The sequence below is a fragment of the Triticum urartu genome, chromosome 7 (assembly GCF_003073215.2).
Source record: "Triticum urartu cultivar G1812 chromosome 7, Tu2.1, whole genome shotgun sequence".
Classification (NCBI taxonomy): domain Eukaryota; kingdom Viridiplantae; phylum Streptophyta; class Magnoliopsida; order Poales; family Poaceae; genus Triticum; species Triticum urartu.
Genome location: NC_053028.1, coordinates 592,335,839 through 592,407,927, shown reverse-complemented (window position 1 = coordinate 592,407,927; position 72,089 = coordinate 592,335,839). Strand labels below are relative to the sequence as shown.

The 72,089-nt window shown below is 44.0% G+C and overlaps 3 protein-coding genes across 8 annotated transcripts; 1 reads left to right on the top strand and 2 right to left on the bottom strand.

Annotated features, from left to right (window-relative positions):
- The first annotated feature begins 24,486 nt into the window (after positions 1-24,486).
- Positions 24,487-25,931, top strand: LOC125520666 (thylakoid lumenal 16.5 kDa protein, chloroplastic). The gene is made up of 4 exons (XM_048685626.1): positions 24,487-25,059; positions 25,153-25,292; positions 25,388-25,460; positions 25,547-25,931. Exons 1-4 carry the CDS (start codon positions 24,678-24,680, stop codon positions 25,654-25,656), a joined length of 705 nt encoding a protein of 234 aa, XP_048541583.1. The 5' UTR covers positions 24,487-24,677; the 3' UTR covers positions 25,657-25,931.
- Positions 25,932-26,040: 109 nt separating this feature from the next.
- On the bottom strand, positions 26,041-37,965 carry LOC125520667. 5 transcript variants are annotated; one of them, XM_048685628.1, is made up of 12 exons: positions 37,566-37,965; positions 37,122-37,226; positions 36,303-36,408; positions 34,436-34,686; positions 33,649-33,768; positions 33,382-33,522; positions 32,977-33,255; positions 31,155-31,260; positions 27,698-27,880; positions 26,953-27,429; positions 26,759-26,842; positions 26,041-26,371 (listed from the first exon to the last, which is right to left on the bottom strand). In XM_048685628.1, exons 7-12 carry the CDS (start codon positions 33,097-33,099, stop codon positions 26,367-26,369), a joined length of 978 nt encoding a protein of 325 aa, XP_048541585.1. In that variant the 5' UTR covers positions 33,100-33,255; positions 33,382-33,522; positions 33,649-33,768; positions 34,436-34,686; positions 36,303-36,408; positions 37,122-37,226; positions 37,566-37,965; the 3' UTR covers positions 26,041-26,366. The 5 variants fall into 5 exon arrangements, with proteins under 5 accessions (XP_048541585.1, XP_048541586.1, XP_048541589.1 ...); XM_048685629.1 differs by having other exon boundaries at positions 33,649-34,686; positions 37,122-37,204; XM_048685632.1 differs by lacking the exon at positions 32,977-33,255 and having other exon boundaries at positions 33,649-34,686; positions 37,566-37,964.
- Positions 37,966-38,637: 672 nt separating this feature from the next.
- LOC125524780 (putative pentatricopeptide repeat-containing protein At5g40405) lies at positions 38,638-42,601 on the bottom strand. Of its 2 annotated transcripts, XM_048689810.1 has the most exons (4): positions 40,218-42,601; positions 39,899-40,133; positions 39,337-39,802; positions 38,638-38,903 (listed from the first exon to the last, which is right to left on the bottom strand). In XM_048689810.1, exon 1 carries the CDS (start codon positions 42,561-42,563, stop codon positions 40,335-40,337), a length of 2,229 nt encoding a protein of 742 aa, XP_048545767.1. In that variant the 5' UTR covers positions 42,564-42,601; the 3' UTR covers positions 38,638-38,903; positions 39,337-39,802; positions 39,899-40,133; positions 40,218-40,334. The 2 variants fall into 2 exon arrangements, with proteins under 2 accessions (XP_048545767.1, XP_048545766.1); XM_048689809.1 differs by having other exon boundaries at positions 39,899-42,601.
- Positions 42,602-72,089: the final 29,488 nt, after the last annotated feature.

The following is a 72,089-nucleotide window of genomic DNA, read 5'->3' as shown; positions in this document are numbered from 1 at the left end:
ATACGCTTTGATAAGTTGATCAAAGCATATAGTTTTATACAAACTTGCGGTGAAGCCTGTATTTACAAGAAAGTGAGTGGGAGCACTACAGCATTTCTGAGAAGTATATGTGAATGACATATTTTTGATCAGAGATAATGTAGAATTATTCTGAAAAGCATAAAGGAATGTTTGAAAGGAGTTTTTCAAATAAAGACCTCGGTGAAGCTGCTTACATATTGAGCATCAAGATCTATAGAGATAGATTAAGACGCTTGATAAGTTTTTCAATGCGTACATACCTTGACAAGATTTTGAAGTAGTTCAAAATGGAATAGTCAAAGAAGGAATTCTTGCCTGTGTTAGAAGGTGTGAAGTTGAGTAAGACTCAAAACCCGACCACGGCAGAAGATAGAGAGAGAATGAAAGTCATTCCCTATGCCTCAGCCGTAGGTTCTATAAAGTATGCCATGCTGTGTACCAGACCTATTGTATACCCTGCCCTGAGTTTGGCAAAGGGAGTACAATAGTGATCTAGGAGTAGATCACTGGACATTGGTCAAAATTATCCTTAGTGGAATAAGGATATGTTTCTCGATTATGGAGGTGACAAAAGGTTCGTCATAAAGGGTTACATCGATGCAAGTTTTGACACTGATCCAAATGACTCAAAGTCTCAATCTGGATACGTATTGAAAGTGGGAGCAATTAGCTAGAGTAGCTCCGTGCAGAGCATTGTTGACATAAAAATTTGCAAAATACATACGGATCTGAATGTGGCAGACCCGTTGACTAAACTTCCCTCACAAGCAAAACATGATCACACCTTAGTACTCTTTGGGTATTAATCACATAGCAATGTGAACTAGATTATTGACTCTAGTAAACCCTTTGGGTGTTGGTCACATGACGATGTGAACTATGGGTGTTAATCACATGGTAATGTGAACTATTGATGTTAAATCACATGGCGATGTGAACTAGATTATTGACTCTAGTGCAAGTGGGAGACTGAAGGAAATATGCCCTAGAGGCAATAATAAAGTTATTATTTATTTCCTTATATCATGATAAATGTTTATTATTCATGCTAGAATTGTATTAACCGGAAACATAATACATGTGTGAATACATAGACAAATAGATTGTCACTAGTATGCCTCTACTTGACTAGCTCGTTGATCAAAGATGGTTATGTTTCCTAACCATAGACATGAGTTGTCATTTGATTAACGGGGTCACATCATTAGAGAATGATGTGATTGACTTGACCCATTCCGTTAGCATAGCACTTGATCATTTAGTTTGTTGCTATTGCTTTCTTCATGACTTATACATGTTCCTATGACTATGAGATTATGTAACTCCCGTTTACCGGGGGAACACTTTGTTTGCCACCTAACGTCACAACGTAACTGGGTGATTATAAAGGTGCTCTACAGGTGTCTCCGAAGGTACTTGTTGGGTTGGCGTATTTCGAGATTAGGATTTGTCACTCCGATTGCCGGAGAGGTATCTCTGGGCCCACTCGGTAATGCACATCACCATAAGCCTTGCAAGCATTGCAACTAATGAGTTAGTTGCGGGATGATGTATTACGGAACGAGTAAAGAGACTTGTCGGTAACGAGATTGAACTAGGTATTGAGATACCGACTATCGAATCTCGGGCAAGTAACATACCGATGACAAAGGGAACAACGTATGTTGTTATGCGGTTTGACCGATAAAGATCTTCATAGAATATGTAGGAGCCAATATGAGCATCCAGGTTCCGCTATTGGTTATTGACCGGAGACGTGTCTCGGTCATGTGTACATAGTTCTCGAACCCGTAGGATCCGCACGCTTAAAGTTCGATGACGGTTATATTATGAGTTTATGTATTTTGATGTACCGAAGGAGTTCGGAGTCCCGGATGAGATCGGGGACATGACAAGGAGTCTCGAAATGGTCGAGACGTAAAGATCGATATATTGGACGACTATATTCGGACATCGGAAAGGTTCCGAGTGATTCGGGTATTTTCGGGAGTACCAAGGAGTTACGGGAATTCGTACTGGGCCTTAATGGGCCATACGGGAAAGGAGAGAAAGGCCTCAAAGGTTGGCCGCACCCCTCCCCATGGGCTGGTCCGAATTGGACTAGGGGGCGCCCCCTTCCTTCCTTCTCCTTTTCCCTTCCCTTTCCTTCCCTCCTACTCCTACTACTTGGAAGGGCACCTAGTTCTACTAGGAAAGGGGGAATCCTACTCCCGGTGGGAGTAGGACTCCCCTAGGGCGCGCCATAGAGAGGGCCGGCCCCTCCCCTCCTCCACTCCTTTATATACGTGGCTAGGGGCACCCCATAGACACAACAATTGATCTCTTGATCTCTTAGCCATGTGTGGTGCCCCCCTCCACCATAATCCACCTCAATCATATCGTAGCGGTGCTTAGGCGAAGCCCTGCGTCGGTAGAACATCATCATCGTCACCACGCCGTCGTGCTGACGAAACTCTCCCTCAACACTCGGCTGGATTGGAGTTCGAGGGACGTCATCGAGTTGAACGTGTGCAGAACTCGAAGGTGCCGTGCGTTCGGTACTTGATCGATCGGATCGTGAAGACGTAGGACTACATCAACCGCGTTGTGCTAACGATTCCGCTTTCGGTCTACAAGGGTATGTGGACAACACTCTCCCCTCTCATTGCTATGCATCACCATGATCTTGTGTGTGCGTAGGAATTTTTTTGAAATTACTATGTTCCCAACAGTCACCGCCCTATGTTCATCCGCCCAGATGCGAAGACTCTGGAAGATCTGTCGTGCGTAGCACCTGCCAACCAGGCATGACTCAGCGTAGCACCTGTCGGCCAGGCATGACTTGTCAGCTCCACCGAAGCTCTGTGCAAGACGAAGCCGCTCCACCTCCTGCCTCTGTCCTCCAGCGCTGCTCCACAAATGATGCTCTCGAGAAACGACACCGTAGTACCGCCATCGTCCGATCTGGAAGACCAGATCCTAGGGTTTCCCCCGAAACAACACGAGTGGATTGACAACAGTTACACGACGATGCCTTCATCAAGGTAACGACGCAAAAACGCCGCCACCGCCCGCCATCGGCTCGGTTTTTACCGACAACTATGTCTCCCGACTCGTAGCTGGAACTAGATGACGAATCTCGAGATCCGACCACCCAGCCGCAGGTCGACCACCTCTGACGGAAGAGATGACCACCACCACCGACTGCACCGGTCAGAATAGATCTGACCGGAGGTGCCGCCGCTGTGACCACCAGGCCCTCCACGCCGTCACCGCCGATCCAAAGGCAGATGGCACGCAACCGCCGCCGCCCAAACAAGGCTGGCCGTCGCGCCCATAGCCCGCACCGCCTCCGACGCCGCTGCGCCATAGCCACCATCGTTGCAGATCGAATCGGGCGTGCCTCCACACGATTCGGGGCCCTGCACAACCCCAGATCCGTGGGAGAGAGGCGATGTCTTCCGCCACTGCCGTCGGGCCCCGGGCTTAGACCGGCGCCGTCCCTCGGCGGCGACGAAGGAAAGGGAGAGAGAGTATGCGCCCCCGGCGGCTGGGTAGGGCGCCGCCCGAGTCGCCCAGCGGGGACGACGCGAGGGCTGCGTACGGCTCTTTTCCTGGAACAACTTTTCTGTTCGACATATTGAGTCTTTCTAATATCAAATTGTACGAACTGGAATCTTACGATGCTACTTAAAGCAGTGGTACTAAATATATTTATGTAAAATGTGTTCAAATAAGTTACAACCCTTGAAACTTCATTTTATGAAGGGTTAAAGGCAAGTTACCTGTAAATATTTTTTTTGAAAAGAAGGATAATCCCCGGCCTTTGCATTAGAATGATGCATCACTGGTAGAAAAGGGCCTATAGTCCCGGTTCGTAAGGGCCTTTAGTCCCGGTTCAGGAACCGGGACTAAAGTGTCGGTACTAATACCTCCACCCTTTAGTCCCGGTTCAATCCAGAATCGGGACTAAAGGCCCTCCACGTGGGCAGTGCGCAGAGCCCAGTCAGGAGACCCTTTGGTCCCGGTTGGTGCCACCAACCGGGACCAAAGGGTCTCCTGACTGGGCTCTGCGCACTGCCCACGTGGAGACCCTTTGGTCCCGGTTGGTGGCACCAACCGGGACCAATAGGCATCCACGCGTCAGCACTTCTGTGGCTGGGGTTTTTTTTTGAAAGGGGGGGGGTTGGGGGTTTTAGGGGGTTAATTTAGGTGTTTCATATATTGTGTTAGCTAGTTATAATTAATAGAGAGAAGTGTCCTCTGTTATGTCTATGCTTGGTCGACGCTACGTACTATACATACGTATATAGAGAGGACTAGACACGCTAGCTAGCTAGTAAGCAAACGAAGGAAACAGAAGATCGTCATGAACATATATGCATATATACAGAGAGAAGTGATATCGACCACCTCTCCTTCTCCGAGAGATTGGTCGAACAACAAGTTCTCGTATATCTATCTGACACTACCGGCTACATATATACAGTAATTATCTCTTACAAATATAATCATACGGACTCAGGGTTAACATAGAATTCTCCGTCTTCAGGGATCACGTGGTCAAGAAAGAATGCCGCCAATTCCTCTTGAATTCCTCGCATGCGAGCTGGTGCTAGGAGTTCATCCCGCTTCCGAAACATCTAATTTAAAGAAGGGGGTCAATACATATATATATGAATGAATGAAACTCAACACAAATGATGGTAATAAAATAAAATTGTGAATGTTGTTATTTACGTACTTCATATTGTTCGTCAGTGTAGCCCCGCTCACAAGTCGTGTGGCGGATGGACTCGCAAACATAGTAACCACAGAAATCATTCCCTTGTTGCTGCCACAACCACTTTACAAGAAATAGAGGTTAATCAAACTGATAAGCAAGAATGCCAAATGGTATTGATGAAACTAGCGCTTGAATGACTAGTAGATGCGCTTAAAATGCTACTATAGCTAGTACTTACTTTCGGGTGTCTAAATTGCAGCTCCTTCGGCAGTCCCGGAGCTTTTCTGGTGAATTTTCTCCAAACCCTGCCGGACAAAGAAAACAATTACTTGATATATCAGGAAATGAACAAAGTTGCTGATATGGTGGATAATGATCGATTTAACTTACTTCTCGAGTATTTGAGTCATGTCTGCATAGTCCTTGGGATCTTTTCGTCTTGAGTCTAAGACGGTTACTAGTCCCTGCTCAATCTTAATATGTAGGAGAATATAGTGGAAACTGCACACGCATGCATAACTCATCAATTACATTACTATAACCTTGACTAATATATAAGGGAAACCGAATACGCACAAGATAGTAACACTCACTTGAAGTTGTAAGGAAAGAGTATTATATCTTTGTTTTGATTTATTATCAACGATTCTAGCATGCTGGCCTCGGTTTCTGCGGCATGAAATTTAACCTGAGTTGCATCTATGAGATTTGTGTTAATGAACCCAATATCACCGACTTGTCTTTTCTTCAATTCGATGATCTTCAATCTGCATAATATAGTGAGGATGATTATAAATACATGCAATGAAAGAGCTAAGCTATATAGAGAAACTTAATGACAGAAGTAGTACTACTTACAGACAGTAGCAGGTGACAGTTGCTTTATCGAGGGCCAATTGATTGAAGAACTGATAGAACTCCTCAAATGGAACAGGCAACAGATCAATTCCAACGAGGTCATGCTCCGGTTTAACTCTCGCATACAAAGTACTCCTCCCCCCAGAGTCTCTGCAGATTTTCAAGTACCAATCATGCAATCTTCACATCATCGTTGATAGAGATCTTTCATCTTTGACGAGAGGCTTCCCGTACTCGTATCTTTGTATCTGCACGTCCATGGGGTCATAATGTACTTCGTCGGGCAGGTAATATGCAGGATTGCTATAACCGGGCACCATCCTCGGATCATTATCGACGTTGTGGTTAGGCACCTTGAGCGGGGGGCATGATTGCTTCGCTTGTTCGCCGAGCTGGGCAATTTGTTTCCCAGCTCGTCGTTGTTTCAGCCTTTGATCACTGACAGTACTTCCCGACCGCTCCGCTTCGGCAAATTCCTTTCCAATAATGCGGTCATAGTTTCCTTTCGGCGAATCAGACTTCGGTGTTTTTGTCAGGGCAGCCAGAGTGCGCTTCACTTTCACCCGATCTACCTTCTCCTCCGGAGGTGGATGTTTCTTTGCTTTCACCCCTTCAAAGAATTTCTTCACTTCTTCTCGCGCGATCTCGGCGTTCTCCTCCTGGGTCCTCTCGTATGGTAACCTCTCTGGAGTCTTCAGAGAAGGACCGAATCTGTATGTCCTCCCGCCTCTGGTTGTACTGCTAGACACCGACCGAGCAGACGTAGCGGTTGTCTTCTTTACTTGCTTAAGCGGCGGAGGAGAAGGACTACGACGCGCCGGAGCAGCTGGAGCGGCGGCAGGTCTCTTCCACCCTTGCTGACGAGGCGGAGAAGGAGGAGGCGGGCTGCTCGGGCGCGTCGGCGCAGGCGGAGAAGGAGGCGGAGTGCCGCCGCGCGCCGGAGAAGGAGCCGTCCGAGGGCCCTGATCGTCACTCGCCGGAGGAGGAGGAGGCGGTGGAGGCGGAGTGCCCTGACTCGCCAGAGGAGGAGGAGGAGGCGGTGGCGTCCAGTTCGGAAGGTTGATAAGGTCCTTCCGCCATAGGCATGGAGTCTTCAGAGCAGACCCCAGCCGAGTCTCCCCTTCACCGGTAGGGTGGTCAAGCTGGAGGTCCTCAAATCCCTCCGTTATCTCATCCACCATCACCCTAGCATATCCTTCTGGAATCGGCCCGCAGTGAAAAGTTGCGCCGGGTTCAGTAGGATAAACAGAGCCAACAGCTGCCTTGACCTTCAAATTCATCCATTGCGTCATAAGGTGGCAATTTTGAGACTCCGTGATAGCATCCACGGGATAGCTGGCAGGAGCCGTCAAGGCATGCTCTAGCTGAAGCAGCTCGGTGGAAGCCACGCTGCTTCTGCGCTGAGATGGCGGGGTAGCTTCGGGGGAGGCTTCGGCAGTACGTTTGCTGCGATTTGCTTCTCGTTCCTCTATCGCGTCCACCCTTGCTTGCAGCGCCTGCATTTGGGTCTGCTGCACTTTTTTCCTCCTCTCATGGGATTTGTAACCGCCTGCGTCCGGAAACCCAACCTTCCACGGAACGGAGCCTGGCGTGCCTCGTGTCCGTCCAGGGTGCTCAGGATTCCCGAGGGCCATTGTGAGCTCGTCGTTCTCTCTGTCTGGAAAGAACGTCCCTTCCTGCGCTGCTTCGATATACTGCTTAAGCTTACTGACTGGTATGTCCATTTGATCGTTCGTCCAAATGCACTTCCCTGTTTCAGGGTCCAGGGTTCCGCCAGCCCCGAAGAACCAAGTCCGGCAACGGTCTGGCCAGTTAATTGTCTCTGGTTCGATCCCTTTATGAACCAGATCATTCTCGGTCTTGGACCACTTAGGCCGGCTACGAGGTAGCCACCTGACCCCGTGCGATGGTGAAGCTTCTTCTTCGCAGCATTTTGCTTGTTTGTCGCCGACATCTTCTTACTCTTTTCCGATGTCTTGTGGGCCACAAATGCGGGCCAGTGATCTTTGATATTCTCGTATTTTCCCTTGAATTCTGGTGTCTCATTATTTTCGACAAACTTATTCAGCTCTTTCTTCCACCTCCTGAATAGTTCTGCCATCCTCTTCAGAGCAAAAGACTTGATTAATTTCTCTTTAACTGGGTTCTCTGGATTATCCTCAGGTGGTAGGGTGAAATTTGACTTCAGCTCAATCCAAAGATCATTTTTCTGCATATCATTGACATAAGAGACCTCAGGGTCTTCTGTAGCCGGCTTAAACCATTGCTGGATGCTTATCGGGATCTTGTCCCTAACCAGAACCCCGCACTGAGCAACAAATGCGCTCTTTGTCCGGAGGGGTTCAATAGGTTGGCCGTCGGGCGCGATTGCTATGATCTCAAACTTTTCATCCGAGCTCAACTTTTTCTTCGGGCCTCGTCTCTTTACCGAAGTTGTGCTCGATCCGGAGGGCTAGAAAAAAGAACAAAGACTTAATTAATATGTGTACATACCAAAACAATGAATGCATCAATCAGCATAGGCTTAACTAATATATATACCTGGCCGGACTCGGTTCGGTCACCGGAGCCGTCCTCATGTTCTTCTTCTTGCACCGGCATTAGGTCACCGTAGCCATCTTGTTCACCCTGTCCTTCCAGACCATCGGTTTCGTTGAGAAACAACGAGATGGCATCACTTCCTTCTGCGATTATGTCCCTCAACAACGCTTCTTTTGTTGCTTCGTCTAGGGCGGTGTCCATAGTTTCTACAAATATTTACAACATGGCAATTATTATTCAAACATGATAGATGGATATATTAGTGCCAAACGTAGAACTAGCTACCTAATCATAGTAAGCTATCGGGAGGGGGTATATATCGACAACGACGACACTACATCTATGTCCCTCGACGACCCTTGTTCCCGATAAAAAAAGAGGAAGAAGAAGAAAAAAAAGAGGAGAAGAAAGAATAGAGGAGATCTTCTCCTCTATTCTTTCTTCTCCTCTTTTTTCTTTTCTTATTCCTCTTCTTTTTTATCCTCTTCCTCCTCTCATGTTCGACGACCCTCGACCCCTCGGCGACCCTAGACCCCCTCTCGACCCTCGACCCCTAGGCGACCGTCGACCCCTCTCTTTTTTTTCTTCCTCTTCTATTTTATCCTCTTCTTCCTCTACCGCTCGGCGACCCTCGACGACCCTCGTTCCCGATAAAAAAAGAGGAAGAAGAAGAAAAAAAAGAGGAGAAGAAAGAATAGAGGAGATCTTCTCCTCTATTCTTTCTTCTCCTCTTTTTTCTTTTCTTATTCCTCTTCTTTTTTATCCTCTTCCTCCTCTCATGTTCGACGACCCTCGACCCCTCGGCGACCCTAGACCCCCTCTCGACCCCCTCTTCTAAAGAACTATTTTTTCTAAAGAACTATTTTTTGCATAATATACATGAACATAGATATATACACAGAGAACATATATATACATATATATAAAAAACAAGCATATATATGAAAAAAAATCTATGAACAGAAAAAAAATCCTAATTTCTCTAAAAAACTATCTTTTGCATATATACATGAAAAAAAGCATATAACAGAAAAAAGCATATAACAGAAAAAAAAGCATATAACAAAAAAAGCATATAACAAAAAAAGCATATAACAAAAAAAAGCATATAACAAAAAAAGCATATAGCTAGGGCGCCGCGGCCGGACCAGAGGAGGACCGCGGAGTCCGGCGACGGCGACGGCGACGGCGACGAGGGGCGGGCGGCGGCGACGCGACGGCGACGCGGGCGACGGCCGCATGGGGGGGCGGGCGACGGCGACGATGGGGCGGCGGCGACGGCGGCGGGCGGGGCGGCGCGGGCGACGGCGACGATGGGCGCGGGCGACGGCGACGATGGGGGCGGGCGGCGTCGGGGCAGCCGGCGACGGCGACGATGGGGGCGGGCGGCGGGGGGTGCGGGCGGGCAACTGCAAGATGAGAATGAAAAATTCCAAAGTGTGGCCTTATATAGAGAGAGCTTTAGTCTCGGTTCGTGGCAGCAACCGGGACTAAAGGTGGGCATTAGTCCCGGTTGGTGCCACGAACCGAGACCAATGGCCTCTTTTCGGCAGCCCAAAGGGCGGGAAGCGAAGCCCATTGGTCCCGGTTGGTGGCACCAACCGGGACTAAAGGGGGGCATGTCACGGTTGGTGCCACGAACCGTGACCAATGCCCCCTTTAGTCCCGGTTGGTGCCACCAACCGGGACCAATGCCCTTGTGCTGCCCGCGCCCATAAGTTTAGTCCCACATCGCTAGTTGAGAGCGCCCGGCACTGGTTTATAAGCTCTGCTGCCTCCTCCCTCTCGAACTCCTCTGAATAGCAGGCCTATGGGCCTAATTTGACACTGCTTTGCCTGTGGGCCTATTGGGCCTTCTGCGGGCCTGAATCCTGGCCCATGTAGGGTTTCTAGTCGTATTCAGGCCGTGGAGGCCCAGTAGGTGGCATTTTTTTTGGTTTTTTCTTTTTTATTTCTATATTTTTTTGGTTTTTTATTTTTTTATTTCTACTTAAAACTAAATACTTACAGTTTTTTAGTGATTTCTTTTTGCTTTTAGGTCACAAAAATTATAAACTTTCTGTTAGTGCCATTAGTTTTAAATTTTAAATAGTTTAAATTTGAATTTTTAAAAAATTTGTGTGAATCACTAGTTTATGAATAACTTTACTATAAAATTAGAATTTTTTTCTTCTTTGCTATTTATTTTTTATTTATACTTACAATTAAATACTTATAGTTTGATTTTAGGTCACACAAATTATATTCTTTTTGCTATTGAAGAATATTATAGTTTTATTTTAGTTGATCATAACATAATATTTTAATTGATTGTTTTTATTTTCATAAAAGTTTTGTAGTTCATTCTGTTTGCTATTAATTCATTCTTTGAGCTAAATGACTCTGAAATTGGAAAGCATTTCAAAATGAACTCTGAAAAGGTTGAAAGTTGGCATGGTATCATCATTTCACCCACATAGCATGTTCCAAAAAGTAGAGAGGGTTACGACAAAAACTTGATGCACTTCGTGTACAAAATGGACAATCACTTTCGAAGTATCAAAGTTTCGAACCATAAGACATGAAAGCATTTCAAATGAACTCTGAAAAAGTTGAAAGTTGGGATGGTATCATAATTTCACCCACATAGCATTTGCTTATTGCGGGAGAAAGTCTTCACTTTTTCTTCGCTTGTGTCATTTGCTTATTGCGCCGTAACCATGGATAATCTTCATTGTTTATCAGGATGCTTGGGTCAGCCTTGACATTGAAGGGAGGAATTTCATGAAACTTTTCATAATCTTCAGACATGTCTGTCTTGCCGTCCACTCCCAGGATGTCCCTTTTTCCTGAAAGAACTATGTGGCGCTTTGGCTCATCGTATGATGTATTCGCTTCCTTATCTTTTCTTTTTCTCGGTTTGGTAGACATGTCCTTCACATAGATAACCTGTGCCACATCATTGGCTAGGACGAACGGTTCGTCAGTGTACCCAAGATTTTTCAGATCCACTGTTGTCATTCCGTACTGTGGGTCTACCTGTACCCCGCCGCCTAACAGATTGACCCATTTGCACTTAAACAAAGGGACCTTAAAATCAGGTCCGTAGTCAAGTTCCCATATGTCCACTATGTAACCATAATATGTGTCCTTTCCGCTCTCGGTTGCTGCATCAAAGCGGACACCGCTGTTTTGGTTGGTGCTCTTTTGATCTTGGGCGATCGTGTAAAATGTATTCCCATTTATCTCGTATCCTTTGTAAGTCAATACAGTCAAAGATGGTCCCCTGGACAACAAGTACAACTCATCACAAACAGTGTTGTCACCTCTGAGACGTGTTTCCAACCAACTGCTGAAAGTCCTGATGTGTTCACATGTAATCCAGTCGTCGCACTGCTCCGGGTGTTTGGAGCGCAGACTGTTCTTGTGTTCATCGACATACGGGGTCACCAAGGTAGAGTTCTGTAGAACTGTGTAGTGTGCTTGAGACCAAGAATATCCGTCCCTGCATATTATTGAGTCTCTTCCAAGAGTGCCTTTTCCAGTCAGTCTCCCCTCATACCGCGATTTAGGGAGACCTATCTTGTTAAGGCCAGGAATGAAGTCAACACAAAACCCGATAACATCCTCTGTTTGATGGCCCATGGAGATGCTTCCTTCTGGCCTAGCGCGGTTACGGACATATTTCTTTAGGACTCCCATGAACCTCTCAAAAGGGAACATATTGTGTAGAAATACGGGCCCCAGGATGACAATCTCGTCGACTAGATGAACTAGGACGTGCGTCATGATATTGAAGAAGGATGGTGGGAACACCAGCTCGAAACTGACAAGACATTGCGCCACATCACTCCTTAGCCTTGGTACGATTTCTGGATCGATCACCTTCTGAGAGATTGCATTGAGGAATGCACATAGCTTCACAATGGCTAATCGGACGTTTTCCGGTAGAAGCCCCCTCAATGCAACCGGAAGCAGTTGCGTCATAATCACGTGGCAGTCATGAGACTTTAGGTTCTGAAACTTTTTCTCTGGCATATTTATTATTCCCTTTATATTCGACGAGAAGCCAGTCGTGACCTTCATACTGAGCAGGCATTCAAAGAAGATTTCTTTCTCTTCTTTCGTAAGAGTGTAGCTGGCAGGACCTTTATACTGCTTCGGAGGCATGCCGTCTTTTTCGTGCAAACGTTGCAGGTCCTCCCGTGCCTCAGGTGTATCTTTTGTCTTCCCATACACGCCCAAGAAGCCTAGCAGGTTCACGCAAAGGTTCTTCGTCACGTGCATCACGTCGATTGAGGAGCGGACCTCTAGGTCTTTCCAGTAGGGTAGGTCCCAAAATATAGATTTCTTCTTCCACATGGGTGCGTGTCCCTCAGCGTCATTCGGAACAGCTAGTCCACCGGGACCCTTTCCAAAGATTACGTAGTGTAAATCATTGACCATAGCAAGCACGTGATCACCGGTGCGCATGGCGGGCTTCTTCCGGTGATCTGCCTCGCCTTTGAAATGCTTGCCTTTCTTTCGACATTGATGGTTGGTCGGAAGAAATCGACGATGGCCCAGGTACACATTCTTCCTGCATTTGTCCAGGTATATACTTTCAGTGTCATCTAAACAGTGCGTGCATGCGTGGTATCCTTTGTTTGTCTGTCCTGAAAGGTTACTGAGAGCGGGCCAATCGTTGATGGTCACGAACAGCAACGCCTTAAGGTTAAATTCCTCCTGTCTGTGCTCATCCCACGTACGTACACCGTTTCCATTCCACAGCTGTAAAAGTTCTTCAACTAATGGCCTTAGGTACACATCAATGTCGTTGCCGGGTTGCTTAGGGCCTTGGATGAGAACTGGCATCATAATGAACTTCCGCTTCATGCACATCCAAGGAGGAAGGTTATACATACATAGAGTCACGGGCCAGGTGCTGTGATTGCTGCTCTGCTCCCCGAAAGGATTAATGCCATCCGCGCTTAAAGCAAACCATACATTCCTTGGGTCCTTTGCAAACTCATCCCAGTACTTTCTCTCGATTTTTCTCCACTGCGACCCGTCAGCGGGTGCTCTCAACTTCCCATCTTTCTTTCGGTTCTCACTGTGCCATCGCATCAACTTGGCATGCTCTTCGTTTCTGAACAGACGTTTCAACCGTGGTATTATAGGAGCATACCACATCACCTTCGCAGGAACCCTCTTCCTGGGGGCTCGCCGTCAACATCACCAGGGTCATCTCGTCTGATCTTATACCGCAATGCACCGCATACCGGGCATGCGTTCAGATCCTTGTATGCACCGCGGTAGAGGATGCAGTCATTAGGGCATGCATGTATCTTCTCCACCTCCAATCCTAGAGGGCATACGACCTTCTTTGCTGCGTATGTACTGTCGGGCAATTCGTTATCCTTTGGAAGCTTCTTCTTCAATATTTTCAGTAGCTTCTCAAATCCTTTGTCAGCCACAGCATTCTCTGCCTTCCACTGCAGCAATTCCAGTACGGTACCGAGCTTTGTGTTGCCATCTTCGCAATTGGGGTATAACCCTTTTTTGTGATCCTCTAACATGCGATCGAACTTCAGCTTCTCCTTTTGACTAATGCATTGCGTCCTTGCATCGACAATGACCCGGCGGAGATCATCATCATCGGGCACATCGTCTGGTTCCTCTTTATCTTCAGCAGCTTCACCCGTGGCAGCATCATTGGGCACATCGTCTGGTTCCTCTTGATCTTCACCAGCTCCCCCCGTTGCAGCATCACCGTATTCAGGGGGCACATAGTTGTCATCGTACTCTTCTTCTTCGCCGTCTTCCATCATAACCCCTATTTCTCCGTGCCTCGTCCAAACATTATAGTGTGGCATGAAACCCTTGTAAAGCAGGTGGGAGTGAAGGATTTTCCGGTTAGAGTAAGACCTCGTATTCCCACATTCAGTGCATGGACAACACATAAAACCATTCTGCTTGTTTGCCTCAGCCGCATCGAGAAACTCATGCACGCCCTTAATGTACTCGCGGGTGTGTCTGTCACCGTACATCCATTGCCGGTTCATCTGCGTGCATTATATATAATTAAGTGTCCAAATTAATAGAAGTTCATCATCACATTAAAACCAAAGTGCATACATAGTTCTCATCTAACAACATATAGCTCTCCAGAGCATCTAATTAATTAAACCATACATTGAAACTATGTAAAACATTTCAATGCGAAAACAAATGCGATCATAATCGCAACCAAGGTAACAATTGATCCAACGGCATAATGATACCAAGCCTCGGTATGAATGGCATATTTTCTAATCTTTCTAATCTTCAAGCGCATTGCATCCATCTTGATCTTGTGATCATCGACGACATCCGCAACATGCAACTCCAATATCATCTTCTCCTCCTCAATTTTTTATTTTTTCCTTCAACAAATTGTTTTCTTCTTCAACTAAATTTAACCTCTCGACAATAGGGTCGGTTGGCATTTCCGATTCACATACATCCTAGATAAATAAAATCTATGTCACGTTGGTCGGCATAATTTTCATAAACAATAAATGAACCAATAGTTATGAAGATAATATACATACCAAATCCGAATCATAGACAGGACGAGGGCCGACGGGGGCGGATACCAAAACCATCGCACTATATAAGATGCAATAATAAATGTAAGAAAATGATACAAGTATCTATCTAAACAGACAAGTAAGAATATTTTTCCTTTCAGAAAGAAGATAAGAACAAGAGGCTCACCACGGTGGTGTCGGTGATGAGATCAGCGCGGGTGATCGACGGCGGTGAAGACGGGGACGGGGCATGACGGACCGCTAAATCTAGACAAATCTCGAGGAAAATGGAGCTTGGAGGTCGAGCTTCGAGAGGAGAAAGTTTAAGTAGTGTGGCTCGGGCATTCCATCGAACACCTCATGTGCATAGGAGGTGAGCTAGAGCACCACAAACCCCTCCCCTCGCCGGCCAGAGAAAAACAGAGCACTGGAGTGCTCTGCTCGCGGGCGAGGGTATATATAGGCACTTCATTGGTCCCGGTTTGTGGCAAGAACCGGGACTAAAGGGGAGCCTTTGGTCCCGGTTCAGGCCACCAACCGGGACCAATGGTGGTGGGCCAGGAGCGAGGCCCATTGGTCCCGGTTCGTCCCACCAACCGGGACCAAAAGGTCCAGACGAACCGGGACCAATGGCCCACGTGGTACGGCCGGCCCCGTGGGCTCACGAACCGGGACCAATGCCCACATTAGTCCCGGTTCTACACTGAACCGGGACTAATGGGCTGAGCCGGCCTGGACCATAGCCCTGTTTTCTACTAGTGCATGCACAGGATCGCGGCGGCGGTTGGCGTTGTATGGGCGACAACAGCGGCTGGCGCGAGAGTGGGTGCTCCCTGTAGCGCCCGAAATCGAGGCAGCGGCCCCTCTTCATCAACAACGGCGGACTCCGGGGTCGTGTGGGCGACTCAGAGTCCGGATCTCGAGGTGGTGACGGCCTTTTCAGGCTGGTGGCGGTATGGGATGTCCGTTCCACCAACGGGTTTGATGCGGCTCAGCAGGTGACACATATGCCATTTTCGGAGTTGTCGGGCGATGCCTGTCATCAGCAGGTGAAGCCACCGGTGGATGCGCTATCGATGGATTCTACGCATGACGTCTTATACGGAGACGTCAAGTCATGTCTACTACCGGCAGGTGATGCACGATGGCTTTGGTGGAGGTGTCATGTTTAGCGTGTTGTAGTTGGATCGAAAGTGGTGCGACAGTAGCGGGAGGCAGGCGGTATGAGATGTCTTTTACTTCCGTTGTCTCCTCCAGAGGTATCCGCCTATCGAAGCATCAGTAGACGGATAAGGGCGGATATGGCTTCAACGACGAGTTTATGCACTCCAGTGGAAACACAAGATCTTGGATCGGGCTATGTCGTCGCGCGCCTGTCGTGTCCTTGCTGAAGGTGGTGGATCGAAGCCTGGCTTTGGGGATGAGAATCCGAAGTTCAACCTTGTGGTGGACTCGCCATCATCGGCGCATGTGCGGTGATTCCTTCTTGAAGGCATAGCCTAGGAGTTGTATATTTTTCGTTTATGTTCTGTCTTGTATCATAGAATTAGTGGCTATCTGGAGGAGTTACTGTTGTCGCGAGGTATACGGCTTCAGGGTTTGATTTCCGCTTTATTTCCGGACCGATGGTGTTCGGCTGCTGGATTTTACACTATTAATAATATATTGTCAAGCGTCATCGACACTGGAGGAAGCTTCGGCCTCCACGTGTGTCCCACGATGAGCCCGAACATGTGATTCCAAGATCCGCCGCCACAAGAACCCACCACCTGGCCCGTTATCCCCCGCGAAGGGGACGCCGCCACCACAATGCACGGGCATTTTTAATAGTATGATAGTAAAATGTGCCGTCGATCAATCTGTGGACTCCAAGGGCCCCTCCTAGAAGAACTGGCCATCGGCCATGTCAGTAGCCACGTAGACATTCGGATCGGTCATGTACGTCGGCAGTTGTCCCGTCACCGGCGAAGCATGGCCGCTCCGATCGATGAACTGCACGTCACTGATGGACGCGGCGGCCACGTTGGTGGGGAGGTAGCCGCTGCCCATGGGAGCCAGGTCCGTGGCGCGGGTCTGCACGAAGCCGCCGAACTGGATGCGCGACGCCCGGTCCGCCATCCCTCCGGCGAAGAGCGACCTGGGGAAACGGCCGATCAGCGCAAGGCCGTCCCCTTTGAGCCCACAGTACGCCAGCCAATCTCCCAGCTCACCGTCCTGCATTTACAGTTTATTAGACAAGTTGAATGAACGTGGAAATTAACAGATCTTGAACGGTGGTTTAGACTGGTATAATATATACGTACCTTGATGACTTTGATCGTGATGGTTTGCTTGGGTCCTCCGGGCTGGGAGACGGCCTGAATCACGTCGCCCAGAGACATGGGCGCGCCCTCTTCTGGCTGGAAGCCAATGGCGCAGTCTGCGTTGCGGCAGAAAGCTTTCTGGGATCCATCACTCGCCACAAAAGTATGTAGCATCAAGAATACGATCAGAAACCACTCAAAATCAACATAAACATTTTTTTTCGAGAAAACTTAACGAGATTCCAGTCGGTCACGCACCGTCCAAATAGCGGCCAAGCGAGTGCGGGAATCGCCGTAGACGGACGGCGCCTCCCAGCCGATCTGGATGGCGTTGTAGTTGGCCGCCGCGCCGTCTCCGTGGTCGATGAGCCAGACCGAGGCCAAGCTGTACTGCTCGGGGCTCAGAGCTAGGCCGTACACGTCCAGCGTCATGATGAAGCCGTAGTAGCCCTCGTCCGATGCTTCTGCTGCTGCCTGGTGCTGCGCAAACTGCAAAACCAGAGAGCTATAGTACTCCTTCCGTTCCAAGTGCATAAGGCATTTTAGGCTGGTCACAATGGGGAGGAATTTAAGAATAACATTATACACTCCAATACAACTTTATTTATGTGGCACATATTTAATGAAGAGAGAGGTGCTTGTGGTAATTAGCTAAGTTACCGAAACATCACACACTTCAAGAAACAATGAGTCTATAACCTAATAAACACATCGTTGTATGACACTACATAGATGTTCCTACCCACTATGAAGGTAGTAACATAATCTAGGAAAGTGTGTAAGTTACTAGCTTATGTTCTTGCCTATTGTGACCAGCCTTAGAGAATTCAGGATTTCTAAGAGTATAAGTCGCTATTGTCAATTCACAAGAGGTGGTAATTAATTACGTGACCAATCCTAGACCGCACATGAATCTGCACATCCAGTGCATGCAAATAGCCTATACATCTTCCCGTGCATGCAAAGAGCACTAATTATGTTTGCATGCAATCCACCTATTAACAAGCAAGTTGGTTGGCTGCCATGTTTGGATGGCGCCCTAGCTGCTCATAAAACAGATGATTTAATTTTCATCTGACCCAATCTCTACGCGCCTAAATCACAGTGCCACTGGCTGGTCATAGTGGGGGTAACATAAATAGTATCATATATTTGGAACTTACAAACATGCTTATGTGAGAGGTAATTAAAGAAGAGAGAGATGATTATAATAACATAGATAGATACTGTAACATAATAAATGTGATGTTACTGTGTCATGCATGGCAATAAATAAGACCACCTATGATACTAATCTATGATACTATGTACTATAAAGGTAGTAATACAGACTAGTAACATATGCATGTTACTAGTCTAAGAGCATGGTTAATAGTATAGCCAGATGCTGGCTATAAACCAGTGACATGTCATATACAACCCATCTTATAGCCAACATGTACAATAATAGATCAAAAGAGTGTACTACTTTTTTATTATGTGACCCACTTTCATTTTCATAAAGTGACTAGGAGCACGTGCTAGAGCCGGCTCTTCACGAAGAAGCCACTTACCTTCTCTCTTCTCTTCTCTTTCCTCCAACCAAGCAGAAATATACTAGTTTATTTCTTATAGCCCGCTGACTCATCTCTATTATACTTGCTCTAAGTTAGATGGTGTTTGGTTCTCTAGTCCTAGGACTTTTTATAGTCCCAACTAAAAAGTCCCTAGTCTCTAAAAAGTCCCTCCCTGTTTGTAAGTCTCTCCCTGTTTGTTTTCAGAGACTAAAAAGTCCCTAGTCCCTTCCTAGAGGTTATTAAATGACCATGTTGCCCCTAGTATATAAAAAAATAACAATCAAACAACACCATGGGGTGGCGGGCCAATGGGTGCATGGAGGGGCATTGTTGAAAAAGTCTCAAAAAGTCCTAAAATCTTCTTCATTTAGTCCCAAATGCCTAGTTTAGTCCCTAAAAAATCCCTCTCGTTTGATAAAAAAGTCTCTAAAAAAGACTTTTTCTAATCCCTACACAAAAAAATTCCTAAAAACAAACACCCTCTTATTTCTTACTATAGCCAGCCTTAGACGGCCTATGCACGTGGACGGAGGGAGTACTACTAGTAGTACTAAAAAAATGATCTACGACCAATCGACGTAGTACGTATGGCCTATCATGGCGCCATCAGATTCAGTGTCGAGTGGCGAAGCTTGACCGAGCAGCCATCTTTGGATCGTTTCGTTGCTCGACGTTTGGGCTTCCACCTGATCCGATCATCAACGAACTGACATGCAAAAATTAGAAAACTATTGTAGTAAAAGCTACTGAGGCTGGTCATAGTGGGGAGTAACTTACAGTAGTGTCATATATATGACATTAGTCTAAGTTACTATCTTCATAGTGCAAAATAACATAGTAGTAGTGTCATAGATTGCTTCATTTATTAACTCATAGACTCATTTGCCTCGGAAAGTGCTATGTTACAGTAACATATTATGTTACCACAACCACCTCTTTTCTCATTAAATACTTGTCACATAAGCAAAATTATGGTTTTGGTAACATGATATGCAGCTGTACGGACCTCCAAGATAGCTCACCAAAGGCGAAACCATTAACATTGAACAAATCAGACCATGGCAACACACCGGGCACGCCATCGAACTCTAGATCTGGCACCACGCATGACCAAGACGTCGAAGAAGGAAACCATACCTGCCATCCACGAGCCATGAACCCAGCACACGACCCATCATTTTCCAGATGACGTCGATGCAGACCACAATCTGCATCCGCTCCTAGACTAACTCCCAAGCTCCGCGTCGGCGCTGGAGCAAACGCCATCGCAACAGTGGAACTCGAGGGCACAGTTCCACCACAAGGATGCCGCCGCCACCACGTCATCCTTACACAGACTAGTTTCCAAATTCTTTTCCAACCATAGGACCGATCACCTCGTCATGGAAGGATCTAAAGAATCTTTATTGAGCCCTACCATCACCGTCGCCGAAGCCAAGACGATAAACAACTTAAAAACCTAACTATGAGGGCCTAAAAACGATTCACACGTGTGGATCCGACGGCCCCCTTACCACCGACGACTGAGGTCATCAGCGAAGGGAAGCCGCGGAAGGACCATGGCTAGGGTCCAGCCACCAAGCACCGAGAGGAAAACTCTTCGCAATGCTGCGTGCGTCCGGGGTGTCCATGGTTCCAGCTTAATTTTTTGGGTAAAAGTTGCCCAATAACAACAATTACGGTTTCACGGATACGTGATTTTGGACTCTTCTTTGCTCGTTGCTTACTATTACCTCCATTCACAATTATAACATGTTCTAACTTTTTTCTGATTCACAATTATAACATGTTGTAATCTTTTTTTGCGGGGTAATGTGTATATAATCCATATTGAAATATTCAAAACGTCTTATAATTGTGAACAAAGAAATAGTGTTTTCGCTAAACATGAGGTAAATACATTGAAAGTGCTTAAACATGCGCTCAATGACCACTTTAATACCTAAAGTTGTAAAATACATGGTACTCAAAACTTGCATCAGCCGTGCAAATACATTGTCTCCTCCTCTATATAGGCTACTAAAGTGGCACGCCAGCATATAGCACTGGCCCACTGTCAGTGGGTGGGAGTTGGGAAGGTGTTGGTAGCTTGTTTTTTCTACGAGGAAGGCGATGGTATGTTGACCTTGGCGCGATGAAATTGGCAACCTATTGCTATCACTAGTGGTTGAAGCATCACCATGTGGTGCCGCTTAAAAGGAAGCTATGCGCATATTTCTATTTAAAAAGAATACATGGGGTCCTCGTCTTCATCTCAAAGAAATCTTAGAAAAAAAATCCTCACCTTTATCTAAAAAAAAAGAAAAAAAATTACCACCACAGCCTACCAGCGAGCGCCACTTTGCATAGCCCTCCATTCAAAAAAAACATGGGGTCCTCACCTCCATCTAAAAAGGAAAAGAAAATATTTGAAAGGAAATCCCCACATCCATCTAAAAAATAATATTTTAAAAGCTTTCTCACCGCGGCCAATCAGGTTGCGCCATGTGGCATAGCTGGTTGGCCGCCCTTCTTGTAACGCTTAATAGGTTTTATGCCCGTGTGGATAACCATCCCACCGATGACACTTGATGTCTAACGTGGATAATTATACTATTTTATATTCTTTTAGGCGAAATGTATAAATTAAGTTGGAGTTTGAATGAAAAACAGGAGCCTATGATCATGGTCTAACAACAACAACGACGACAAAAATATCTAGAATTGAGAGTTGGGCTCACGGAAAAAGAAAAAAAAAAAGCAAAGAAATCATACAAATCAATGTCTTCGTTTTGCTCTTTATTTGCGCATATGATGTAAAAAGATGTTTGAATGGATTGTAAAATTTATCTGCATATGAGAAACTCAAAAACCAAAGGACAAATTCCTCAATTGTCCTATGATCCATTCCTTTAAATCACATGGATGAACAACGCCGCCATAGAAACTCCCGCAAAAAAAACGTCACCATAGAAAAATATGACATTACTCCTATATTTTTTCCTCCATGTTTCGTATGAAATCAAATAGGCCCTTAATACTCTTTTTTTAGGATAATAGGCATTAAATACTCATGAGTATGTGTGTTTAACCTTTTTCTTTTTGAACACAGTACAATGGCAGATGCTCACATACACGACCATACCTTCACCCCTATGAAACACATGCACACACACCCTATTCATGTGAGCACTTCCGAGATACTGAGCCGACATAATGTCTTGAGATTGGCAAAGTCATCACAAGTGCCTCGTAGTAGAGGGAAACGTCTCCTTCATTGAACGAACATCGCTGGAAATTCTGAAATAAATTCAAAAAAAAATGCAAGTATCAATGTCATTCTAGGATCATGATGTGTGTAAAATCTGTGAAGTATTCCGTCCGTTTTAACGGGAACATGCTACAAAGCTTTTCCCCTACACGGGGGTTAAGACAGGAAGATCCACTTTCACCATATCTCTTCCTCTTTGTGGCAGATGGACTTTCACGCCTAATAAATAGAAAGACCGAAGCGGGGGAGATCCAGGAGCTAAAAATATGTCGTCACAGCCCTGGTATCTCGCACCTGCTATTTGCAGATGATAGCTTGTTATTTTTTTAAGCAAATAGTGATCAAGCAACAAAGGTGAAGCATATTCTGAGCAATTATGAGCGAGCTACGGGCCAGATGATTAGCCCATCAAAATGCTCCCTACTTCTTGGAAATAAATGCTCAGAAGAAGATGGTCAGCAAGTCATACATATTCTGAATGTGGTGACAGTGAGTTCTGAGAAGTACTTGGGCTTGCCGGTTCCAGAAGGGCGTATGGATAAAGGTAAATTCAAGTCAACTAAGGATAAAGCAAGGAAAAAATGAATGATTGGACGGAAAAATATGCCTCCAGTGGTGCCAAGGAGACGCTAATAAAATCCGTGGCTCAGGCAATTCCCACATTTGCGATGAGCTTCTTCAAGTTTTCGGCATCCCTATGTGAGGAGCTCATGCACATGACCAGAGAATTCTGGTGGGGAGATGATAAGGATCGCTGACATATTCATTGGTTGAGTTGGGAGAAACTCACACAACGCAAAAACCAGGGAGGTATGGGGTTCAAGGACCTTAGAGTATTTAATCAGGCTCTCCTTGCTAGGCAAGCTTGGCGTCTTATTGCATATCCTCACAGTCCCTGTGCAAGAGTATTAAAGGCGAAATACTATCATGAGGCAGATCTACTGGACACAGCATTTATTCACAATGCGTCACCGGGTTGGCAGGGTATCATGGCTTAGAACTTCTTAAAAAAGGATGTGTATAGTGTATATGCAATGGTAAAAGCGTTCGCATCTGGAGAGACAACTGGATCCCAAGGAGAAATATGAAAATTAATACAAATCTAACGAACTCCCGAATCCGTTGGGTAGCGGATCTCATTGACCAGGAGACTCACTCTTGGAAGGAGGATAACATAAGACGTATTTTTACACAACAAGATGCGAATGATATCTTGAGCATTCGACTCCCAAACTTTGAGGAGGACGATTATATTGCTTGGCAGCCGGAAAAGAATGGAATTTTCACTGTGCGGAGTGCATATAGGCTAGCCATGGATGAAAAGAGATCTGAAATTATTGGACCAAGCCACAATATATCGGGGGACCGGAGTATTTGGAACTCTATTTAGAAAACAAATGTCCCCCAAAAGGTACGTATTTTTACATGAAGGCTAGCAATAGAATCCCTTGCGGTTCAAACAAATAGATTTCGACGTATTCCGGGCCTCACTCCAATCTGTAATGTTTGTGGTGTTGAGGACGAAACGGGGTTCCATGTTGCGCACCGTTGTACGTTTGCAAGAGCCCTCGCATGAATTGAAGGACGTGTGGAACCTTCCTCCTGAGCATGAAATAAGCTACACAGGAAAGGATTGGGTTCTTGTCCTACTAGATAAAGTGATTGAAGACTTACGATAAAAATTTATGTTATTCTGGTGGCGTGCCTGGCATCATAGAAATGATGCGATCTTTGCGAAAGGTAAAGCAAAAATCTCCCACTCTGCTCGGTTTTTGCAAAACTACCTTGCAAACATCCGTTTGATCGAGAACGGAAACTCTGAGATTGATCGTAAAGGAAAAAGCCCTATGATCAATTTGCCAAAAGTGAAAGAACATGATAATACAAAGGAAAAAGCTTGGCAAAAGCCTGACCACGGGTGGGCCAAGGTCAATGTGGATGGAAGTTTTTTGCAGGAGAATAGTAGTGGAGCATGGGGAGCTGTGGTACGAGAGCATGATGGGAGAATTATATTGTCGGCCTGGGACTACATTCCGCGATGCAAAGGAGCAGACTTCGCAGAAGCTATGGCTTGCCTAGAAGGACTACGGGCAGCGATGTCGGGCACAGACCTACCTTTAATTATTGAGACGGACATCAGTGTCGTGGCAAAGGCACTTGACCCCTCATACGTGGATAGATCGGAAATCAGAGTGTTTGCAAAGGAATTCCAGGTCATCAAGCAAGGAAACAGAGAAGTTAAAGTTCACAAAGCAGATAGAAGAGTCAATAGTTTAGCCCATAGTCTTTGCCAATTTAGGCGTAGAGAGTTGCGTGGAGGTGTTATGTAAGGGACATAGCCAACCTACGTGTTGAGCGTGGCCTTGCAAGATTGTAAGAACAATGTTTCCTCTTTTAATTAACACAACTCTCTATTTCAAAAAAAAATGTCATTCTAGGACTGCTAATTCCACCACAAATAACCATGTGAGCTACCCTCGGTTCCCAATGTTTAACACTGTCCTTCTTCGTATCTGCTGCGCGCTCCGCCTCCATCGCTAGCTGTGCATGTGCCGATGTGCGCGTATGCGGGACGTGACGTACTACGTACGCGCGGCGCGGAGGCAGCTGCTGTCCTGGCCACCGCGCGCACCCGACGCGGCCAAGGGGGTTCGCTCGTCGTCCGCGAGAGGCCACAGCCCACGCACGTACGCGTGTGGAAGCGTCTCCCTGCCCATACAGGCGCGGCCGACTGAGGCTAACCCGTCTGTGGCTGTGACGACCGCGGCGAGATATAGCAAGGATAAGGGGACACGGACTTCCATCCCATTCTACCATCTCATTCCGCATTTCGATTTCGCCACACGACGCCGGCCACAGCTCCCCGCCAACCTCCCCGGTGAACCAAGCGCTCTCTCTCTCTCCGTCGATCGTATGGTGCCCATGGTCACCGAGGCGTGGACGCTCGCCGGGTGCGGCGGGGCCGCGTCCAAGCCCTTGCCGGCGCAGGAGGTCCCCACGCTGCTGCATCCTACTGCCAAGAAACCCACGTCGTTCAGAGCGGTGGCCGTCGCGAGTAGCACAAGCCAGGACGGTCCCGGCCGGCGCGACGCCGCCGTCGTCGGTAGGCGCGGCGGCATCGCGTCGTGCCTGCTGGCCGCCCTCGCGCTGGCCGGCTCCTCCTCCTCTGGCGGCGCCGCGCGGGCCGCCATCCTGGAGGCTGACGACGACCTGGAGCTGCTGGAGCGCGTCAAGGAGGACAAGAAGAAACGGCTCCAGAAGCAAGGGATCATCAACTCCTCCGCCGCCGAGACAGGTCGGTCGGCTCGATCGATCAGCAAAATTAGCCATGCCTTGTACTAGTACTGATCTGTGCAAACTAGTGCTGGCAATTAATCCTTAACCACAGGGTACTTGCAGGACCTGGTGTACAAGCTGAGCAAGGTGGGGCAGGCCATTGACAAGGACGACCTCGCCGCCGCCGGCGACGTCCTCGGCCCCGCCTCCGACGCGCCGTGGGTGCAGAACGTCAATGCAGCTTTCTCCAAGGCACGCATGCTCCTACCAGAACACGACACTTACATATATATAGAACTGTTTGACTGCAATTTCATCTCATTTCTATCACTGTATGTGCACAACAGTTCAGCTCAAGCAGTGAGGAGAAGAGCGCGGTCGACACCTTCAACTCTTCGCTGTCCTCCTTATTCACATCAGGTATGTAATTCTTCATCAGTCTCTAGCACTGGAAGAATTAGGAAATGGTGTCCTCAACATCATCTCGCTTTCCATTCTTGTTGCAGTGAGCAAGAGCGACATCAACTCGTCCAAGTCGGCGTTCGTGTCGTCGGCCACGGCGCTGGAGAAATGGGTGGAGCTGGCCGGGCTCACCGGCAAGCTCAAAGGCTTCTGAATTTTCCGAGACAACTGAATTGCTGTCTGACGAGTACATACCTACCTACCTGGAGATGATGTTTTCCTTCAAGCGCTGGCTTGATGATGTTCTCCATGCCACTGATACATGCGTTGATTCTATCGTAACCACGGCTTCGACGGAAGAACAATCTGTTAGAATCACAATTCCCTCTGTTTTTCTTCCCCTTGTTGAGATGTAAGACACTGTTCGTGTCAAGAAATTGTTTGCACCGTATTAGGATATTAAGCAAAAATAAAAAGTTTCTCCATGTCTCTCTAGTGCCTGTTTGCAACATATTCATGCGTGTTTTCGCACCGAGATTCCGATGTGCCACATATATGAAACTGATGTATGTTCATGCTAAGTTCCTGACCATAGCCATCACAAATCAAACTCTCACTTCAGCATTCACTTGAAATTAATAAACTTCTGTTGTACATGCCAGACAAGAACATAACCCATTAACCCAGCAAATTTAACATCACAGCTGCTAATGCTGATCTTACAGCACAACACCAATGTACAAGGCAGGGCACAACTACAATACCTTCGGCAAGCGACCGGGGGCCAGATCTGCTGCATCTTTTGATCAAGTTACAACTCATCCCATACTCTACATTACAAGACAGCGGAACTGACAAGGGAAAAGGCTAGCACGAAAGTTGCTCAAGTTCTCCATGAATATGTACAAAATGGCGGGTAGCTGCTCAGCCTGCAGACACAGCATGAGATATTAGTAGACGAGAAGTAACTACAAGAAGCCCCATGCTCTGTGCACAAGACTAGCCAGACAAGATAATACAAGGGAGAAGAACTTCAGTTGATTAAATTAGTTCTCTCATAAGAAGTGTATAATAGTAGCTGTAATAGCACACTGCTAACATGCACCCACAGCATGTATAGTAACTGAAAAATACACATCGAGCATGCACAGTAGCAGGCGCCAAACTAATGCAAGAGGACCTTTTCTTCTCCTGCTAATAGATATGGCACGGGTCCTCTCAATTTTCAAAAAAAAAAATTACAGTGGAGGTGGTGGCATGCGCTAATATAACTCACAGCTGGCTCTCGAAAAGAAGACTGGACGAAAATGGATTACCTGTATGTTCTCCACCTGTAGAATCTGAGAAGTTATTTGGCTCAGATGAGAGAAATGGTGACCTGCCATAATTCTCCAATACTTCTGCAGACAACAAAATGGTAGATAAATATTATATAGCCAATGGACTTTAGGTAAAAAGGTGCTCAAATAAGGAAAGCAAACCAATGGAAAACTCCCTCCCATTAATGTACCTGTATTTTGGTTGAACCCCTCTGTTAAGTCTGAAAAACTGAAATTCCGGGGAATCTGGCTCAAGAAGCCAAATGACGATGACTCCATATCCAAAAGTGCATCATTCAGTGGTTGCCCGTTCAACTCTGAGCTGCTAAAGGAACCAGCCGAGGCATCGCCAATTGATTGGCATGATTCAAGGAAAGCATTCCCACAGAAAGCAAAATCAGCGTTGCTCGAATAGCTTGACTCTGTCTTTATTGTTGTACCATTATTATCTGCACCATACAGCAAAGCAGATGCATTCTGGGCTGGTAGCACGCTGGTTGAAGCATCCATACCACTATGAGGACCGTGAATGTCTTTGCCACCATAAATTGACTGATCACCAGATGATGTTCCATTTATTAAACCACCTGAACTTCCGTTGCGCATCGCACCATTTGGCATAGCAGATATGGGACCAGACTCTGGTAAAAAGCACGAGTTTTGCTTCACTGAAATAAGGCAAATAGCAGACCATGTTAAAATGTCATTGATCAGCAAGTCAATACAGTATGGAAAGCGGAGGCAACAAACATAGCCCTCTTGAGCAGCAATACCACTTTGACAAAGTAAACAGGAACTTCTTGAGAAAGTTCTCGAGACTACTTTATACTTGTTTCTACATTACTTAATTGGTGAGAGATAATTGCATTATTACACCAGATAAAGACAAACAGATACCACAGAAAGCTCTAAAGCTGGGAAAAAAACATGTCTTACATGTTGTGGAGTTGGAGCCATTAGTGAGAGGCATAGAAGGGATTCCCGAAGAATAGTCTTTGTTCATAAGCTGGAACTGATCCTCAAGAAGCTTGTTGAAGGCCGTTATTTGATTCTTAAGCATCAGCCTCAAATAGTATGCCTTAAAAAACTCACGGTTCTCTTCCTCAAGTTTTTGCCAAACTGGAAAGAACAGAGTAAGAACAAAAGATTAAGGATGAGAATGACAACAAAAAACACATGTTTCTACGAAGAGTACAATGTACAGGGGATCCTTGAAGTTGTGGGGTGGTTCGTCTAGGTCCATGAATGCCCAAAGTGCATATGTAGGTCCCTGCCTCCCTGGTGTGCCATAAATCATATGTCTTAACCCACCAATTGAGGCGATTTCATGCCAAACATGTGCAATTGAAGGTTGCACCAACACCTTCAAAAACTACAGAAGATCGTTTTGGTTTTTTTTATACAGCAGAACTATGATACACAGTTACATATCACCCACCACCCATAATCATAGCATCATGGCATCCCCATCTCGTCGCCATAACAAGGATAATACAGTCGTGGTCCCTGTCGAGGCCAAGCCGTCGACCCTCGCAACAAAACATGAATGTGGCATCGGTTACAGAGGCATCACGCCTATTTGAAATCGAAGTGGCGAGGTTGGAGTCGACTTAGGCGATTTCGCACATCACAAGCAGAGTGCACGGGAAGAGGAAGCAGGGGTGGGAGGAAATAGCAGCCAGGCACTAGAAATAGCTAGGATGGGAGGGAATGAGGCTTCTCTCTGATCCGAGGGAGGGAGGGAGGGAGGGAGGGAGGGAGAGAATCGGCCACCGGGCTTCTCTTTGACTTTGCTGTGGCGGCCAGCACGCCTCTTCCCACCACCCCGCATACAGCTCCTCCCAGTTCCAGGTCGGAGGCGCATCTTCCTGTCCATCACCTCCTCTCCGCCCAACTCCAGGACAAAGGCGAGTATCAGCTCCACCTTGCTCCGTCCCCATCCACTGATCCACAGATCGACGCAGGTGCAGCGCCTCTCCAGTCAGCTTCAGAGCCAACTCTGTCGAGGTAAGCTACCCCTCCCTCCTCCTCCTCCACTCTCTTCTTCCTGCCTCTTCCTCCACGTTTCTCTTCTTCCCCTATGCTGTGATGCCCTCTCCTCCTCTGCTGTGATGTGCTCTATTTCTTTCTCTGCAAAGCTCCTCTGTTCTGCTCTGTTCTGAACATGTTGTGCACTACTCCCTCCGTTCCAAAATAGATGACTCCACTTTGTACTAACTTTAGTCTAAAGTTAGTATAAAGTGGAGTCATCTATTTTGGAATGGAGGGAGTAGTATATAAGTAGAAATGTAGTGCTAGTGCAGTGCATATTTTAATCCTACTGCCTTTGGCTATTTAATCTTGTTCACTGCAATCCACATGTACTGCTAGTATATCTGTGGGCAGTGGCTAGTGCAGTGCATCTCCTCTGTTTATTTAATCTTGCTCATTGCTAATGCCATGTGGAGTTGTGAACTGAACACATTTAGTATACTTAGTGGTGCAAGTGAAAAGAAGATTGCTACAGCCTACATGGCCAACGACAAGGTATGCATGTAGTCATGTACAACTCAATTGGAATTAAATTGTTATCAACTTGTCATACAAAGTTAGGTTTTTCTATGTAGTCATTTAATTTTCTACCACACAAAGTCAGGACATGTATATGATGTCGCCTCACCATACACCATAAGTGTTAGTTATGAATGAGGTTGGTCACCACAAGATTCACTACGGCATAAAAATTATGCCCATAATTGGCTTGGAAAATATTTTGAAGTACGAGATTTATATCGAGCTTTGTGTCCCACTGCTTGCTAGTTACACATGTACTTTGAGTAATAAATCCTATTGCCAATTCAGAAAGTCACTGGCAGCTTGTTACATCTTACAAAGTTGATGCTATGATTTGTATTTTGTGACTTGTGTTCCACAAACAGGCTATATGTTACCAATTACTTTATGATTTATCTTTACTCAAACTGAATGTTGAATTTCCTTGTGAATGCAATTCCACTCAAACTTCACTAGCCATTGTAAGGAAAATGAGCAGTGTTCAAAATATCGGCTGATAAGCTAACTGGCCGATTAATCCCTGTTAGGTGGGTCACCAAGTAGCCGATTAACTGATTTATCAGCCAATTAACTGGCCAATTCGCCTATTAATCCCCTATTCGCCAGCTGACCGAGCAGTTACCAGTTAACGATTTCCTGAACATTTTAAATGAGCAGTCATAATAAATCAGGTGTGCTGCCTATTGGTTATTAAGGATACAGTGCTCGATTCACTCACCTAAGCCAAACTAAAACTACAACGCAGATCTCTGATAACAGGATGGGGTCAAAGAGAAGGCTTTGATGGGCTTTATGTAGGCCAGAAGGGTTTTCAGTAATTTTGCAAAAAAACATCAGTGATATATCCTCCACCAGGTGAGTCACATTGACAAAAGAAGCCACAGAAGTGGGACTGGGACGACTAATGAACAACTTATTCCACATTAGAGGTATTGAAGTGCACTTTGGGAGTGGAGGAGAGGACCCAGGTGAACTGATGCCATAAGTTTGAGGACCCATCATACAATTTACTCATTTGAAAAGAATTTAAGAGATGGAACAAGATATATTTTGGAGGGATGAAAGAGAATGCTCATGAACGTTCGGGGAATTTGTCCATGCCAGTTCCACTTGACCGGTTCAAACATTTTTCACATGTATGCTACTTGTAGGTCTGTTATCATACTAATGGAGCTACAGTCCACTGGTAAACCTTCAGCACAAAGCAGTTCGTGCAAATCAATCTTCAAACAATTGGGATGTTGAACATGAATTAGGTGGACATGAATACATGATGTCCTGTTTGTGTTATTTGCCAACAAAGTCAACATTATAAGCCTATCAACTGAATCTTCTACATCTACACAAGCTTTCTGCTAGTGCTTTGTTGTGTCGTCAAGTTGCACAATTTCAAGGCACAGACGGGAACAAAGAAATATTTCCGTTGGCATAAATACATGAGGAGCCACAACTGAAGAGAACATATTGTGGTTTGCGAGATTTTCCATTATGTTAGAAAATTGTACTAATGGATTCTCGAAGATCAAAACGAGGGGAACTGAACATTTTCTGTGAGGTTTATATTAAGAACAGAAGATTTATCTAGCCATCATATAACAATTCTTGACGCAACACTGGAGACATGGTTTAGTAATGAACTAATGATATAACAATTCTTGATGCAACATCAGAAATATGGTTTCTACCAAAAGCATTTGTTAATGCTGTGCAAACCAGAAATTACCCACAGTTTCAGTCATCCGGTCAATTATGTATGAACTATGATACTGTTTACCAATCCTGGGACCTCATAGCTAGTAGACTAAAGATATCTCTGAGTGTATAAAGTAAAGACCATTACCAAGTTCAGTAAAGCTCGGTTCTATCTTGGCCTCAAGGGAGAGGGTATCAATCACTTCTTTCTGGTTCATATACAGCTGGAGACAGCGCTCGATGAGATTCTGGACCTGCACCAGCAGTTACTAGCAACATGAGTCATCGATACATGCAAGCAACCACTTACTAATTTTAACTATCACATATGCCGAAACAAGAGCCATGAAAAGTCATTCCCCCAACCCACAAGAAAAAATAACAAATACTTGTTGCCTGCTACTTTGGGTTTTCGACATCAACAAGCAACAGCACACGCCGCGCATGATATATTGACCTAGACCGCAGCTTAGCTTGGATCGACAGGAATCAGCAGAAAAATAAACGAGAATGCAGCAGAGCAGAGGTATTGTTAGTCAGTTGTGAAATGATGATACTGACGAGCTGTATGTCCTGGCGAGAGACCTTGCGGACGTCCTCCCCCGACATGTCGCCGCCTGCGCGCTCCCTGCTCCAGCCCTAATCCCTTCCTCGGCCCCTTCCGCTCTCCCTGACAGGAACAACCGAACAAGCAACCAAGCTTGGGGGTGAGACCCGGGGCGGATCTAGACGACGCACCCAGAAATCACGAAGACCAGCGTGGAATGGACACGAGCTCATACCTCAAAACCCAACGGGCAGGGGCTGGGACGGGGTGGGGGGTAGATAGCAGGAGCGCGGCGTCCCGGCGGCGAGCAAGAGCGGGACCGGCGACGGGCGCGAGAGGCGGGGGTTGGGGCGGGACTGAGGCGGGGGTTGGGGAGACGGCGCGGTGGCGGAGTCGCAGGGGGCTCGGGCTGATCGATCCGGACTTGTTGGCTGTGCAAGGAGCTGGGAAAAGGGGGGCGGAAAAGAGGGTGGGGGAAGAAGAAAAGGGAGGAGCGATTCCAGTAGTGGTGTGGATGGGGAGAAAGCGGTCCAAAGGAGCAGAAGGGGCCCGGATTCCTAATCCGCTGCTAGTGATGAGGCTTTTCGCACCGAATCTGCTGTCAAATACAGTGCCCTATGCTTTTTCTTCAGAAATACTCCGAAAAAGGAAGGTTTCGGTGGACTGGAGATTCTCACAGATCGCTGTAAATAAATAATAACTAGATCGGAATCACGCCTTGGCGCGAGGGTGCCGGTCCTAATATTTTGATGAAGCATGTAATGCTAAGTTAGTAGAAATCCAGATTTAGCATATGCATTCATACAAGACAACTACCGAGCGATCCATTAAATAGGGATTTCATAATCTGAAACATCAATTACTGCATCATTCAGTATATATCAGGGAAAAACATAGAAACAATATAGTTCTGAAACATATGTGTCCTCTAAAATCAGAATCGACATGGACAAAAAAAGGAATTGTTGACAAACAACACTTGGATGAAGCAAATCATTCCAAGCCTACAATTGATAAGATGGTTGGGAACACATATGCCTGCCACGCAACTCTGTACAGGCCAGCCGCTGAGTGATGTATGTAAATAAGGATCTCACAAACTGCAACGATAGTTGTTGCATCAATATATAATACTTCCTCCGTTCCTATATATAGGGTGTATAGTTTTTGGCACGGAAATTAAAGAACGCACATGGAGAAAAATTTCATAAGTTTTGGGCGAGATTACACCTGACTAATTGGCATGAGAAAATAGAGGAGGTTGCCTAATATAAGGAAATATAATCAAATCCCTAAAAAAATATCCAAACGTGTGGTGCAACGCAATACACCTTATATTTCGGGTTTTTTCTTAAAAATTTATACACCATATATCAAGGAACGGAGGGAGTAGGAAAGATTTCATAAAGAGCAAGGGTATTACTAATGGCACGGGGCAAGCATTATTGGCATCTTGGCAGTCACTTAATGGATCAATCTTTTGATCGTCATCTTCAACCTCCGACATTTTCTCTTTTAAATCACATGAATGGTCTTCAAATAGCATAAGACATTCTGGACATCTTCTCTTTTAAATCACATGAATGGTCTTCAAATAGCATTGCCCACGTGGATATGCCTCATTACCGCAAGCCACGCCGACGCATACACCACAAGAAGGAGCAGCATCACATCCTCGTCCTTCTCTGTGGTGTGGTGACGGCTGTGCCCGCAGAGCGCCGAGGAGCGATGGCAACCTAGGTTAGGGCGGCACGAACATGGCGACAGCAAGAGAAATAGGGAAGGATAAGGTGCATGAAAGAGGCAGGTCAAAGCCGCGAGGACGTACCTTGAGGACGGCGCTTCCTGACGTCCTCCTCCTTGATGACGAGGAAGCACCAAGGGCAGCTTGATGCTTGTCGGCGTCTTCCCTGATGAATTGGAGCCAAGCACTACAGGGTCAGAGGTGCAGCGCCTCGTGCTTCTCCCGCTGAGCATATATAAGCAATCAAACAAGAAATGAGATGCTATATGTGAATAATATACGAATAAGGAGATGCTATATAAGTGACCAGCAGCGCGCCTTGGCGCGTGGTGCTGGGTCCGATTGTTGTACCTAAGCGTGTGTTCCAGCCACACAAGCTTAGCATGTTTAGTGGCCTATGATAAAGCAAAAGCATTTATCCTAGATCACAAATGCGTGCGATTGCCGCGCCCGTCCATGTAGAGGAAAGAACTACATAGATATAGAAAAAATGCATGAAACAATAGAAATATACAAACTGTTTCAACAGTAAATAAAAGACAAAGGGTATGTTTGGGGGTAACATCCATAAAGCCAGTAATTCAATAGCATACAATTTTTTTGGTGAGACTAAATGGTTTATTCATATAAAGAATATACACGCAAATTAAAAACTATCATTAGCATTCATGATTGCACATGGTAGTAAATACTAAGAAAATTATTTAGTTGTGATTTATATAACTGGTATCACAACTAATAAAAATTAGTAGATTACAGGTAAATTAAGTATATCACCCTACAGTGTTTCACCATCTGTGCTAGTTTCACAACATTATATAAAGACCTAATTGCCACTATCTTCAAACATGACTAAGGCAATCAACTGAAAAGTGATGCCTTGAGTGGCATGGTTCGCCACCCCAGTCGTCCATGATGGAAGCTATGGAGGCGACAATCAGTTGGGTACCGCTTATCATAGTGAAGCATGTCCAACCTGTATTTGGCTAATATCTATTTAGTCAAGCATGCACATATAAACTTCTGCATTTCTTTAGAAAGAGCAAGATTTATACGAGTATGCAGCGAAAGAAATAAAAGCAATGAAATAATAATTAGCTTGTTAGATTTTGGTATAAAATAAGAAGTTATGGCGAACCTTCACATCTACTCCCTCCGTTCCTAAATATTTGTCTTTCTAGAGGTTTCAACAAGTGACTACATACGGAGCAAAATGAGTGAATCTACACTCTAAAATATGTCTATATACATCCGTATGTGGTAGCCATTTGAAATCTCTAGAAAGACAAATATTTAGAAACGGAGGGAGTAGTAATATCTTATTTATCTGTCCAACATGATCAGGGTCGTCGATACAGCAGAGGCAACAGTCACTGCCTTTTGAATGTCCTGCATACAGTAGAAGAACTACGCGTTAGTATATATGATGTCAATTTTATTTAACTTCACAAAAACACAAAATTTATGCCGACCTACTTCTAATCTGGTTCGTGTTTGTGCAACCTTCTCGGACTCCAATGACATTTATCTAACCTAAATAGCCTTTTGTTGTTTCTAGCATCACTTTCAACAAGTATAACTTTATTAATTCCTAGCCTGACCTGCTGAAAGTATATCTTTATTAATTGCGAGCCTGACAACATATATATTTTTTCAGTTTGACATAGAAGCACATTTCCAGTTCACCATGAAGCAAATTAAGGTATTCCTTGCTGCCGCGCAACGATATTTCTTGTGCTTTCTCACAAGCCATTGCCTTATTATAAGTGCTTTTTCTTTTCTTTTTTTTTCAAATCCCTACAAAACAACAGATATTCGAGTATATCCTCTGAAACTTAAAATGGGGCCATATATATTCCGTAATCAAGACTTCTGGACGGATGCTAGGTATGTATTAGTTTGGTTTGGTTTCATCTCAAAGATTCAGCGCAACAGACCCTGCTGTTACCGCATGAATAAGCTGAATATTTCTGCTGCTAGCGAGTAACAGCCTAACATGTCATGTATTACCACGGGACGGCGACTGCTTTGATGTGCACTACATCCTCGATGATCCACCTTGTGTTGTGCCTCTGGTGCGCCCACCGACGTGGTAGCTGCGTCCACTGCCGCTAGCTCTGCTTACTCCGTATCCTACGTCAACCGCCTTGCTATCTTCTGCTCGGGCAGTACTCAACATCATAATTTGGTGGCTGACAACAGGCCTCTTTCGCCTTGTCAACCTCCAAGCCCTTAAGTGCTGCGCTGGCAGCACCATAAGTCCATCTCCCTCCAAGGGCAGAAATGAACATGGCAGCATCATAATTAATTAATATTAATAGGATGTATTAGTGTTAAGAATACGAATGGGGAAGTAGCTCAAATGATAACTGAAACTCCAGATCATTCATGTATCCCTCTAAACCTTCGTAACTGAAACAAAATCTGTCTAAAATTGGTAACTACATGAATGGTTCACGGAGCTTGTATCCAAGGAATATAAAACATCTTAGCGCAATACTCTCTCAAAAAGAGAACATCTTAGTTCAATAAAGCAAACATCTTATTTCTGAAACCTGCGAAGTTATAAAAAGAGTTGAAAAGATTACTAATTTGAATAGGAGATCCACAATTTAGAGGGAGAAGAAAATGGAAAAGAAAGAATGAGACAGGGATGCTACTATGAACACAGGTTATATATGTGAAAATCAATAATCTCTATTTTAGAAACACCACTCCTAACTGGAGCATAAAACATGATAGTACAAGCATGAGCCTCCAATGCTTCTGAATTTTCTTTTAAACTCTACTTCTAAGCTTTTTAGTCTAATGTGATTATCACTTTGTCAGATATACACACATCGACTTCTTAAAATAATAGAACTGGACAACTGCCATGCCATCCAACATCACCATGACAATTAAGGTGCGGCTCTACATTTTCTGTTGACAGAAATACAAAAGGAATGAAACATAAAAGGCCGTATGGCCACAATAAAGCATACCAGAGGAATAACTTTACATACCTAGTCCATATGGTAATGATAGATCCACATTGATTCTTCACGCCGCTTGGTCGCTGTACAATCTGTGGACACCACTCGCCAGCCTCTACTCAAATCCTCTAACGCCCTGCAACCAGATGTGTTAACTCTCCAAACTGTCAGAGTCGCTGCCTCCTCCACTAAAATGAGTAGTGTTGTTGTCTACAAAAAATATTAATTTCAAAAGGAAGAATATAGTGAAATCAAAGCTTCTCTGAATTGTGATGTCAATAATCTGTTGTGGGAGACAGTCTATAAATATCACACCAAAGACAGTTTGTGATGAAGTTTCTCTTAAATGTTATTTTCCATGGAAGTGATCATATAATTCCTAGGATAGAGAGATATGATGAGATTCTCGAAGAACACAGTGATAGAAGCACCAAACTCGCCACTAAATATGCCAGTTCAGCATGCACAAAAAACTGAATAATAACCTCGGAAGGACAAAAAAACAGGCCAATAAACTTGGGATCGAAAAAACAGGTCAACTAACTTGGAAGGAGACCTATCATGATGCAGGCATAAATATCTCTCAGTAGTGATGTCTTGCTGCTATTTTACACGATAACAACACATAACCTATCAGATTTCCTTATTGGTAAATGTCTGTTCTTATAGTTAATTTTGAACTCAGCTTGGTCAGAACAGATATTGCATTTGTTATCCTTTTGTAACAGCTTATTTGGTGGCAGAAAATACAAATAATCCTGGCAGAGCCTCTACACCATCTTAGTCACCCAAGAAACTGCATATATCTAAAAGCACATAAAAGTAACCATATGTAGAATACATGTTTACCTTCTCCAAAGTCTGACCTTAACTTTTACTGATTGTCACTTTCCTGTAGTGTGAAGGGACCTCCGCATTGTAAACCGGTTTACCTGGACATTAGAAATACATCCCCTGGAAAGTCAATATCAAGCGTTAAGATTCTAAACTGCAAACACAAACAGTATCAGTAGATGCATAAATACCATCCTGACCCCATAGTTATAAGGCACAAATTGTCGGCTCTATTTGTCATAATCCATAGCATGGATTAATATGAAGAAAAACTGGAAGACAAGATGCAGCAATCTGAATAGCTGAGTGAACATTTGACAACTAAAGAATATAAGATATGGCAAGGATCTCCATCTTGTCAACTCCATGGAGAAGAGCAGGTGTCATCAGCACACAAAAAGAAGAAGGAGCCTATGAAAACTGAAACGACCATGGGGATGGGGGTGCTGCGTTGCTTACCCGCGCTAGGAGCCATCGAGGCGGTGGTAAACGACCTCGTCGTTGGCCAACCTCGGCTGCACCACACCGGAGCAGACGAACGCGGCCATGGCGAGCACTCTTCCGTCGAGCTCGACCATGTGAGGGGCGCCGTCGTTGCTGTGGTGGTCGTCCTCGTCCATGGAGGGTGGCTGCTGCTCTAGATCGAACAAACAAGTGAGGGGGTCAGGAGAGAAGGAACAAGAGAAGAGCAGAGGAGAGGATCTGAATCGAGGTAAGGGGAGGGGATGGTAGCGCAGCTGTGGCTGGTCAGTGGCGGCGGCGGACGGGGAGGATGGCCGGCGGCGCGAGGGGAGGCAGGGAAGAGAGGAGTTTGGAAGGGGACGGGGCGGCGGCGGCTCTCCCTCGCGTGAACAGGAAGAGGGGAGGACGCCGATTGGGGAGAAACTTGCACTTTTATACATCAAAGTGAAATTACGAAAATGCCCTCGGCATGGCAAAAGAATTACATGCGGTGGCACGAGATCTTTACCACGAGACGGTAACTATTCATTGCTACAGGAGCGATGCCCCGATCTGATGGCCGACGTTCTCTCACCGCTCGATCGGACGCCCGGAAACGCATCAAGTAAACGAATCGGACGGCCAGAATCGCGTGAGCTCTGAGAGCGTCCGGGAGTGACTGGATCTCTTATTTCTTGATGGGGAAACACTATTTAAAGGGTTTGGATTGACCATTATACAGGAAAACTGGAATGTGTTTTCATTCAGCAATAGGTAGCAGAACACACACACCTTTGTGTTTCAGTGTCAACAATAATAATACTATTTGGTGTAGTACTCCCTCCGTACCTACATATAAGTCTTTATAGAGATTCCACTATGGATTAACATACGAAGCAAAATGAGTGAATCTACACCCTGGAATGCATCTATATACATCCGTATGTGGTTTATAGTGGAATCCCTACAAAGACTTATATTTAGGAACGGAGGGAGTAGTATTTAATCAAGCAAACGCACGCTATGTTCGGCCCGCGGTTATCGACTCGACCCAATCACACCGTAAAACAGAAACCAGATTGTTGGTGAAAATAAAATATAGCCTTTCACTAAAACATATACAAAAGGCGCATTATATGTGTTTCAGACACACCAGTTTTTGCAATGGACTTGCCAGCCATGCTGCGATGTATCCATCCTCCTGCATACCCCGCCACACTGAAATGCTCCATCTGATTCCCTTCCCTGCACTACCAAGCCCATTCAACTTGTGCCTCCCTCAACAGCTCAGCTCAAAGCGGTAGTCACCTTTTTTCATTTACTTCAGCAACCCAATCTGAAGCAGACGATAGTTTCCTGCAATGGTGAGGCAGGGAGCTGAATCAGTAACGAGATCAATCAGCGAAGCCAGATCGAGACAAAAGGCTAAAAATGACATACAAAGGCAACTCAAGTTCCCATCGCTGAGTCAAACATGGAAGAATTGATCAGGTTCAGAACAATCAGTGATCTGACTGGCAGGTGACGTGTTCAGATCAGGACACTCAGATTCGAGGCCCAAACTAATCCAAAATACAACTAGCATTGATAATTAAATAAAGATCAGCAAGAAGAATAATGCGGTGCGGGGATTAGATTCTTGCTAACTCGGTAGGATGACAAGAAGATTCACAATATGCTGCTGGGAGAAATGGCATCTCGAGAGAGTAACCAGCTACGGCGCCGATATGGTTTTTGATCTCATGCACTAAACTACAGGTCTCATCTTGGTTAAGCTATAGGCACTGACCTTCACTTATTGGCTTCTTTGCCCACATGGCATCTCTTTCATCCTTGCAGCACTTATTTTTCTTGTCCACAACATCGTAAAAGAAGTTTGATACCTGCAAAATGGTGTCTGGATGTTTCCCCAACATCTAGAGAAGTCACCCAGGGGGCAGGGGCTTGCTGGTTTGCACCATGGTCGATGGGTTAGCCAGCCTCGGTTCGATCCACAGCTCTACCTTAATAATATTGATGACTAGTTCCTCCTGGGTACCACTCCTTTTTCCTTCTCCCAGCATCTATCAGCATGTTTGCAGCTCTCTTTCCCAGCACATTTTCATCATGTGCTTCGTAGCTCCACAAAACTGAATTCCAGACCTTGGAACAAAGGAAGCCATAGGAATTCCACTTGGCCTCACTGAGCATGGAGCATGGAACCACGGCTGCAGGGTGCCATGGATGCGCCACCTCCTTTGTCTACATTTTCAACCCTGAAATGCCACAGAAAAGAAACCACCAGAGTTACTGGGCAGGCCTGTTCAGCAATCTATATGTCCCATCTAGACTATTGACTTCAGCCTACTTACCCTCGGTGTTACTGGGCTGGCCTGTTCATTAACATGGCAACAGGTCACAGAAACTGCAGCTTAGGAAACAAGGGCAGCCATGCAGATTACACGAGAAGAACATGGATACCATTCACTTCCATCAGTTCGATCTCCACCTGGACTATGTGTGTGCTGAATGTTATCGTGTGAAGAGGAGCTCATTTCCAGTGAGCCAACTGGTATTCATCAGTGTGACACAACTGACCTTCTTTTCCTGATAAAGTAGCCATTGCTCTCAGAGGATGAACATGAGTAATCTCTCTAACTCAAATGGCACATCGAAGAGAACAGAGGATACCTTTGGCAACTGGGAATCACGACCTGAAAGCTAATCTGAAGAAGAAATAGTATTATGTTTTAGTGTTTCCTCATCCTTCAAGCTTTACACCAGGACCAGCGCCTTACAAAGCGTTAATCACCAAAAATCATTGCAAGAACATGCTCCACCCCTGAAGTGATGGAACCGACTCCGGTCTCTAACAATGATTTCCCGGTTCCAAAGCCTTGAGATCAACTTGATTGCAGAGTGGCAGTCCTCACAGACCCGGAGATTCTTTATGATATGAACCGGTAGGTTTGGTGCTAGACTAATGAGGCCAAATGCAATGGCCAATTTCTCACTGTGTGCTAAAAGTGCCTGTTCTTTCTCTTCCTCATCGACATCCACTGTTATCTGCGACGTGATAGGTGAATATCCTACTGACTTTAAACTGCGTCTAATCTCCTCCAACATTACAATAATCTCCATTCTGCGTGGATGTGATCGGTCACCAACTACAAACTTATGCACCTCCCCAGCCACGGCAATCGAGCTGTAACCGGCAGTCTTCTTCACACCCCTTTCTTCCATCAATCTCCTTATTTTTGATGCATCTTCCCATTGTCTAGAATCAATGTAAATGTTATACATCTGGACATAGACAGCATCCTCAGCTGGCTCTAGCTTCAGAAGATGATCTGCAGCATTTTGAGCTAGATCGACGTTCTTGTAGACTCTACAAGCACTCAAGATGGAGCCCCATATCACAGCATTTGGCTGCATTGGCATGGTCCGCACAAGATCCATAGCTTCATCCAGAAGTCCACTGCGGCCCAGCAAATCTATCATGCAGCCATAGTGCTCAATTTGGGGGCGTACATTGTGCACCAATCTCATCTCGTCGAAATACAGACGGCCTTCATCCAGTAGGCATGAATGACTACATGCAGTCAAAACAGCAATGTATGTAACTGAATTGGCATGAAAGCCATCACACTTCATCCAGAAGAAGTGCTCCAGAGCAGCCATACCCATCCCATTGAATGCGAGACCTCCAATCATGGCGCTCCAAGTGTGAACATCTCTCACACTCATCTGTTTGAAAACAACAGTCGCCTCTTCCACCCTCCCACACTTCATGTACATGTCCAAGAGTGCAGTACCAAGGTAAACATCTCTTTCCACCAGCCTCTGCTCAATGCAAGCGTGCAAGGCCCTGCCCTGTGGCAATGCACCTAAACTTGCTGAAGCAGTTAGAAGGCCCACCATGGTAAAATTATCAGCACGCAAACCATGTCTCCTCATCTTTGTGAAAAGAAGTAGCGCTTCTCTAAGCCGGCCACCATGGATGTACCCAGTGATCAACGAGTTAAATGTGATGATGTCATGGTCCGCCATCTGATCAAACAGAGAGCGTGCAATGTCAACATGGCCTACCTTGCAGTATCCATCAATCATAGCATTCCATGGCTGGGGTCCTCGGCCCCTACCTAAAGCATCAAAAACCTCCCTTGCACAGGCAATGTCACCACACTTGGCATACATGTCGATGAGCGCAACTACAAGTTTGTTACTCATCAACATCCTCTTGTCCCCAACCAGCATGTGCAGTGAGCGTCCAAAATCCAAATCCTTCAGCTGAGCACATGCCGGGAGCACGCCAATCACGGTAACCTCATCCGGTGCAATGCCATCAGAAAGCATGCGGTTGAAGCAATCCACAGCCTCAGCAGCCCGACCAGCACGCGAGTACCCCGAAATCAAACCAGTCCAAGCGACCACGTTCCTCGTTGGAGCCCGCGCCAGAAGGCGCCGCGCATCATCAAGCAGCCCCGTCTTGGCCAGCCCACTGATGACCGTCGTCCAAGCAACCGCGTCCTTCACAGAAGCCTCGTCGAAAGCCCGGCGGGCATCGCCGGGGAGCTCAAGCCCAGCGTACATATGGATGAGAGGGCTCGCAATGAGCGGCACGGCGGAGGGAAGCATGGTACGGAAGCACGCGGCGTGCAGCATCCGGCACAGGAGGACCTGCGCGCGGCCGCGGGAGCAGCACTTGAAGAGGAAGTGGAACGTGAAGGCGTCGGGGGGCACGCCCCCGCGGCGCATACGCTGGTAGAGGAGGAACGGGTGCTCAGGTCCCGAGGAGGCGCGGAAGCAGGCGCGGAGCGCGGTGTCGAAGAGGAAGGTGGAGCAGGGCATTCGGTCGAACAGGCTGAGCGCGTAGCGGAGGTGGAGCGGGTCGCCGGGGGAAATGCAGCTGGCGAGGGAGTTGAGGAGGTGCGCGGCGGAGGGCTGGTGGAGGAGGCGGCCGGACGCGGTGAGGAGGGCGTGGAGCTCCGTGGCCTGCCGGACGGAGCGAGGGGTCGGCCATGGCGCCCGGGTCATCTCACGTCGCGGCTGCTCGCGACGAAGAAAGACGGCCGTGTTTATTTTGATGTAGTGGGCTCGTGCTTCTGTTTAGCTGCCCATCTAATACGTCGCTCATTGTGACACTCGACCAAACGCACAGGCCGGCCCATCTGTCTGTTTTCAACCGGACTTTTTATTTGGGGAGCCACTAGTTAACGAACGCTCCCACCTCACAACGATCAGCGTCACTCGACATGCTCTCAGCAATTTGCCATGTGTCATACTTTGGGCGCTCCCTTCGAATTTTGTTTTTTATTTTTCCGCACGTGTTTTCGGCTATTTAAACGGGTTTTTTTCTGGGTCTTTTTTTCAAAGTTTTGGTTTTTCACCGGTCTTCTTTAGCTTTTCGACAAAAAAAAATGTCAATTTTTTTCTCTTGCAACATGGGATATAGTTTTGAAGATCTTGACACGAGGAATGCAATGATGAAAACAATTTGAGATTTGAACGCACGGTTTGCAAGATAAAATATTTTGAATAAACGAATCTACGAAAAAAAGAAAAAATTTCCGGGTTGCAACAAGTGGCGCGCTGTATGTGTGCCACTTGTCGCAACCTGAGGGGTTGGGGTGATCTTTGCAACGAGTACTCCTCAACTAATGACTTCTTTTTATTTCGATATCACCAATTGCAAAGATCACCTCATCTTCTCAGGTTGTGACAAATGGGAGCGCCTATATGGCGACCTAGGCGCTGCGGAAGAAGCGAGCGCGCACCCCTCGCGCACTGCTGGGCCAGCCCATCTGCGAACCGGGACGCCGCCTTGTTTTTTTCCTTTTCTTTCAGTAATTCGGGATATCAAAAAGTTCTAAAATTTCAGAAAAATTGCTATTTTAATAAAACAATCATGATTTCGAAATGTATTCATAATTAGAGAAAAATGCTCAGGAATTCAAAACTGCTCATGAATTTGTAAAAGATGTCCACAAACTCAAAAATGTTCGCTAATTCAAAAAAGGTTTGTGAATTTGAAAAAAATGTTCATGATTCAAAAAATGCTCGCTAATTTGAAAAATGTTCAGGAATTCAAAAAAAATGTTCACTAATTCAAAAAATGTTCGTGAATTTGAAAAATAATATTCACGATTCAAAAAAAGGGTGCTAATTCAAGAAATATTCAAGAATTTCAGAAAAATATTCACGAATAAAAAAATGTTCGCTAATTCAAAAAAATGTTTGTCAATTTGAAAAAATGTCCGTGATTCAAGGAAATGTTCGCTAATTCGAAAAACGTTCATGAATTTGAAAACAAATGTTCACGATTCAAAAAAATGTTCATGATTCAAAAACAAAATTTCACAAATTCAAAAAATGTTCACAAATTTGGAAAAAATGTACAATATTTCGAAAATTTAGTCTATAATTTAAAATTTTCATTATTTAGAAAAAATGTTCATTAATTCAAAAACATGTTCATGACTTAAGAAAATGTTCACAAATTTCTAAAAATTGTTCAAAAATTTAAGAAAATGTTCACAATTTCGAAAAAATATTCGTGAGTTATAAAAAATGTTCACGGTTACAAAAAATGTTCATGATTTCGGAGATTGTACACTAATTAGTAAAAAATAAAACCACGGTTTTGATAAAATGTTCATCATTCCAAAAAAAAGTTAACGACTTAAAAAATAAATCACAAATTAATAGATTTTTGGAAATCAGAAAAAAAGAGTAAAAAATGAAAACATACAAGTAAAGAAAAAACGAAAAGAAAACGGAAAAAGGAAAAAACGAAAAACACGGTTCAGGGAAGGTTCTAGAACATTTCCAAAACCGGTTGGGGGTGAAACCCCGAAATGGACGCCCATGTTAACAACAGCGAGCGAGGGGGGGGGGGGGTACGCGCTACGTCGCTACACGGTACGCGCCGTATAGGAACGCGTGCCATTTGTCACAACATGTGAGTCTTCTCTTTTTTCGTAGATCCATGTATTCAAAACATCTTATCTCTTAAACCGTGCGTCCAAATCTCAAACTGTTTTCACCGTTGGATTCCTCGCGTCGAGATCTTCAAAACTAGATACCATGTTGATAGGTTTTAACGAACTTTTTTTTCACAAAAAAACTAGATGAAAAAAACGAATTGGGAGCACGGTTTTTTCCCTTTTCGAAAGAGGCATGGTCGTGCCTGTTGGGGAACGTAGTATTTCAAAATTTTGCCTACGATCACGCAAGTTCTATCTAGGAGAAGCATATCAACGAGCGGGGAGAGTGTGTCTACGTACCCTCGTAGACCGAAAGCGGAAGCGCTTAGTAACGTGGTTGATGTAGTCGAACATCTTCGTGATCCAACCGATCAAAGTACCGAACGTACGGTACCTCCGCGATCAGCACACGTTCAGCTTGGTGACGTCCCTCGTACTCTTGATCCAGCTAAGGCCGAGGGAGAGTTCCTTCAGCAAGACGGCGTGGCGACGGTGATGATGAAGTTACCGGCGCAAGGCTTCGCCTAAGCACTACGACGATATAACCGAGGTGTGTAACTGTGGAGAGGGGCACCGCACACGGCTAAAAGATCAACTTGTGTGTTCTAGGGTGCCCCCTGCCCCCGTATATAAAGGAGGGAGGGGGAGCTGGCCGGTCCTAGGGGCGTGCCCAAGGAGAGAGAGTCCTACTAGGATTACCAATCCTAGTAGGATTCCTCCACAAGGAAGAGAGGAGGAAGGAAGGAGAGGGGGAGGGAGTAGGAAAGGGGGGCGTCGCCCCCCTTCCCTTGTCCAATTCGGACTGCAAGGGGGGGGCCTGCCCTGGCTTCCCTCCTCTCTCTTCAACAAGGCCCATGGTGGCCCATTAGTTCCCCCGGGGGGTTCTGGTAACCCCTCCGGCACTTCGTTTTTACCCGAAACTATCTGGAACAATTCCGGTGTCCGAAAACATGGTCCAATATATCAATCTTTATGTCTCGACCATATAGAGACTCCTCGTCATGTCCGTGATCTCATCCGGGACTCTGAACAACCTTCGGTCATCAAATCACATCAACTCATAATACAAATCGTCATCGAACGTTAAGCGTGCGGACCCTACGGGTTCGAGAACTATGTACGCATGACCGAGACACACCTCCGGTAAATAACCAATAGCGGAACCTGGATGCTCATATTGGCTCCTACATATTCTACGAAGATCTTTATCAGTCAAACCGCATGACAACATGCGTTGTTCCCTTTGTCATCAGTATGTTACTTGCCCGAGATTCGATCGTCGGTATCATCATACCTAGTTCGATCTCGTTACCGGCAAGTCTCTTTACTCGTTCCGTAATGCATCATCCCGTGGCTAACTCATTAGACACATTGCTTGCAAGGCTCATAGTGATGTGCATTACCGAGAGGGCCCAGAGATACCTCTCTGATACACAGAGTGACAAATCCTAATCTTGATCTATGCTAACTCAACAAACACCATCGGAGACACCTGTAGAGCATCTTTATAATCACCCAGTTACGTTGTGACGTTTGATAGCACACAAGGTGTTCCTTCGGTATTCGAGAGTTGCATAATCTCATAGTCATAGGAACATGTATAAGTCATGAAGAAAGCAGTAGAAATAAACTAAACGATCATAGTGCAAAGCTAACGGATGGGTTTTGTTCATCACATCATTCTCTAATTATGTGATCTCGTTCATCAAATGACAACACATGTCTATGGTTAGGAAACTTAACCATCTTTGATTAACGATCTAGTCAAGTAGAGGCATACTAGGGACACTATGTTTGTCTATGTATCCACACATGTACTAAGTTTTTCGTTAATACAATTCTAGCATGAATAATAAACATTTATCATGATATAAGGAAATATAAATAACAACTTTATTATTGCCTCTAGGGCATATTCCCTTCAGTCTCCCACTTGCACTAGAGTCAATAATCTAGATTACACAGTAATGATTCTAACACCCATGGAGTCTTGGTGCTGATCATGTTTTGCTCGTGAGAGAGGCTTAGTCAACAGGTCTGCAACATTCAGATCCGTATGTATCTTGCAAATCTCTATGTCTCCCTCCTTGACTTGATCACGGATGGAATTGAAGCGTCTCTTGATGTGCTTGGTTCTCTTGTGAAATCTGGATTCCTTTGCCAAGGCAATTGCACCAGTATTGTCACAGAAGATTTTCATTGGACCCGATGCACTAGGTATTACACCTAGATCAGATAGATTTTCATTGGACCCGATGCACTAGGTATTACACCTAGATCAAATATGAACTCCTTCATCCAGACTCCTTCATTTGCTGCTTCCGAAGTAGCTATGTACTCCGCTTCACACGTAGATCCCTCTACGACGCTCTGCTTAGAACTGCACCAACTGACAGCTCCACCATTCAATAAAAATACGTATCCGGTTTGTGACTTAGAGTCATCGAATCAGTGTTAAAGTTTGGATCGATGTAACCGTTTATGACGAGCTCTTTATCACCTCCATAAACGAGAAACATATCCTTAGTCCTTTTCACGTATTTCAGGATGTTCTTGACCACTGTCCAGTGATCCACTCCTGGATTACTTTGGTACCTCCCTGCTGAACTAATAGCAAGGCACACATCAGGTCTGGTACACAACATTGCATACATGATAGAACCTATGACTGAAGCATAGGGAATGACTTTCATTTTCTCTCTATCTTCTGCAGTGGTCGGGCATTGAGTCTGACTCAACTTCACACCTTGTAACACAGGCAAGAACCCTTTCTTCGACTGATCCATTTTGAACTTCTTCAAAACTTTATCAAGGTATGTGCTTTGTGAAAGTCCAATTAAGCGTCTTGATGCCCAACATGTAAGCAGCTTCACCGAGGTCTTTCATTGAAAAATTCGTATTCAAGTATCCTTTTATGCTATTCAGAAATTCAGTATCATTTCTGATCGACAATATGCCATCCACATATAATATCAGAAATGCTACAAAGCTCCCACTCACTTTCTTGTAAATACATGCTTCTCCAAAAGTCTGATCACACTATCAACGCGTATATTCCAACTCCGAGAGGTTTGCACCAGTCCATAAATGGATCGCTGGAGCTTACACACTTTGTTAGCACCTTTTGGATTGACAAAACCTTCTGGTTGCATCATATATAACTCTTCCTTAAGATATCCATTAAGGAATGCGGTTTTGACATCCATTTGCCAAATTTCATAATCATAAAATGTGGCAATTGCTAACATGATTTGGACAGACTTAAGCATCGCTACAGGTGAGAAGGTCTCATCGTAGTCAACTCCTTGAACTTGTTGAAAACCTTTCACAACAAGTCAAGCTTTGTAGACAGTAACATTACCGTCAGCGTCAGTCTTCTTCTTGAAGATCCATTTATTCTCTATGGCTTGTCGATCATCGGGCAAGTCAACCAAAGTCCACACTTTGTTCTCATACATGGATCCCATCTCAGATTTCATGGCGTGAAGCCATTTTGCGGAATCTGGGCTCATCATCGCTTCCTCATAGTTCGTAGGTTCGTCATGGTCAAGTAACATGGCTTCCAGAATAGGATTACCGTACCACTATGGTGAGGATCTTGCTCTGGTTGACCTACGAGGTTCGGTAGTAACTTGACCAGAAGTTTCATGATCATCATCATTAGCTTCCTCACTAATTGGTGTAGGAATCACTGGAATTGATTTCTGTGATGAACTACTTTCCAATAAGGGAGAAGGTACAGTTACCTCATCAAGTTCTACTTTCCTCCCACTCACTTCTTTCGAGAGAAACTCCTTCTCTAGAAAGGATCCATTCTTAGCAACGAATATATTGCCTTCGGATCTGTGATAGAAGGTGTACCCAACGGTCTCCTTTGGGTATCCTATGAAGACACATTTCTCCGATTTGGGTTCGAACTTATCAGGTTGAAGCTTTTCACATAAGCATCGCAGCCCCAAACTTTAAGAAACGACAATTTGGGTTCTTGCCAAACCACGGTTCATATGGTGTCATCTCAACGGATTTCGATGGTTCCCTATTTAACATGAATGCAGCCGTCTCTAAAGCATAACCCCAAAACGATAGTGGTAAATTAGTAAGAGACATCATAGATCGCACCATATCTAATAAACTACGATTACGACGTTCGGACACACCATTACGCTGTGGTATTCCAGGTGGCGTAAGTTGTGAAACTATTCCACATTGTTTCAAATGAAGACCAAACTCATAACTCAAATATTCACCTCCACGATCATATTGTAGAAACTTTATTTTCTTGCTACAATGATTTTCCACTTCACTTTGAAATTCTTTGAACTATTCGAATGTTTCAGACTTATGTTTCATCAAGTAGATATACCCATATCTGCTCAAATCATCTGTGAAGGTCAGAAAATAACGATACCCACCGCGAGCATCAATACTCATTGGACCACATACATCAGTATGTATTATTTCCAATAAGTCTGTTGCTCGCTCCATTGTTCCGGAGAACGGAGTCTTAGTCATCTTACCCATGAGGCATGGTTCGCAAGTATCAAGTGATTCATAATCAAGTGATTCCAAAAGTCCATCAGCATGGAGTTTCTTCATGCGCTTTACACCAATATGACATAAACGGCAGTGCCACAAATAAGTTGCACTATCATTATTAAACTTATATCTTTTGGCTTCAATACTATGAATATGTGTATCACTACTATTGAGATTCAATAAAAATAGACCATGATAACCCACAAGTATAGGGGATCGCAACAGTTTTCGAGGGTAGAGGATTCAACCCAAATTTATCGATTCGACACAAGGGGAGCCAAAGAATATTCTCAAGTATTAGCAGCTGAGTTGTCAATTCAACCACACCTGGAAACTTAATATCTGCAGCAAGGTATTTAGTAGCAAAGTAATATGATAGTAGTGGTAACGGTAGCAAAAGTAATATTTTTGGGTTTTATAGTGATTGTAACAGTAGCAACGGAGAAGTAAATAAGCGAAGAACAATATATGAAAATCTCGTAGGCATTGGATCGGTGATGGAGAATTATGTCGGATGCGATCAATCATGCAACAGTTATAACATAGGATGACACAGAACTAGCTCCAGTTCATCAATGTAATCTAGGCATGTATTCCAAATATAGTCATACGTGCTTATGGAAAAGAACTTACATGACATCTTTTGTCCTACCCTCCCGTGGCAGCGGGGTCCTATTGGAAACTAAGGGATATTAAGGCCTCCTTTTAATAGAGTACCGGACCAAAGCATTAACACATAGTGAATACATGAACTCCTCAAACTACGGTCATCATCGGTAATGGTCCCGATTATTATCACTTCGGGGTTAACGGATCATAACACATAATAGGTGACTATAGACTTGCAAGATAGGATCAAGAACTCACATATATTCATGAAAACATAATAGGTTCAGATCTGAAATCATGGCACTCGGGTCCTAGTGACAAGCATTAAGCATAGCAAAGTCATAGCAACATCAATCTCAGAACATAGTGGATACTAGAGATCAAACCCTAACAAAACTAACTCGATTACATGATAAATCTCATCCAACCCATCACCGTCCAGCAAGCCTACGATGGATTTACTCACGCACGGCGGTGAGAATCATGAAATTGGTGATGGAGGAAGGTTGATGATGGCGATGGCGACGGATTCCCCTCTCCGGAGCCCCGAATGGACTCCAGATCAGCCCTCTCGGGAGAGTTTAGGGCTTGGCGGCGGCTCCGTATCGTAAAACATGATAAATCCTTCTCTCTGATTTTTTTCTCCCCAAACACGGATATATGGAGTTGGAGTTGAGGTCGGTGGAGCGTCAGGAGGCCCACGAGGCAGGGGGCGCGCCCAGGGGGTAGGCGCGCCCCCACCCTCATGGACAGGGTGTGGGCCCCTGACGTGGATTCTTCTTTCAGTATTTTTTATATATTTCAAAAATAATCTCCATTGATTTTCAGGTCATTCCGAGAACTTTTATTTATGCACAAAAATAACACCATGGCAATTCTGCTAAAAACAGCGCCAGTCCGGGTTAGTTCCATTCAAATCATGCAAGTTAGAGTCCAAAACAAGGGCAAAGTGTTTGGAAAAGTAGATATGACGGAGACGTATCAACTCCCCCAAGCTTAAACCTTTGCTTGTACTCAAGCAATTCAGTTGATAAACTGAAAGTGATAAAGAAAAACTTTTACAAACTCTGTTTGCTCTTGTTGTCGTAAATATGTAAAGCCAGCATTCAAGTTTGCAGCAAAGATTATGAACTAACCATATTCACAATAACATTTAGGTCTCATGTTTACTCATATCAATGGCATAATCAACTAGTGAGCAATAATAATAAATCTCGGATGACAACACTTTCTCAAAACAATCATAATATGATATAACAAGATGGTATCTCGCTAGCCCTTTCTAAGACCGCAAAACATAAATGCAGAGCATCTTTAAAGATCAAGGACTGACTAGACATTGTAATTCATGGTAAAAGAGATCCAGTCAAGTCATACTCAATGTAAACTAACAGTAATACATGCAAATGACAGCGGTGCTCTCCAACTGGTGCTTTTTAATAAGAAGATGACGACTCAACATAAAAGTAAATGGATCGGCCCTTCGCAGAGGGAAGCAGGGATTTGTAGAGGTGCCAGAGCTCGGTTTTGAAATAGAGATGAATAATATTTGAGCAGTATACTTTCATTGTCAACATAACAAATGAGAGATCTCAATATCTTCCATGCTACACACATTATAGGCGGTTCCCAAGCAAAATGGTAAAGTTTATACTCCCCCACCACCAACAAGCATCAATCCATGGCTTGCCCGAAACAACGGGTGCCTCCAACTAACAACAATCCCGGGGGAGTTTTGTTTGCAATTATTTTGATTTGATTTGAGCATGGGACTGGGCATCCCGGTGACCAGCCATTTTCTCATGAATGAGGAGCGGAGTCCACTCCTCTCAAGAATAACCCGCCTAGCATGGAGGATACAGACAACCCTAGTTGATACATGAGCTATTCGAGCATACAAAACATAATGTTTATTTGAAGGTTTAGAGTTTGGCACATAAAAATTTACTTGGAATGGCAGGTAGATACAATATATAGGAAGGTATGGTGGACTCATATGGAATAACTTTGGGGTTTATGGAATTGGATGCACAAGCAGTATTCCCGCTTAGTACAAGTGAAGGCTAGAAAGAGACTGGGAAGCGACCAGCTAGAGAGCGGCAACAGTCATGAACATGCGTTAAAATTAATCAACACCGAATGCAAGCATGAGTAGGATATAATGCACCATGAACAGAAATATTGTAGAGGCTATGTTGATTTTGTTTCAACTACATGCGTGAACATGTGCCAAGTCAAGCCACTTGAATCGTTCAAAGGAGGATACCACCCTATCATACCACATCACAACCATTTTAATAGCATGTTGGAACGCAAGGTAAACCATTATAAACTCCTAGCTAATTAAGCATGGCATAAGCAACTACAATCTCTAATTGTCATTGCAAACATGTTTCTTTCATAATAGGCTGAATCAGGAACAATGTGTTGGGGATCGTAGCAGAAATTCAAAATTTTCTACGCATCACCAAGATCAATCTATGGAGTAATCTAGCAACGAGGGGAAGGAGAGTGCATCTACATACCCTTGTAGATCGCTAAGCGGAAGCGTTCAAGTGAACGGGGTTGATGGAGTCGTACTCATCGTGATCCAAATCACCGATGATCCTTGCGCCGAACGGACAGCACCTCCGCGTTCAACACGCGTATGGTTGGGAGACGTCTCCTCCTTCTTGATCCAGCAAGGTGAGAGGAGAAGTTGAGGGAAAACTCCGACAGCACGATGATGTGGTGGTGATGGAGCTCGTGGTTCTCCGGCAGGGCTTCGCCAAGCACTACGGAGGAGGATGAGGTGTTGGAGGAGGAAGAGGGCTGCGCCAGGGGAAGGGTGCGGCTTCCCTCTCTCTCCCTCACTATATATAGGGGGAAGGGAGGAGGGGGAGGCGCCCTAGGGTTCCCTAGGGGAGGGGCGGCGGCCACAGGGGAAACCCTAGATGGGTTTGGGCGCCCCACCCCCTAGGAAACTTGCCCCCCAAGCCGGGAGGGGCGGCTGCCCTAGGGGTGGCGCCCCCACCTCTCCTGGTTACGTGAGATGGGGTGGGAGGGGCGCTCAGCCCCTTAGTGGGCTGATGTGCCCTCTCCCCTTGGCCCATAAGGCACCCCAACGCTTGCCGGGGCCTCCGAAAACCCCTTTCGAACACGCTGGTCATCACCTGGTACCCCCGGAACAATTCCTTACTCCAATACCCTTCATCCAATATACTGATCTTCACCTCCGGACCATTCCAGAGCTCCTCGTCATGTCCGGGATCTCATCCGGGACTCCGAACAACCTTCGGTAACCACATACTATTTCCCATAACAACTCTAGCGTCACCGAACCTTAAGTGTGTAGACCCTACGGGTTCGGGAACCATGCAGACATGACCGAGACAACTCTCTGGCCAATTACCAACAGCGGGATCTGGATACCCATGTTGGCTCCCACATGTTCCACGATGATCTCATCGGATGAACCACGATGTCGAGGATTCAATCAATCCCGTATTCAATTCCCTTTGTCCAGCGGTATTGTACTTGCCCGAGATTCGATCGTCGGTATCTCGATACCTTGTTCAATCTCGTTACTGGCAAGTCTCTTTACTCGTTCCGTAACACATCATCCCGTGATCAACTCCTTGGTCACATTGTGCACATTATGATGATGTCCTACCGAGTGGGCCCAGAGATACCTCTCCGTTTACACGGAGTGACAAATCCCAGTCTCGATTCGTGCCAACCCAACAGACACTTTCGGAGATACCTGTAGTGTACCTTTATAGCCACCCAGTTACGTTGTGACGTTTGGCACACCCAAAGCACTCCTACGGTATCCGGGAGTTGCACAATCTCATGGTCTAAGGAAATGATACTTGACATTAAAAAAGCTTTAGCAAACGAACTACACGATCTTGTGCTACGCTTAGGATTGGGTCTTGTCCATCACATCATTCTCCTAATGATGTGATCCCGTTATAAATGACATCCAATGTCCATGGTCAGGAAACCGTAACCATCTATTGATCAATGAGCTAGTCAACTAGAGGCTTACTAGGGACATGGTGTTGTCTATGTATCCACACATGTATCTGAGTTTCCTATTAATACAATTCTAGCATGGATAATAAACGATTATCATGAACAATGAAATATGATATAATAATAACTAATTTATTATTTCCTCTAGGGCATATTTCCAACAGTCTCCCACTTGCACTAGAGTCAATAATCTAGTTCACATCGCCATGTGATTAACACTCACAGGTCACATCGCCATGTGACCAACATCCAAGAGTCTACTAGACTCAATGATCTAGTTCACATCACTATGTGATAAACACTCAAAGAGTTTTGGGTTTGATCATGTTATGCTTGTGAGAGAGGTTGTAGTCAACGGGTCTTGCCATATTCAGATCCCTATGTATTTCGCAAAACTTTATGTCATATCATAGATGATGCTACCACGTTCCACTTGGAGCTATTCCAAATTGTTGCTCCATTATACATATCCGGTATCTCTACTCAGAGCTATCCAGATAGGTGTTAAGCTTGCATCGACGTAACTCTTTATGTCGAACTCTTTATCACCTCCATAACCGAGAAACATTTCCTTATTCCTCTAAGGATAATTTTGACTGCTATCTGGTGTTCCACTCCTAGATCACCTTTGTACCCTCTTGCGAGACATGTGTCAAGGCACACATCTGGTGCGGTACTCAGCATGGCATACCGTATAGAGCCTATGACAAAAGCATAGGGGAAGACCTTCGTCCTTCCTCTTTCTTCTGCCGTGGTCAATCTTTGAGTCTTACTCAACTTCACACCTTACAACTCAGGCAAGAACCCCTTCTTTGACTGATCTATTTTGAACTCCTTCAAAAGCATGTCAAGGTGTGCATTCTTTGAAAGTATCATCAGGCGTTTTGATCTATCTCTATAGATCTTGATGCCCAGTATGTAAGCAGCTTTATCCAGGTCTTTCTTTGAAAAACACTCTTCAAACAACCGTTTATGCTTTCCAGAAATTCTACATCATTTCGAATCAACAATATGTCATCCACATATACTTATTAGAAATGTTGTAGTGCTCCCACTCACTTTCTTGTAAATACAAGTTTCTAGCAAACATTGTATAACCTAAAAGCTTTGATCACTCCATCAAAACATATATTCCGATTCCGAGATGCTTGCTCTAGTCCATAGAAGGACTGCTGGAGCCAGCATACCTTTTAGCATCCTTAGGATCGACAAAACCTTTTATTGTATCACATACAACTTTTCTTACGAAAACTTGGTAAGAAAACTTGTTTTGACATCCATTTGTAAGATTTCATAATCGAAAAATACAACTAGTGCTAACATGATTCCGACGGACTTAAGCATCGCTACGGGTGAGAAATTCTCATCGTAGTCAACTCCTTGAACTTGTGAAAAGACTCTTTCCCACAAGTCGAGCTTCATAGACGGTAACATTACCGCCCACGTCCGTCTTCTTCTTAAAGATCCATTTATCTCAATGGCTTGCCGATCATCGGGCAAGTCCACCAAAGTCCATACTTTGTTCTCATATATGGATCCTATCTCGGATTTCATGGCTTCTAACCATTTGTCGGAATACGGGCCCACCATCGCTTCTCCATAGCTCGTAGGTTCATTGTTGTCTAACAACATGATATCTAAGACAGGATTACCGTACCACTCAGGAGTAGTACATATCCTTGTCGACCTACGAGGTTCGTTAGCAACTTGATCCGAAGCTTTATGATCACTATCATTAACTTCCTATTCAACAGACGTAGGCTCCACAGAAAACATCTTTCTGTGTTGCATCACTCTCTGGTTGAAATAAAGGTTCGACAACCTCATCAAGTTCTATCTTCCCCCCACTCAATTCTTTCGAGAGAAACTCCTTCTCGAGAAAGGACCCGTTCTTAGCGACAAACAATTTGCCCTCGGATCTGAGATAGAAGGTATACCCAACTGTCACCTTTGGGTATCCTATGAAGAAGTGTTTGTCCGCTTTGGGTTCGAGCTTCTCCGGCTGAAGCCTTAAGCATCGCAGCCCCAAACATTAAGAAACGACAACTTTGGTTTCTTGCCAAACCAATGTTCATATGACGTCGTCTCAACGGACTTAGATGGTGTCCTATCTAAAGTTAATGCAGGTGTCTCTAACGCATAACCTCAAAATGAAAACGGTAGATTGGTAAGAGACATCATAGATCGCACCATATCTCATAGTGTTCGATTACGACGTCCGGACACACCATTACCTTGTGGTGTTCCAGGTGGCTTCAACTGCGAAACAATTCCACAATGTCTTAAGTGATTGCCAAACTCATAACTCAGAAAATCCCCTTTTGATCAGATCGTAGGAACATGATCTTATTGTTATGATGATTCTTAACTTCACTCTGAAATCGCTTGAACTTTTCAAACGTTTCAGACTTGTGCTTCATTAGGTAGATATACCTATATCTACCCAAATCATCAGTGAAGATGAGAAAATAGTGATATCCACCGCACGCTTCAATTCTCATTGGATCACACACATCAGCATGCATGATTTCCAACAAGTCACTTGCCTGTTTCATTGTACCTGAAAACGGGGTCTTAGTCATCCTGCCCATGAGGCATGGCTCGCATGTGTCAAGTGATTCAAAATCAAGTGACTCCAAACATCCATCGACATGGAGTTTCTTCATGCATTTTATGCCAATATGACCTAAGCGGCAGTGCCACGAGAAAGTGGTACTATCATTATTAACTCTACATCTTTTGGCGTGAACATGTGTATTACCACGACCGAGATTCAATGAACCATTCACATAGGGTGCATGACCATGAAAGGTATCATTCATGTAAACGGAATAACCATCATTCTCTAATTTAAATGAATAACCGTATTGCAATGAACATGATCTAATCATATTCATGCTCAACGTAGACACCTGATAACATTTATCTAGGTTCAATACTAATCCCGAAGGCAGATGGAGCGTGCGATGGTGATCTCATCAACTTTGGAAACACTTCCAACACACATCGTCACCTCGCCCTTAGCCAGTCTCCGTTTAGTCCGTAGCTTTTGCTTCAAGTCACCAATAATAGCAACTGAACCGGTATCCAATACCCAGGTGCTACCAGGAGTACTAGTGAGGTACACATTAATAACACGCATATACTTTGTTGAAGTTGCCAACCTTCTTATCTACCATGCATTTGGGGTAATTCCGCTACCAGTGACCATTCCCCTTACAATAGAAGCACTCAGTCTCGGGTTTGGGTTCAACCTTGGGTTCCTTCACTGGAGCGGCAACTGGTTTGCCATCCATGAAGTTTCCCTTCTAGCCCTTGCCCTTCTTGAAACCAGTGGTCTTGTTAAACCATCAACACTTGATGCTCCTTCTTTGATTTCTACCTTTTGCGGTCTTAAGCACCGCGAACAGCTCCGGGATCAACTCCATCCCTTGCATGTCATAGTTCATCACGAAGATCTAGTAGCTTAGTGATAGTGGCTAGAGAACTCTATCAATCACTATCTTATCTGGAAGTTTAACTCCCACTTGATTTAAGTGATCGTAGCACCCAGACATTCTGAGCACATGCTTATTAGCTGAGCTATTCTCCTCCATATTGTTGGCAAAAGAACTTGTCAGAGGTCTCACACCTCTCAACACGGGCATGAGCCTGAAATCCCAATTTCAGCTCTTGGAACATCTCATATGTTCTATGGCATTCAAAACGTCATTGGAATCCCGATTCTAAGCCGTAAAGTATGGTGCACTAAACTATCATGTAGTCATCAGGATGTGTCTGTCAGGTGTTCACAACATCCACAGACGATGTTGTAGGGGTTTGCACATCGAGCGGTGCATCAAAGACGTAAGCCTTCTGTGTAGCAGTGAGGACACTCCTCGGACTACGGACCTAGTCCGCATCATTGCTTACAATATATTTCAACTTAATCTTTCTCTAGGAACGTATTGAAATAGGGAGCTACAACGTGAGCTATTTATCTACAACATATTTGCGAAGACAATTTAGACTATGTTCATGATAATTGAGTTCATCTAATCAAATTATTTAATGAACTCCCACCCAGATAGAAATCCCTCTAGTCATCTAAGTGAAACATGATCCGAATTGACTAGGCCGTGTCCGATCATCACGTGAGACGAACTAGTCATCAACGGTGAACATCTCATGTTTATCGTATCTTCTATACGACTCATGTTCGACCTTTCGGTCTTCCGTGTTTCGAGGCCATGTCTGTACATGCTAGGCTCGTCAAGTCAACCTAAGTGTATTGCGTGTGTAAATCTGGCTTACACCCGTTGTATTCGAACGTTAGAATCTATCACACCCGATCATCACGTGGTGCTTCGAAACAATGAACCTTCGCAACGGTGCACAATTAGGGGGAACACTTTTCTTGAAATTTTAGTGAGGGATCATCTTATTTAAGCTACCGTCGTTCTAAGCAAATAAGATGTAAAACATAATAAACATCACATGCAATCAAATAGTGACATGATATGGCCAATATCATTTTGCTCCTTTTGATCTCCATCTTCGGGGCTCCATGATCATCGTTGTCACCGGCATGACACCATGATCTCCATCATCGTGTCTTCTTGAAGTTGTCTCGTCATCTATTACTTCTACTACTATGGCTAATGCTTTAGCAATAAAGTAAAGTAATTACATGATGTTTATGTTGACACGCAGGTCATAAATAAATTAAGACAACTCCTATGGCTCCTGCCGGTTGTCATACTCGTCGACATGCAAGTTGTGATTCCTATTACAAGAACATGATCAATCTCATACATCACATATATCATTCATCACATCCTTTTGGCCATATCACATCACAAGGCATATGCTGTAAAAACAAGTTAGACGTCCTCTAATTGTTGTTGCAAGTTTTTACGTGGCTGCTATAGGTTTCTAGCAAGAACGTTTCTTACCTACGCGAAAACCACAACGTGATATGCCAATTTCTATTTATCCTTCATAAGGACCCTTTTCATCGAATCCGATCCGACTAAAGTGGGAGAGACAGACACCCGCTAGCCACCTTATGCAACTAGTGCATGTCAGTCGGTGGAACCAGTCTCACGTAAGAGTACGTGTAAGGTCGGTCCAGGCCGCTTCATCCCACGATGCTGCCGAATCAAGATAAGACTAGTAACGGCAAGTAAATTGATAATATCGACGCCCACAACTGCTTTGTGTTCTACTCGTGCATAGAAACTACGCATAAACCTAGCTCTGATACCACTGTTGGGGATCGTAGCAGAAATTCAAAATTTTCTACGCATCACCGAGATCAATCTATGGAGTAATCTAGCAATGAGAGGAAGGAGAGTGCATCTACATACCCTTGTAGATCGCTAAGCGGAAGCGTTCAAGTGAACGGGGTTGATGGAGTCGTACTCGTCGTGATCCAAATCACCGATGATCCTTGCGCCGAACGGACGGCACCTCCGCGTTCAACACACGTATGGTTGGGAGACGTCTCCTCCTTCTTGATCCAGCAAGGTGAGAGGAGAAGTTGAGGGAAAACTCCGACAGCACGACGGCGTGGTGGTGATGGAGCTCATGGTTCTCCGGCAGGGCTTCGCCAAGCACTACGGAGGAGGATGAGGTGTTGGAGGAGGAAGAGGGCTGCGCCAGGGGAAGGGTGCGGCTGCCCTCACTCTCCCTCACTATATATAGGGGGAAGGGAAGAGGGGGAGGCGCCCTAGGGTTCCCTAGGGGAGGGGCGGCGGCCACAGGGGAAACCCTAGATGGGTTTGGGCGCCCCACCCCCTAGGAAACTTGCCCCCCAAGCCGGGAGGGGCGGCTGCCCTAGGGGTGGCGCCCCCACCTCTCCTGGTTACGTGAGATGGGGTGGGAGGGGCGCTCAGCCCGTTAGTGGGCTGATGTGCCCTCTCCCCTTGGCCCATAAGGCCCCCCAACGCTTGTCGGGGCCTCCGAAAACGCCTTTCGAACACGCTGGTCATCACCTGGTACCCCCGGAACAATTCCGGACTCCAATACCCTTCGTCCAATATACCGATCTTCACCTCCGGACCATTCCGGAGCTCCTCGTCATGTCCGGGATCTCATCCGGGACTCCGAACAACCTTCGGTAACCACATACTATTTCCCATAACAACTTTAGCGTCACCGGACCTTAAGTGTGTAGACCCTACGGGTTCGGGAACCATGCAGACATGACCGAGACAACTCTCCGGCCAATAACCAACAGCGGGATCTGGATACCCATGTTGGCTCCCACATGTTCCACGATGATCTCATCGGATGAACCATGATGTCGAGGATTCAATCAATCCCGTATTCAATTCCCTTTGTCAAGCGGTATTGTACTTGCCCGAGATTCGATCATCGGTATCCCGATACCTTGTTCAATCTCGTTACTGGAAAGTCTCTTTACTCGTTCCGTAACACATCATCCCATGATCAACTCCTTGGTCACATTGTGCACATTATGATGATGTCCTACCGAGTGGGCCCAGAGATACCTCTCCGTTTACACGGAGTGACAAATCTCAGTCTCGATTCGTGCCAACCCAATAGACACTTTCGGAGATACCTGTAGTGTACCTTTATAGCCACCCAGTTACGTTGTGACGTTTGGCACACCCAAAGCACTCCTACGGTATCCGGGAGTTGCACAATCTCATGGTCTAAGGAAATGATACTTGACATTAGAAAAGCTTTAGCAAATGAACTACACGATCTTGTGCTATGCTTAGGATTGGGTCTTGTCCATCACATCATTCTCCTAATGATGTGATCCCGTTATCAACGACATCCAATGTCCATGGTCAGGAAACCGTAACCATCTATTGATCAACGAGCTAGTCAACTAGAGGCTTACTAGGGACATGGTGTTGTCTATGTATCCACACATGTATCTCAGTTTCCTATCAATACAATTCTAGCATGGATAATAAACGATTATCATGAACAATGAAATATGATATAATAATAACTAATTTATTATTGCCTCTAGGGCATATTTCCAACACAATGGACTAATCATATTTACAAAAACAAGAGAGGTCGAGTTCATACCAGCTTTTATCATCTCAATCAGTTCATCATATATCGTCATTATTGCCTTTCACTTGCACGACTGAATAGTGTGAATAATAATAATAGTGCACGTGCATTGGACTAAGCTGGAATCTGCAAGCATTCAATTCATGGGAGAAGACAAGGTAATGTGGGCTCTTTGTTAGATCAACAATAATGCATATGAGAGCCACTCAACATTTTCATTATGGTCTTCTCCTCTCGGCCCCCAAAGGAAAGAAAAGAAACAAAACTATTTACACGGGAAAGCTCCCAAAAAGCAAAAGAAGAATGAGAAATCTTTTTGTGTTTTCTTTTTAATTACTACTACTACATGCATGGAAAGTAAACTAGCTAAAAACTACAACTAATTTTTTTGGTTTTTCTTAAGGTTTTTCAAACACACAAGAAGAAAGCTTGAAAATAAAATAAACTAGCATGGATGATACAATGAAAAAGTATGAGCACCGACAATTGGAATGAGTGTGTGAACATGAATGTAATGTCGGTGAGGAATACGTACTCCCCCAAGCTTAGGCTTCTGGCCTAAGTTGGTCTATGCCCATGGATCCAAACTGTAGTTGGGGTCGTACTGAGATGCAGCGGCAATTGCCTGATGAGCTGCAGCTTGGAGGCGAGCTGCCTCCGCCCTCCTCTCGTACTCGTCCGCCTCCTCCCTGGTTATAACATATCTCCCTTTTGCCTGAAATTCAAAGAAAGTAGGAGCATGGAGAGCGACGTGATAGGTGCGTCGTTTGTCAAAGATTAGTCGGTACTGGAGGGACTGATTGTTCCTCTCAACGAACTGATGACGAACCATAGCATCATAATCTAAATAAGGAGGAGGCAACTCAATATCATATCCACGAATGGGTATCTCAAGAAAATCAGCTAAACGGGTTGCATAAATTCCACCAAAGAAATCTCCATTAATTCTATTATTATGCGACCTACGTGCAACAATGGCCCCCAAGTTATATTGTGTAATACAGCACTCTTGAGAACACTTAGGTCGGGAACACACATGTGACATGCCTCATCCTTACCATTTATGCATCTACCTATAAAGAGAGCAAAATAATTGATAGCAGGAAAATGAATGCTCCCTATGGTAGCTTGCTGATTTCCCTAGATTCCCCCACAGTGATACTAGCAAGAAAATCCTTATATTCAGATTTACGAGGTTCACTAAGATTACCCCACTGTGGGAGTTTACAAGCAGTATTAAAATCTTCTAAGTCCATGGTATAAGGTTTATCATAAAGATCAAATAGGACAGTTTGAGAATTGCGTGATGATGTAAATTCAAACCTTCTCACAAAGGAATCAGTGAGGCAGTAGTACCGACGGCACTTATCTACCTGGAAGCTCTCAAGATCAGCATTACGCACATATGCGTCAAATTCCTCCTTGATGCCTGCTCGAACCATGAAGTCCTCTGACAGCCATTCACAAGGCCACACTTGAGCCTCCCTCGGTAGTTCATTGTCCGACTCGCGTATTGCGGGCATGGGTCCTTGTTTCCTTGAGGAACCACCTTGGTACATTTTCCTAAACATATTTCTTCCTCTGAAAAATTTCTGAAATTTTTAGTGACTCAAAATAAAAATGAACCAAACTCAACAAAATTGATAGCAACTACTCCTACAAGTGCCTAGAGGCTATATCATGCATTAAAACTACTTTTGAGCACATAAATTTGACATGCAAGCTCAAGAACAGGGTCACCTAAGTAGCAAAAATTCGCAATAAATAAAGCACTAGAACAAAAACTGATTGGACCATTGGAGGAGTCACATACCAAAGAACAATCCCCCAAAGCAGTTTTGTGAATGGAGCTTTGAGCAAGGAGATCGAAAATGGCAACAAGATAAGCAAGAACTCGGGTTTGAGCTGGCTAGTGATTTTTTGGGAGGAAGAAGGAGTGTGTGGTGGCTGGAATAAGTGGAGGGGACCCACGTGGGGTCCACGAGGCAGGGGGGTGGGCGCGCCCTCCACCCCCGTGGGCACGTGGCTGCTCCCCCTGTTGTGTTCTCAGTGCCAGATATTCTCAAATATTCTAGAAAAAACCACATTTAATTTCTAGGGCATTTGGAGAAATTTTATTTTCGGGGTATTTTTTATTGCAAGGATAATTCAGAAAACAGACAGAAAATACTATTTTTGCTTTATTTAAACTAAATAACAGAAAGTAAAAGGAGGGTACAGAGAGTTGTGCTTTCTAACTTCATCCATCTTATGCTCATCAAAAGGAATCCACTAACAAGGTTGATCATGTCTTGTTAACAAACTTGTTTCGAATAACATGAAACCGAAGAATTTTCGAATAACACTAGGTCACCTCAACGGGGATATGCACATCCCCAACAATAAGAATATCATAATTCTTCTTGACAGTAGGAAGAGGAAATTCAAAACCTCCAATAGTAATTGTTGAAATTTTTCCAATAGAATTGATACTGTGGACTTGAGGTTGTTTCCTCAGAAAGTGTACCATATGCTCATTACCATTAACATGAAAAGTGACATTGCCTTTGTTGCAATCAATAATAGCCCCTGCAGTATTCAAAAAGGGTCCACCAAGGATGATCGACATACTATCGTCCTCGGGAATATCAAGAATAACAAAGTCCGTTAATATAGTAACGTTGCAACCACAACAGGCACATCCTCACAAATACCGACATGTATAGCAGTTGATTTATCAGCCATTTGCAAGGACATTTCAGTAGGTGTCAACTTATTCAAATCAAGTCTACGATATAAAGAGAGAGGCATAACACTAACACCAGCTCCGAGATCACATAAAGCAATTTTAACATAGTTTCTTTTAATGGAGCATGGTATAGTTGGTACTCCCGGATCTCCAAGTTTCTTTGGTATTCCACCCTTAAAAGTATAATTAGCAAGCATGGTGGAAATTTCAGCTTCCGGTATCTTTCTTTTATTAGTAACAATATCCTTCATATACTTGGCATAAGGGTTCATTTTAAGCATACCAGTCAAACACATACGCAAAAAGATAGGTCTAATCATTTCAGCAAAGCGCTCAAAATCCTCATCATCCTTTTTATTGGATGGTTTAGGAGGAAAAGGCATGGGTTTCTGAACCCATGGTTCTCTTTCCTTACTGTGCTTCCTAGCAACAAAGTCTCTCTTATCATAACGTTGATTCTTTGATTGTGGGTTATCAAGATCAACAACAGGTTCAATCTCTACATCATTATCATTGCTAGGTTGAGCATCAACATGAACATCATCATTAACATTATCACTAGGTTCATGTTCATTACCAGATTGTGTTTCAGCATCAGAAATAGAAATATCATTGGAATTCTCAGGTGTGTCAACAACAGGTTCACTAGAAGCATGCAAAGTCCTATCATTTTTCTTTTTCTTCCTCTTAGAAGGACTAGGTGCATCAACATTAGTTCTCTGAGAATCTTGCTCAATTATCTTAGGATGGCCCTGAGGATACAAAGGTTCCTGAGTCATTTTACCACCTCTAGTCATAACTCTAACAACATTATCATTCTTCTTATTATTTAATTCATTGAGAAATCATTCTAAGCTTTAAGTACTTGTTCTACTTGAGTGGTAACCATAGAAGCATGTTTACTAATAAGTTTAAGTTCACCTTTAACACTAGCCATATAATCACTCAAGTGTTCAAGCATATCAACATTGTGTTTCAGTTGTCTACCAACATAAGCATTGAAATTTTCTTGTTTAACCATAAAGTCATCAAACTCATCCAAGCATTGGCTAGCAAACTTAGTAAATGGAATTTCACATTTATCAAATCTATAGAGAGAATTTACCTTTACTACCTATGTCGGGTTATCAAGACCATGTATTTCTTAAATAGGTGGTAAATTCTTAACATCTTCAACTTTAATACCTTTTTCTTTCATAGATTTCTTTGCCTCTTGCATATCTTCAGGACTGAGACATAGAATACCCCTTTTCTTTGGAGTTGGCTTCGGAGTTGGTTCAGGAAGTGTCCAATTATTTTCATTAGTCAAAATATTATTCAATAGCAATTCAGCTTGATCAACAGTTCTTTCCCTTAAAACACAACCAGCACAACTATCCAGGTGGTCTCTAAAAGCATCGGTTAGTCCATTATAAAAGATATCAAGTATTTCATTTTTCTTGAGAGGATGGTCAGGCAAAGCATTAAGTAATCGTAGAAGCCTCCCCCAAGCTTGTGCGAGACTCTCTTCTTCAATTTGCACAAAATTATATATTTCCCTTAAGGCAGCTTGTTTCTTATGAGCGGGGAAATATTTAGCAGAGAAGTAATAAATCATATCCTAGGGACTACCCACACAACCAGGATCAAGAGAATTAAACCATGTTTTAGCATCACCCTTTAATGAGAACGGAAACAACTTAAGGATAAAGTAATAGCGAGTTTTCTCATCATGAGTAAACAAGGTGGCTATATCGTTTAATTTAGTAAGATGTGCCACAACAGTTTCAGATTCATAGCCATAAAAAGGATCAGATTCAACCAAAGTAATTAACTCAGGATCAACAGAGAAATCATAATCCTTATCAGTAATAAAGATAGGTGAAGTAGCAAAAGCAGGGTCATATTTCATTCTAGCATCCAAAGACTTTTCTTTAAGCTTAGCTAATAATTTCTTAAGATCAGATCTATCATTGCAAGCTAAGAAGTCTCTAGCAGTTTCTTCATCCATAACATAACCCTCAGGCACAACAGACAATTCATATCTGGGGGGAGAATCTTCATCATCACTTTCATCAATGTTATCAGTTTCAATAATTTCATTCTCTCTAGCCCTAGCAAGTTGTTCAACAAGAAATTCACCTAGTGGCACCGTATTATCAAGCATAGAAGTAGTTTCATCATAAGTATCATGCAAAGCAGAAGTGGCATCATCAATAACATGCGACCTATCGGAATCAATAGCATATGTAGGTGTCGCAAGTTTACTCAAAACAGAAGGTGAATCAAGTGCAGAGCTAGATGGCAGTTCCTTACCTCCCCTCGTAGTTGAGGGAAAAAATCTTAGTTCTTTGATCTTTTAGGTTCTTCATAGTGATAAGCAGATATAAATCCCAAGTGAGTCAAAGAATAGAGCTATGCTCCCCGGTAACGACGCTAGAAAATAGTCTTGATAACCCACAAGTATAGGGTATCGCAACAGTTTTCGAGGGTAGAGTATTCAACCCAAATTTATTGATTCGACACAAGGGGAGCCAAAGAATATTCTCAAGTATTAGTAGCTGTAACATCCCAAAAATCTAAATTTGGGAATGTTATATTAAATAAATAGTTTTGATTGATTGTTTGATTTGTGGTGTGGTTGCTTGAGTGCAATTGAGTGAAATTTGAAACTTTTGAAAGTTAAATGAGAGGGAATAAAAGGACTTTCGAAAACTTTCACTTTGCATTTTGATCTCCATGTATTCAAATTTTTTTCATCACAAAACCCTGGAGAGAAGATGACATGACTTCTTCGGTTCTTCCATTTAAATAAATGTAAGGGGTTTTGAAAAGATTTGAATTTTTATTTGGAAATATTTTTTCAATTCAGAAACTTTAAGCAACTCAATGATTTTTATGAGAGAAGATAAAATGACTTCTTCAAATCATATGAAATATGAGTTGGGAGTTTAAAAGAATCAAATTGAAAGTCCATTTTGAAATTATTCTCATTTTGGAGTTATTTGGATTTTATTCAAATTATTTTTCTCCGAAATAAAATATATGTAAATTAGGGTAAAATGATTCCCTACTTTATAAAATTGGAGAGAAATAAATTTGAATTTATTTTGGTATTTTTAAAATGATTTTATGAGGTTTTATTGCAGCAGTAGCACTATTTGCTTTATTTTAATTTTTGCGGAATTTATTTGCCACTGAAAATATGTTCATCATTTAGAAAATCTTTTTCTGAAAATTTTTATATATAATATGCCTATGTCCAATTTAACTTTATTTTCGTTATTCAGTTTTTTCTTTTATGATTCTATTAAAAAAAACTGCGCGTGCGCCTGGAACCATCTGTCGCCCACGTGCCCAACATAGTGGCATCGGGCGCCCCATCATTTTATATTTTTCTTCTCCCCTACATGGGCCAGGCCTAGCTAGCCTTTTTTTTCACTTTGACCGAATTTTGTTTAAAAAAAACTATAGCGCGCGGCCGGGCGGAACTTTTAGCCCATGATCTTTTTCCAATTTATCTACGTACGTATATGTTTTGTCCCACATTACCTAGTCTTTAATCTCTAAACCTTTTTTTCACCTATAAATAGACCCATAAAGCCTCCGAAAATCATCTGTTAAACCAATATTTTGGTTTGACTAGATTTATTAAAGAAAAATATTTTGCTCCTCTCCAGCGGGACTTCTGAAAATTGTCTACTCTCCAAAGTCGTCTTTTCTCCATCTTATAAATGTATCTTTTTTTTCCTTTTTATACTTCCATAGTTTATTATTTCTAGACTAGTACGATACAATAATTAGATTATCAATTACTCTATGTATTTATACATTAGACCTAAAATTCTTTTAGCCTAACTATTTTTCTTCCGTAAAACAGCTTGGTCCTGATTTTTCAAATAGCCATAACTTTTTACTCGTTCATCCAAATTAGATGAAATCAACGCCTATAGTTTTGTCTTGTTTTCACCTATCCAGTGAACCAATCACATCTATCAGATTCATAACTTGAGTTTCGTAGCTCCGATTTAGTTGGTTCTTTTTTGCAAATTGAAGCTCTTGACCTAAACTTTCTGATAAGACCAAATCCACCCAATTTTGGTACTGTTAGAAATTGTTTTCTGTTGCAAGAGTTAATTGATTGTTTTCGAAGTTTTCTGAGATCTTTTCTTCGATTCTTTTGCATGATTGCTTATGTGTGGTTACTATTGCTTGCTCATGATAGATTTAACGGAGTGTGACGAGTAGAACTATCAAGAGTTATGAGTGTTAATCATCTTCATTAACAGTACAAGGCTAGTTCACACTTTGATCATACCTTTTTCATACCTAGTTTTACTTGCATTAGTTTCACCCTCAAACATTGTATGGTTAGGATTTGATTAACATGTGGGTATTGGGAAGTAGTTGATGACGTAGGAACATATTGACTTTTATTCAAACCCTGGGAATTCTACGTTATGCTTATACTCCTATGATATGCTCGTAGACGTGGATTGGTTTGTGAGATTCATGAAAGATGTGAGAGTTATTTATATCTAAGGGTTAACTTAAGGTGGCTAATTTAATACACATCTGGGTAGAATGGTTGGGGCACCCTGGAGCACCTAGTGGTTTGCCGGACACCTGGAGAACCCAGTGCTTGCCCAAGGGAATTCCGGGGTACCCGTGTGATCATCCTACGTATTGCCACCCAGGCTTAAAGGGATCATAAGATTATTCATGCTAGAAACTTCCATGTGCAGCCACAATCCATTATGGGCTCTGGCATATTTGAGTATGTTGTGTGACCTCTTTCAATGGCAGGCTAGCAGATGTAGGGGGAATGTAGGTGGTACTGTCTACCCCGAGTAAAGAGTTAATGCTTCGGAAAGACTGTGTCTCGATCATCCATTTCTCAAACATCATGTAGTGCGAGAAGTTCAACGAAGGAGATTGAGTCTTGTGGGGAAAAGTGCGCAAACCTCTGCATAGTGTACAAACTAATCATGATTAGCCGTGTCCCCGATTATTGACATCTTGAGTATCTGGTACTTGAATTATTGATTTGATCTCATCACTCTATTAATCAATTTGTTGGGTTGATGGTTACTTTAATTTGGGATTGAGTTGGAGGAACCTTCTCAATATTTTCAACAAACTTATAGTTAAATAAAATTTATTCCTTTGTTGTAGGGAAAAATTAGCTTTATGCAAAAATTAAACTTAGAGCCTCCACCAGCCAAATATGCACGTAGTGATAGCCATTATTCAGCATTGCTCTACAATGTGAAATTGCCAATACATTCAATGTACTGACCTACATGGCTGCAACATCTCATGTTGCAGGAATCTTACGTCGAGTAAGTGATACGTTAGTGTTACGATTTCTACACTCAACTTTGCCGTTGGTGTTGATGGGAATCCACTACCTTGTTGTTATTTCCGCTATTTGGATTGAGGTAATAGTATTTACGTTACTTTATACATGTGATTTACCTATGTTATAAATCCTCGAGTACCGTGTGTCTCAGCATACCGATCCAGGGAAGACACTTAAGCACAGAGACTTGATCCATTCGGGTCGGGTCGCTATAAGATGGTATCAGAGCACATATTGACTGTAGGACGTGACTACTAGAAACTAGCAAGCCCATAGGAAATATTTTCTCTACAACTTTATTTTCAAAAGGATCTTTTACCTCTCTTCTTTTCTGAGTTTTATCAAATATTTCCCCCCTTTTAGTTAGACTATACCCATTTCCCCTTTTGACCACATGAAGATTCGACTGATGGGATCACTCCAAGAAGTACAAGATATCGGACAACTAACACCACTTTGGAATGAAGAGGATTTTACTGTGCATTATAATAATGGAAACTATAATGGTTGAAGACTCCGAAGACTAGGAGAATTTGAAGGCTCTGAAGAATTCCTAGAGTGAAGTGACTTGGAAGGCTCTGAATAGGATCCACTTAAGTTATTCTCGTGCCCTTCTGAATTTCTTTACCGAAGAACCCCTGTCTTACATATTATAGATGAAAAGCTTCACCCTGAACCAAAGACAACACTACAAAGACTTTTCCTATGATCCAACCTTATGAAATTTGTCAGACTATTGAGGTTGCCAATACCTGAGATGAAGGTGTGTTAGAGAAATACCGGAACATGGAGCGTCCGGACTCAAGATTTTGGCTGTCAAGAAAACCCCAAGACAGGAGATATCAACTATGGAATGATAGCTCATGGCAAAGAAATGGGAATAAACACGACTATCCATGAGGTTATTGCCCGCTTATGCTATTGTCACTATGCTGAGTTAAGCATGCATTTTGTCGAAAGGATTGGATGACAAAAGGGCTAATGGAGCATCTATCAGCAAAATATGAAGTTTTAACCTTAGTTGGTGTATCACCAGGATCTGGAGTATTACATCAAGAATTTTAAGATGGACCTTCAGGAAGCTGTATTTGACAAGGAAGCATTTCGTGAAAAACTCAGGACCCAGAAGCTGAAACTAGCCAAGCTGGTGGAGTAAAACCTCGAGACACCAGAGATTCGTCAGGAACTGAAGGACAGTAGCACCATGGTTCATGCCAAGGATGTTGAAATCTAGAAGTTTGGAACGCAACTCCAGGAATATTAAAGGACGTCATGAGAGACTTCGCGTCAACAGAGATGATCTGGCAAAAAACTTGAGAAGGACAAGCACGAATGGAAGAAGCCATCGGAGACATGAACAAGACCTGGAGAGTTTGACGACATTGAAGATTTATTAACCTTTAGAAGACCAAACCCCTGTTATATACCCACGTTAGATGCGATGATTGTGAGCTGTCATTTGTTTGATGTTTTTCCGACAGCCACAAATAAAATCTGTCTCTTAAAAACTATTATTTGTATTGTGTGTATCCCTCTCTATCTCTCTTATCTCTCCCCGAAACCCTGGACCCAATAGAGGATGAATGGAGATGAACTCATATTTTCGGGACCGATAAGTCAATTGGAGACGGACCAATGGGTTCAGAACAAGGAAGATCACATGAAGAATAACCCTATAGACAGAAAGGATATGACCCAACATGCTCTTCAGTGCTTTGAAAGAGGTGCTGCTACTTGGTGGAGGATGTACCAAACCATCAATGGATGGAAAGGAGTAACCACTTGGAAAGAATTTAAGTTGACTCTGCTAAAGTCTTGTCTTGTGTCCAAGAAGTTGAAGTCTTATGGAAATGATGTGAAGAAACCTTGTGCATGCAAGCTTTGTGGAGAAATAGGACACAACCATAACAAATACAAGGATGAATACCCTCATTGTGAAGAAAGTCACCCAGGTGAAGAATGCCCAACTAGGCAGATTACTTGTTTCTTGTGTGAAAAGACTACCAACTACCCTGCTCAGTGTCACATTTACCTCGTGGTTCAAAGAACCATCCAACAGAAGAAAGAAGCAATGAAAGGAGCCCTCATGGAAATTTTAGAAGAACCAGTGATGAAGGAAGAGGTGGAGGACACACCCAAAGCAGACCCAATTAAACCCTGCACCAAGTCGTGCTATTCATGTGGAGAAGAAGGACACCTCTCCCAGAATTGTCTGAATGGAGATCTAGTAGAGTTCCCGACAGAGGAAGTAGAGTATGACCCATAGGAAATAGAAGCCCTGATTGGAACAGAAAAATCCAGGAAGAGAAATAGATTGGATTCCAGGAAGGACCTAAGTCATATCACCTATTTCAGGTGCAAGGAGTCCGGGCACTACTTCAGCGGTTGACCAAAAAGGAAGCCGAGGACCCAAGGAGGCTTTGAAATCACAAGGAAACCTCGAGACTTTTCAGAAGTAATATGTTTCTGTTGTAATGAAGTAGGGCACTTTGCCAGAGATTGTCCCAAAGAGAAGGAGGCTTGTGCTAAATATTTGAGTCTTTGAGAAATATAGTAGTAGTAGTGTAAACAATTCTTTTATATTGAGGTGTTGAGTTGAGGCATGTAATGGAAATGCAGGAGATTGTAAGAATTTGAGAATCAATAAAGTTAGCATCATTGGTACTGATTTGGATTTTATGAGTAGTTACTCTATGAAGAAAGATTTTGACCATTTTTGAGGATATGAGAAATATGGTCTATGGAAGATTTGTGCATTTTAAGGGTGGTAGTACCCTGTGAGGACACTTGACCTCTGGAAAGGATTATGATATTCCACGGAGTGGACTTTGGACAAAATAAGTATGAGTTTTTCTCGATATGTGGGATACCCCAAGAGCATGAAGGGATGAAGTACTATTGGAATATAAATGAGGTATAATGTTGGTAATATGGAGCAATTGTAACGCCGTGATGAGTCTGAGTAATCATGTCTTAGTTTGGTACCAATAGAAGGAAGGGATACCCTACAATTGGATGGATTTAAGAAATGCTAGGAAGCTGGATGTTGGAATAATGATCAGTTGCCGATGATGATTTCAAGGTTTGTAAGTGATCAGATGGGCCATAACCCACAGGCCCCAGGACCTGCCAAGAAGCAAGCACACTCTTGCTGAAGGAAAAACCCTAGAAGAAGATACGACTTTATCAACATACGATCTTATAGGAGTAACGCAAAACCTGAGAGTTGTGAAGGAAAGATAGATGTTTCTTTGGCTTGCAGAAACAATGAATTTTTTCCGAACCCAGTTCGTGGACAAGAGAAATTC

Excerpts from the sequence above, each read along its gene's own strand:
- LOC125520666 (XM_048685626.1), top strand. The coding sequence starts at position 24,678 with ATGGTGCCCATGGTCACCGAGGCGTGGACGCTCGCCGGGTGCGGCGGG. Across the intron at positions 25,060-25,152 it reads CTCCTCCGCCGCCGAGACAG|GGTACTTGCAGGACCTGGTG; the intron begins GTCGGTCGGCTC and ends CCTTAACCACAG. Across the intron at positions 25,293-25,387 it reads TCAATGCAGCTTTCTCCAAG|TTCAGCTCAAGCAGTGAGGA; the intron begins GCACGCATGCTC and ends TGTGCACAACAG.
- LOC125520667 (XM_048685628.1), bottom strand. The coding sequence starts at position 33,099 with ATGCTATTTGAAGACCATTCATGTGATTTAAAAGAGAAAATGTCGGAG. Across the intron at positions 27,881-31,154 it reads ACCGAGCTTTACTGAACTTG|TTTGGCAAAAACTTGAGGAA; the intron begins GTAATGGTCTTT and ends TGTTCTTTCCAG. Across the intron at positions 27,430-27,697 it reads TGGCTCCAACTCCACAACAT|TGAAGCAAAACTCGTGCTTT; the intron begins GTAAGACATGTT and ends GCCTTATTTCAG.
- LOC125524780 (XM_048689809.1), bottom strand. The coding sequence starts at position 42,563 with ATGACCCGGGCGCCATGGCCGACCCCTCGCTCCGTCCGGCAGGCCACG.